This window comes from Cololabis saira, chromosome 13 (genome assembly GCF_033807715.1).
Source record: "Cololabis saira isolate AMF1-May2022 chromosome 13, fColSai1.1, whole genome shotgun sequence".
NCBI classification, from domain to species: Eukaryota; Metazoa; Chordata; class Actinopteri; order Beloniformes; family Belonidae; genus Cololabis; species Cololabis saira.
In genome coordinates this window covers 7,587,411-7,659,499 of record NC_084599.1, presented here as the reverse complement: position 1 = coordinate 7,659,499, position 72,089 = coordinate 7,587,411, and the positions used below count along the sequence as shown (strand labels likewise).

General features: G+C 42.2%; 2 protein-coding genes across 2 annotated transcripts; both read left to right on the top strand.

Annotated features, from left to right (window-relative positions):
* The first annotated feature begins 11,824 nt into the window (after window positions 1-11,824).
* Window positions 11,825-23,301, top strand: lrrc8c (leucine rich repeat containing 8 VRAC subunit C). The gene is made up of 3 exons (XM_061737536.1): window positions 11,825-11,999; window positions 15,066-15,215; window positions 20,311-23,301. Exons 2-3 carry the CDS (start codon window positions 15,078-15,080, stop codon window positions 22,558-22,560), a joined length of 2,388 nt encoding a protein of 795 aa, XP_061593520.1. The 5' UTR covers window positions 11,825-11,999; window positions 15,066-15,077; the 3' UTR covers window positions 22,561-23,301.
* A 4,054-nt stretch (window positions 23,302-27,355) lies between these two features.
* Window positions 27,356-38,932, top strand: lrrc8db (leucine rich repeat containing 8 VRAC subunit Db). Its single transcript, XM_061737535.1, has 2 exons — window positions 27,356-27,509; window positions 35,704-38,932. The coding sequence occupies exon 2, from the start codon at window positions 35,706-35,708 to the stop codon at window positions 38,253-38,255; it is 2,550 nt and encodes an 849-aa protein (XP_061593519.1). The 5' UTR covers window positions 27,356-27,509; window positions 35,704-35,705; the 3' UTR covers window positions 38,256-38,932.
* Window positions 38,933-72,089: the final 33,157 nt, after the last annotated feature.

The following is a 72,089-nucleotide window of genomic DNA, read 5'->3' as shown; positions in this document are numbered from 1 at the left end:
TGGGCACAGAAAAAGTCCTGGACCTGGCCAGGGAGAGATTCTATTGGCCATTCATGGCAAAAGAGATCGAAGACCATATCACTAAGAAATGTCCATGCATAAAGTCAAAGAAGCCAGTTACTCACATTCGCGCCCCGATGGGTAGTATCACATCAAGCTCACCACTAGAGTTAGTGTGCATCGACTACTTGCATCTGGAGACCAGCCGTGGTGGCTACGAGTATATCCTAGTGGGCGTTGATCATTTTACAAGGTTCGCTCAGGCCTACCCAACGAAGAATAAGAGTGGAAAGACAGCGGCCGAGCGCATCTTTAATGACTTCATCCCCCGCTTTGGATATCCCTCCAAGTTGCACCACGACCAAGGCCGTGAATTTGAGAACGAGCTGTTCCGTACTCTCCAGCAGCTGTCAGGCATCCGTCACTCCAGAACAACGCCCTACCATCCCCAGGGAAACCCGGCGGAGCGGTTCAATCGGACGATCCTGCAGATGTTGAGAACGTTGACTGACAAAGAGAAAGAACGTTGGAAAGATCAGATCCCGAGAGTTGTGCATGCATACAATTGTACTCGCCATGAGTCGACAGGCTTTTCGCCCTTCTTCCTCCTTTATGGGCGTCATCCTCGTCTTCCCATTGACCTGCTCTTTGGATTGCTTGAAGACACAGAGCCTGACTCGCCGAAAGGATACGCAAAGAAGTGGGCGAAGCAGATGTCTGAAGCCTATCGAATTGCCAGTGAGAACAGCAAGCAGGCCAGCACCAAAGGCAAAGTGCTCTATGACAAGAGGGCAAGAGGAGTGGTGCTACAGCCTGGCGATCGAGTCTTAGTCCGGAACCTCAGTGAGCGAGGTGGACCAGGAAAGCTACGATCCTACTGGGAGAAGGCCATCTACGTTGTGAAAGAACAGTTTGCTGATAACCCAGTGTACGTAGTGTATCCCGAGTCTGGGGACCAGAAAAAGACCAGAACGCTCCATCGCAATTTGCTCTTACTTGTGAATGACCTTCCAGTCGAAGAGCCTCCACGACAGGCTGCTCCTGAGAAGACAACCCAGCAAAGGAAACGACCGACCCGACGTAAGACACCAGAGCGTGTGGACCCACCGCAAGCAGATTCAGACTCTGACTCGAACTCCGACTCTGATGGTCCCCGTTACTGGCTGAGGATCCCTGCGGAGAGGATACAGGAGGTACCTACCGTAGCCCCACCTCAACGATCAGCCATCACAGTGAGTCGCCCGATTCCAGTACCTGTACGTGAAGTGGTGAGAGTTGACGTTGATTGCTTACCTGAAGCAGAACCAGTACCTGTAAGAGAAGCAGAGATCATGGAACCTGAACAGGATGAAGTCCAGTCTGATGATGCGAGACCAGAGGAGCAAGATGGATATGCTGAGGCTCCAGAGCCCGTCCAGGAAGAGCAGCCTCTGGTCAATGCAATGCCAGACCTACCGACAGAGGTCAGAAGGTCAAGTAGGGACAGACAACCGAGACAGATCTTAACATATGAGAGACTTGGTCAGCCCACACTGGCAACACAAGCTAGAGTCAACATGGCAAACGCTGACTTACACTCACCTGCTTACACCACACCTCACACTATACAACCCATGCATCCACTCATTCCCTACACAACACAAACATACCCCTTCAACCCCTATTCCACACCTTATTCCCCCTTTACATACATGCCTTACCCCTTCCCATCACACCCATACATCTTACCATTTCCTGTCACCTGTTAGGAAAGAATGAGAATTTTATTTAAGAAGTTGAGTAGAAAATGGTGGGACCCATTTCTTTTTGTCGGGGAGTGTGTGACGACCACAAAAGTGTCACATTTTGTGTTTATGAAAAAGAGAAATTGTCTTTTATTTTGAATACAAATTTATTGTAATTCATTTTAAAAAAAGGTACCCCAAAGAGTTTGCATTTCTTTATGCAGTGGTTTATTTCCATATTGAAATGTGTATCTTGTAATGTTGCTCCAAGCCAGCAGGGGGCGAGGGCGGTTTTCGTTTTTAGTGACTTGCGTTGCGTTTTCCCTTCATTACTGCAAGTGCCTGAAACTGAACAGCCGTGTCCTCATCTCTCTCCTGTCTCTCAGGTTCGTAAATGTGCAAATATGCTTTGAAAGTTGGGATTAGCCCTGCTGAAATGTAGTTGGGATGGTTGTGAACTGTTTTTGTGAAGTAATTTTCGAAAGAGACTTCTTGTGATTTTGTTTTAAGTAAGTTTGCAACGAAGGCAAAGTCTAGCCGTTTGACAGTGCAGTGATCACGCACGACATGCATGGTAGTGGAAACCAATTCAGTTTAATGCACGCGCCTTCCCCACGTGAACGTACGCCTCAGTAATGTTTTAGAAACTTACAATCTCGATGTGTATCGTTTATTTTGCCGCCTGTAAGGTCCCAACCATTGTGTTTTTGCTATGAATGTTCATGAAGGAAAAAAGGTGACTGTTTAAAACGAGTTTTGTTTACATTAAGCCCTTAAGGTTTATGAGGGTAAAATGCAGTACTGTTGTGATGTGAAACGAAGTAAAATACTTTCATGAGAAGTTTAAAAGTAACTTTAACATTAAGCTGGTGAATATACCATTGTCTATGTAATTCATTTTTGATAAATAGGTTAAAACACTATGCTGAAGAGTAAGTGAACATGTACTTTGGAGAAGAGATGTTATTTTGCTATGGACTTTGTACTGAAGAATATTATGATTTTGTGATGACATGGACACTGAAATTCATTGAGAATGCTCAAAGGACATTGAATACTGAATATGTTGAACATAAAAAAAAGAACTTAATACAAGAGTGTGTTTAAAAGTGAAACTTTAATAAAATTACTGCAAGTGCCTGAAACTGAACAGCCGTGTCCTCATCTCTCTCCTGTCTCTCAGGAACGTATCTGTCAACCAAGGTGCCGTTACTACGGTACCCGTTACACATGCAGATGCTGCTCATCATTAGACCTCAATAAATGTATCACCATCAGGTGCACAGACTTCAATAAAAGTGGATAGAAAGTCTCTCCAAAATGCTTAAGTCCAAAGACAACTACCTCAGCATTATATGTGTTCAGTTGCAGTATTTTAGCAGTATTCATGAATTTATGTCATTCAGACATTTTTCTAGTCCAGCAAGCTTACCGGTATCATCTGGCTTGGTGGATAGAAATAGCTGAGTATCAATGCAGCTGTGAAAATGTATGTCCTGCTGTCCAATAATAGTATCGAAGGGAATCATTTGTGAAGTAAAACGTTGTGAACCATGTGGAACATTTTGGCCAACTCTGGTGTATGAAGAAGAAAACCATAACTCAAAAGAAGCTTAAATGGCTCCTTTAATTACAATAACATGTCCAAATTTCTGTAATAGAACGATGAGATCAACTGTACGAGATGCAGCGCTGACATCTCACAAGACATTACACACTGTTGTAAGACCCGGGGAAGTTTCTAGTAACTTTCACCTGCGCTGTTTCTTACTGCTGAATATTCGTGAGAAAACTGTTGACAATCATCCACAAATAAATGAGCTTTTAAATAGTTTAAATCAGGGCTCTAAATCTGGACTTAAATTATTACAATTTATTTCTGTGTGCATGATTGGCAACAGGTTGTTTTGTATTTTGATAAAAATATTTATAAAGTGAAAACCTCGTTGAACAGTGTGGTTGGGGTGGGGTCTAACAAACATGTTTATGGTTTATATTAAGCTGTTGTTACCAGCAGCCCAGAGAGCTCAGCAATACAGACACAGGTTGAACAGTATCCTACACAACTGCTCTATTCAGTGTCGTCTCAGAGCCACATGCCACAAGGTTATTCGTGAGAATGATGACATCAAAACTGAGAGTTAAATGAAAACATAAATGACAACAACGGAGCTATGACCCTTGGTCAGCATGGACTGGCTACAGTGCCGAAAAGAAACATTGGGTTATTCTTATTTTTCCCATTTAATGGTAAACAATAAGCAGTTTTATCATGCAGACTTATACATTTAAAGGCCATCTTTCCATACTGCACGACATTCTTATAACTTAGTGGAATGCCATAACCTTTCCAGCTTCATCAAAGTTTTATTTAAGGTTAGCAACACTGCAATATACCCGGGAACAAGCAGCGACTGACTGATTACCTTATTTTTCAAAGGGGCAACGTTGTCAAGTGTTGCACACATTAAAAAGACATATAGTACTCAACAATCAACCTGTGCAGGAGTAAAGTTGATGTAGCAAGCTTGGAGAGCAACTTTTCTTTTGTCTAAAATAACAGGTAGCTGATCAATCATTCTAATATTGTGCAAAGGAAAGTATGTAGTGTATCCCTCCACCCCACTAACTGTCATACTGTTCTTTTGTAAATTATAGTAGGATACTGATATGTTTCTGCTTTATATTTACATATATAATATATTTGTCAGGAATCATCAATCAGACAGCTACTCAACAGTAATGTACAGTTAACGCAGGCCGCTTAGTTCATGTGCAATGGCTTCAATTAAATAAAGAAATACATGCCATCTAGAGTGTGAGACAACATGCTGTAAACAGCCATCAGTACAATGTGAAACACCTCAGCACACGGCAGGTTAAAGCTTTTGATGAGACTATAAAGACTCAAGTAATTGCTGGCTCTTTCCACGTTTCTTTGTTGAATGTAAACTTGAACCTAAAGTGACAGCTGAGTGTTTCTGGTTATTAAGGGTGATCTGTGCATGTATACCTGCCAGTATGCACTGATTCAGAAGCAACAGCTACTCACCAAAGGAACAGATTCCTGCTCAACAAAACAGTCCTGACTCGGTCGGCCAGAATCTGCTGTCAGTTCTGTAAGTTACAATTTAATGTGTGCTGGCCTGGAAGTACGGAGAAAGGAAGTGGACTAAAATGAGAGGATTAAATTATGCCTGGGTAGTGATCTATAATTTTCTGTTGCCTAGGTAGTGACCTGCAATATCCTCCTCTATGATTGTGAAACCCACAGTTATGTTGGAAGTGAAGAATAGGAACCAAACTCAAAGCTGACCGGTAAACAATTCTGAGACGTTTTTGTTCCTACTTTGTCATATTTTAAATTTATAGGATAGTTAGTCAAACAGAATTAGAGATCACATTCTGCAATTCTGCAGGACAACTTTGGGACAGTCAGCCTTCTCCTATAAGAGCTGTAAACTCTGGAACTCACTGCCATCAGAAATGAAATCCATCTCAGAGTTTAACATGTTCATCACCAAAACTAAAACCTGGTTAAAGAAAAATCTAAACTGTACTCATCTGTAAATAGTGTGTATATTTGTGTGGGAGAGTGAGTGAGGGAAGGTTTTATATCATGTAAATGCAATATTGCATTATTGTATTATTGAATTGTATGGTCTTTTTAATTGATGTATATGAATTTTATATTGTGCTGCAATGTTGTGGAAGAGAATCAGCACTAGCTATAAACTCTACATGCATCACATCAGCTGCAAGCTTGTATCTATGTTTGACTGCATTGTCCCTGTCAAATAAATAAATAAATACAAAATACAAAATACATTAGGTTTGTAGATGTTTTCCTTTCCCCTGAAATCGTTGGAGAACTGAAAAGGTGTCAGGTTCAAACAACCTAGAACATCCAAAATGTAATACAAAAGAGAGAAAGACAAGAGAGGTTACATTTTTACTTGCAAGGAGAATGGACAGAGATGCGTTCAATTACATCTCCTACCGCTCACTCTGCCAACCCCTCTCTTTTTATTCCCTTAGGCTGGTCCCTTGTTACAATAAGAGTTACAGCTCTAAGGGAGAGGGAAAACACAGCTGCAATTCTTCACGTTTACATAACTCCTTATCTTCAGCTTGATATATGTTGCTCCTCCTTGACCTTCAAACAGCATGGTATACAGTATCTTCAACCGGGGGAGCACTTATTATTTTGAACAGATAGCTCTTTGATGACTTCATGCACAGTCACACTATCTGACTATCTGCATAACAAACTCTGCAAATTTGAGTTGTACATACACACCAAACAAGCTTAGTTTATATGTAAAGGCAATTAGAGTAAATATGAGATTACTCTATATTCAATTATTGTAACAAAAAGTTATGAATCTGAAACAGCGTTATTCCTTCCCAGCAGGACATCTGCTCTGTTTCCAGCTCTCAAGTGAATTTTAAGAGGAATTGCTGAACAATTCCTGAAAGATATTCAGCGGCCTTGTCTTGTGTGGTTTAGGAAAGAAAAAAAGAACAGGCTCTGTAGTGGTCTCTGGCGTTGATTCACTTGGGCCAGGTTGAAGTTCAGAGCAGGGGTCCGTTTCACAAAGCAGGTTTAGTGAAAACTCTGAGTCTGTTAACCCTGAAATGAGGGAAACTCTGAGTTTTCCGTTTCACAAAGGGAGGTAACTCAAACCAGAGAAAGAGGAGTAACTCTAGCCTGTTTCACAAAGAGAGGTAACTTAAGCTCTCGTCAGTTACCGTAGTAACAGACGCTCTGAACCTAACCTGGTCAGTTACCGTAGTAACAGACGCTCTGAACCTAACCTGGTCAGTTACCGTAGTAACAGACGCTCTGAACCTAACCTGGTCAGTTACCGTAGTAACAGACGCTCTGAACCTAACCTGGTCGGGACCAGGTTTATATCGTGAAACCTGGAGTTTTTCTGCGTCTCCGCCTCTTTCAGAGCTGCACGCACATTTGATTTCCTCATTCATTCAGTCAGCAGGCGAGTTTTGGCGAAGTTCTGCCGTCTGTCATTAAAAACAGAGTCAGTATATATATTAGAAGTCCATTGTCACGAACACGGCATGTCCTTTTGATGAAGACACAATTGATGAAGGTGCAGAATTAATGCGCAGAGAATTAAATATTCGTCGGGAGATGGTTATCAGACCACGTAATACATGTATATTACATAGTCTCATTACAGGCAAAGCAATATATGTTAATCCTTTATTTGTTATAATTTTGATGATTGAATTGTTTAATGATTTCATAATATATTCAAATTTTTTGAGATTTTTTATTTGGGGTTTTCATAAACTGTGAGCCATAGGCTAATCATCAAAATTATAACAAATAAAGGCTTGAAATATCTCACTTTGCATGTAGTGGGAAATAATATTTGTTTCACCTTAAGTTGAATTTACTACGAATGAAGTTTTGCAATATATTCCAATTGTCCGACCTCCACCTGTATATTATTACATAAATAATAAGACCATAATATGTGTCTGTATTGGTTCAATACAGAACGCAACTTTTAATTCCCAATTACGGAACAATTCCGTATTTCAAGGGACGGGTGGCGAGCCTATTATCATAAACCTGTCCAAGCCATCAAGGAGTTCCACAGGATTGCAGGTGAATGATGTGGAGATCTGTTAAATTAATTTTATATTATTCTGTGCTGCGGTGTTACTCTTTTTTCAAAAAACATGTTCAAATTCGCCGTATGCCCGCATTAAAATCTCTAATTCCATTCGGGTGAAAAAGGACACGGCGTGAAGTATGTGGATCTTCAGTTGCAAACTAACGTTTCCTCAAAGGGATATTGTAAAATGAAATGATAAATAAAGTTTAAAATAAAAAAAATAAAAAGTATGTTGCTCTTTTGTTGTCGCCGGTTGCCATGGTGAATCCTTGTATCAGCGCTCTACTGATGATGGCTTTTTATTTCCCTCACGCACAAGCTTAACTCCAGGTGAAACTACTTAGAGTTTAGTAAATTACTTCAAATCCGCTGTTCTGGAACCGAAAACTCAGAGTTTCCGATCTCAGAGTAGATCAACTAAGAGTTCAGGATTAGACTCAGTGTTTGTTGAACCTGCTTTGTGAAACGGACCCCAGGACAGTCGAGGAGCCTTTCCTGGTGGTCAAATGAAATGACAGGGTCACCTTTACCATCAGCAGAGAAAACATCCCCAACATTGCAGACCAGCCTAGTCTGGTGAGGCAGTAAATGTCAATCGTTTCAGACAAGAAGATGTTTCCAGCAGTTCTCAGCAGGCGTGGCCAGCATAAACTCCAGCCAGTTACCTGGAGAGTGCAAGGTGCGGTGGTTCTTTCATTTCTTGTTAAACCAACGAGTAATGTGGCCACTCATGGATGGAAACAAAGACCAGCTCGTTCATCTGCGAATGGCTGGGGCGCCCAAGGTGCGCCATATCTGGAGATGGTGGGCAGGGTTCAGATGGGGCATGCTGGCTTTGAATGGAGTAAGCCACCCATGCTGTGGTCCAGAACTAGCATGAAGGGGAGAAGGGATCTGATCATCTCATGAGGTAAGAAAGATGGCAGAGGAAGAGTATGGGAACAAGGCAGAGGCTGGGCAATGTGGGAGAGGGTTGTCAGTTGGAAGGAGAGCTTAGCAAACTGTCACAGGTGGAATTTCCTCAACAGGGTAACCAGCAATAAAGCCCTCCCCATGAAACGTTCAACAATGGCTGGGCACAGAGCAGACCTGCAACCTCCGTGGAACCATCAGTGCTCCCCTCCAACACACCTGGGCAGGATGCAGGACCATGCCGTCCCAGGACAGGTTGGGATGGCACCATGATCGGGTGCTGCGGCCTTAAGCAGAGGGGATGGAGAAAAGAGGTGTGGGAGGAAGTCAGGGAGCCAGCATTGGACGACGCCAGCAGAGAGCAGCACCCAGACTCCTGTTGCCAGGTGAGGAGTAGAGGATGGAGCTGGGCATGGGTTGGGCCATGCTGTGCGGCCAAAAGGTTAAAATATCTGATTCCAACTTTATGAATGATGAATCTCAGTTTTCTTAAAGGGGACCTATTATGAAAAACAGGTTTTCCCTTGCTTTAACATATATAAAGTGGTTTCCCCTCAGTCTGCCAACTCAGAGAAGGAGGAAAGCAACCAAATTCTGCAGTTTCTGTTCAGCCGCCCGGATGAGCCGTCCAGTGTGATGTGGATCTACGAGCCAATAAGATTCTGCTCCCGTCGTTACGTAACAAAAATGCGATTTCCATAGGTTGGCCTCCACTGCTGAAACCACGCCCAAAACTAACTCCGCCGGCTGGAGCTTCCGCCATTTTTTCATAGCGGTGTATCGCGTCATTCAGGCAGCCAATCAGCACAGAGCCTCATTATCATAGCCCCGCCCACTCAGAATCCTGCATAGATAATGAGGTTAGAGAATGGGAAGATAAAGACATGGCTCAGAGGCTGAATTTATAATTTATTTAGCAAAAAAAATCAAAAGCTTGTTTTTAAGACATTCAAGGCCTGTTTAAAATAGGTATCAGATGCCATAATAGGTCCCCTTTAAGTAAGTTCAGTCCAGACAAACAACAGAAGACATAAAAGTACATGTAAATTGTTTAATTTATTTAATCAGATTCATTATGGGCATGCCAACATCATGGCAGGAGTAGAGGATGCAGACCAGCCTAGTGAGGCAGTAAATGTGCTTCGCAGGGGATTTGGTTTATTGGCCATTATTAACAACCCTGAACCACACCCCTTAACCACACGGTTTATTAACAACTCTAAACTAGTTCTTGGCCATTATTAATTACCCTAAACCACACAACCCCGAACCACACCCCCTGTGTGGTTCATTAATAACCCTTAACCAAATCCCTTGCGAAGCAGAGGGCGTGGTTTTTTGACCATTATTAACCATCCCAAAAAACAAACACAACCACCTCAGACAGAAGCAGAACAACCTCGAACCACACCCCCTGAACACAAGAACCACGTCAACTAGAACGAGAACAACCCCAAACATAACCATTATTGGTCATTATTAACAACCCCAAACATAACCAGAACCACCTCAGACAGAATTAGGACAACCTTAAACACAACCAGTACCACCCCAAACTGAACCAGCTAGAGGGGACGATTGGGCAGTAGGACATGCCCATATAAAAATTTCCTGAAATTTTCTAGTTATTATTATTATTATTATTATTATTATTATTATTATTATTATTATTATTATTATTATTATTATTATTATTATTATTATTATTATTATTATTATTTAATTAGCCAGAGTCCTTACAAACACCAGGAAACTGGACCATATTACACCGGTCATGAAATCACTACACTGGCTTCCAGTGAGTCAAAGGATAGAGTTTAAAATCTTACTGCTGGTCTACAAAGACCTGAATGGTCTTGGACCAAAATACATGGTTGATCTGTTAGTTCCTATGAAGCTCCCAGACCCGTGAGGTTCATCTGGATCTGGTTTGTTGTGGTTCCAGAACCAGAACCAGCAAGGTTCATCAGCGTTCAGTTATTCTGCTCCTCACCGGTGGAACAAACTTCCTGTAGACCTGAGGTCTGCTCCAACTGTAGATCCTTTAAATCAGGATCAAAACATTACTGTTTACTGAAGTGTACTCTTAAACTAAATACTTACCTGATGTACTCTACTGCCCTTACTTTTTAACAACTTGTGCTTTTTATTATTTTACCTCTTTTCTTATCATTTTAATTCATTTTATTTGTTATTTATTCTATTTTATTTCATTGTATTGTATTATTATTTCTATTTCCCCTTTTAAGACAAGGCAAGTTTATTTATATAGCACAATTCAACACAAGGTAATTCAAAGTGCTTTACATAAGCATTAAAAGCGACAAGACACAATTAAACAGTAAACAGTGTTCTGGATCAGCTGCAGCTGCCTGATTGATTTCTTGTTAAGGCCTGTAAAGATGGCATTGCAATAATCCAACCTACTGAAAATGAATGCATTAATACGTTTTTCCATGTCTTGTTTAGACAAAATACCCTTATTTCTAGCAATGTTTTTTAGGTGGTAATAGTCAGATTTAGTGATAAACTTTAGATGGCTGTTGAAATTCAGGTCAGAGTCAATAATTACACCAAGATTTCTGGCTTGATTTGTAGCTATCAATGACATGGAGCCAATTGGATTGTTACTGTTTAATTGTGTCTTGCTGCTTTTAATGTTGATGTAAAGCACTTTGAATTGCCTTGTGTTGAATTGTGCTATATAAATAAACTTGCCTTGCCTAATCTCTTTCAAGAAGATGCAGTTCAGTTTATGTAGTTTAGGGCTTAATTTACCCAGTTTAAGTCTCTAGTAAACCTCAGTTCAGTCTTTATCCTGTGATGGTGATGATAATTAGTTGAAATGTCGAGAAAAAAGTCAAAATGTTGAGAAAAAAGTCGAAATGTCGAGAATAATGCTCAAGTACAATTTTGAGAAAAAAGTCGAAATGTCGAGATTAATGTTGAAATACAATTTCAAGAAGAAAGTCGAAATTTCGTGAATTAAGTCAAAATTTTGCCTTTTTTCACAACATTTCAACTCTGTTCTCGACATTTCGACTTTTTTCTCAACATTTCGACTTTTTTCTGTAAATTGTATTTCAACATTAATTCCGATATTTCGACTTTTTTATCGAAATTGTATTTAAACATTAATCTCGACATTTCAACTTTTTTCTCGAAGTGCACAATAAAAAAAATTCTTCCCCTCTCAAATATTTTTTCTCCTGCATGGCCCTAATACTCTTCCATAGTTATAGTCTCAGAAGGTTGACTTTTTTCTCGAAATTGTATTTCAACATTAATCTCGACATTTCGACTTTTTTCTCGACATTTCGACTTTTTTCTCGTAGTGCATAATGAAAATAAAAAAATCTTCCTCATCTAACATATTATTTTTATTTTTCTCCTACCTGGCCCTAATACTCCGTATAATAATATATAATTCCGTATAATCCTCCTCCGTACATCGTTATTCCTCCTTCTTCCACCATCATTACCACCGCTCCTACTCCCCCCCGTCTTGGATGTATGCATCACTCCCAGCTCCGCCCCTGCTGTAGTACATGCCAGCACGGTCTGGCCGCGGCTCCGGGAGGGTTAGTGGCCGGAGAGGAGAGGCGAGGGACGGACGGCGGGACCAGCACCAGCCGAGACGCCGTCGCATGAGCAGCCCGCGCAGCGCCACGCAGTGCCGCACACCCATGAGTCCCGGCCACCGCCGTGAACCAAGGTAAACCCGCCGCGGCCGATCCTTCACGCCACATCCCTCCGATCACCGTTATAAAGGCGGATTCATGGTCCCGCGTTACACCAACGCAGGCCTTACGCCGTAGGCTCTGCGTCGATTTAACGCGGAACCATAATTCAGCCTTTAAACCTATCCTCTCCGGTAAACTTCCACTCCACAGGGCCATTTCTGCTCATTACAACACGAATCACGCCTTCTGCAGCTGTAAAATCAGTTTCCACTGAGATTGCGTTTCATAATGAAGGACATAACTATAAGATGATAAGAATAATAACAATTAAGAATAATGCAACTTGTTTTTTTTTTTTTCCCCCCCCTTCACGTCATTAAAGGAGATTTTGTATCCCTTGGGGTCGGGTGTGTTTGTGCCATGTCTTTTCTGGGATATCTGGGAGTCAGACAAGTTTCCTGTCAGGAAGGATGTGGCCTTCTCAGCTCAATTCAATGGCTGACTCATCCAGAGGGCTACAGGACAGTGTTTTTCCTCCACCTACACTAGACCACACTTGTGCACTTGTCCAAAAGCCTTCACACTCCCTATGCTTCCGCCCCGTTTGCAAATGTCCAGGTTTTTGTTTGTTTGTTTCCATTTTTGACAAAGTACCCTGGAGGGTTGCAGTTAGTTAACCCCCTGAAACTGATTCGCACAGCTGGAAAAATACTGGGAAGACTGGACATGGTGCCAAAGTGAGAATTTCTCCTTAAACGGCGGGACGACCTAATGATTTTAAAAGGGGGCATAATATGGAAAAAGTGAGGCGCTGAGCAGCTAGTGTACACAGAAATGTAAACACGTGCTTGGGAAGGGCGCTTTTGCATAGTTGTGGTGTTTGTACCGACTCCTTATATGTCACATATATTTCAGTCGTTCCTAGAAAGTTGCATCAACTCTGGAAGAAAAAAATCCACAGTCATAATATGTTATTACTCACAATTTCTCCTTCGGTTTGCTTTTTTTCACGTGTCCTCAGTTAGGTTTTTCTCTGCGTGCTAATTGTACAGGAAAAATGTTTTGAACACTTTGACCTCACATGAGTCAAGAACTGTAAGGTCAAACATCATCCAGATGTGTTTAACGTCGATATATAGCCATGAAAATGTTTGTTTTTGACCATTAAAAAAGTTATATAGATACATAGATGCAGGGAATTGACTTAGAGATGGCTCAGAGTATATTAGAATATTTCTACAACCGAGAGGAACAAGTGTCATGTGCACTTTACTGAGATGCAGCATCTTTGAACACGCTGGACGAGGTTTATGGTTCTCCTGGATGCATGAAGATGCACGTGTACTAAAGTGTAGAAATACATGCAAGTAAGCGTTACATCAAGACATGTGCATGTGCTCGTCAGCTTTACCCTACACGTGGGATTATTACTACATGATGGTTAGATACTCCAGCTGCATCTTAGATCTTAAATCCATGTATTTGTTTTTCTCAAACAGAGAACATGCTGTTAAGGTTGGTAAGAAATTTGGGGTTTTATGCAACATTTGCTCTTCCAGATTTAAAAAAGTATTTGTGGTTTCAGAATTAAATAAAGAACAAAAAAAGAGGTAGAGTTTATAAAAAAAGCTCCGGCGAGCTTGACCTCTAAACACGCAAAAAACAAACTGTCTTAAACATCCAAGTAGGAACAACTAGTTCTGGTACTTGGCTGGATGTTGTGCAGCCCTCTACAGTGAGCCATCGGCATCTACCTCGGTGTAAACAACTGGAATAGCTGTCCCAAACCCTTCCCAAGCCCTTCCTGTCGGGGCGACACCGAGATGGGAGAACTAATACTGAGTTCTATGTGAAAATGTAATTGCACCATGAAAAACACATCCCGTGCTTCAAACAGCCCCCCAACTATATTTGACTGCAGAACACATTAATAATAGCAGCAGGCTCTTTGGGGCTGTGGAGCTGCAGAGGACTTGGCTCACTAGGTCAGGATGTGGCATGTTTACATTATTGACAAGCCCAGGAATCAGCGGCTTGCAGGCATGCTTTATACAGTATATAATATTTCACACTGTGTTTCACTTCAAAAAGCAACACTGGGAAGTGTTATTGCAGTTTAAGTGAGTCTGCAACCAAGCTGCTGCCTGAGAGACACGGGAAACGGGACACTTGCAGCCGCAGCACTTTGCAGGAGGTGACCCGTGTGAGCACATCACAGCATCACAAGCACTAGCACTGTGGGCAAAGTAAGCTGCCTATAAGAGCCTCTAAAGAGAGGAATAGCTCCAACTCCACGCTGCGTGTGCAGGATCTAGGCGGGTAGGTCTGGTTCCCGTCAGTGTCGTCGGTCCTCGACCTGAAGCCCACCTCGCACACGAGGGAGCTTCTCCAGAGATAAAGTTCACGTCCAAACACTTAGTCTTTTGTGGATAGTGATGTTCATTTGGATAATGTCAAGGCTTAGCTGAAGCTGTGCACGTGGGGAGTCTGTTTGTTAATGCTGAAGGGAACTAGGAAAAACAATCAAGGTTCAAAGCTCCAGAGTGAGGAGAGCTGCCAATATTCATTTTTTTAAGTTTCTAAGATGTTTGCTTTCCATCCTCATGTTTTCCCCGGAGGATTCACTTTTAAGGTTTTTTCTTGAAGTTGATTAGGTTCACTTAAAAAAGATGAGACGAAATGATTGTACTTGGTTTATCATTTGTGGGGTAAAGGAGAGGTTTGAGAGGTAGCTTGAGGGTTACATCTGTTTTCAGTGTGTGCTTTCTGTTAGTTAAAGGAACTTCTGCAGAGTTTAGCTGCTAAAGCCGCGCTGTAGGTGTGCAGGATTACTGTAGTCACCGTCCGAGATCTACTGCTGCTCGTTTCCTCTCTTGTCTTGTCTCTCATCATTGATTGATGTTGATGATATGACGCCACGACGGCCACGTTTGGGAGAGAGCTCAGAGTTACGTTGGCTGGTTTTAAACTGGAAAAGGGAACCGAGAAAGCTCGATGAGACGCCCTAAAAGCAGCCCAACGCTCCTCCCAACATTTGAAACTTCCTAATCCACATCTACCGTTGAAAAGTGACATGTTTCAATGGTCTTCTCTTTCAGGCAACAGTCATCATGATTCCTGTGATGGAATTCCGGCAGTTCTCTGAACAGCAGCCAGCGTTCAGAGTCCTGAAGCCGTGGTGGGATGTGTTCACCGACTATCTGTCTGTAGTCATGCTGATGATTGGCGTCTTCGGGTGCACCCTGCAGGTCAGTGACGACGTCGCCTCGTGTCCGCTGAAAGCGGTCGGTTTGGTTTTTACAGCTGGAACGATTGAATCCTCCAGTGAAAATCGGCTCATGGAACATTGCTGCTCTGCCCTCTGCACTGGCATCTGCTCAGAAACGCTAATCTGTGCTTTTACAACGTGGCCCGCGAGCAGCAAAGGAACCATTCACCTCATCAAGAATTTAGCAGTGGAAACGTTTCCCCACCCTGGCCCTTTTAGTAAACACAAGATTCCTGACCGCCGCGGCCTGGCGCTTGACTGATCCCTCTGTGTGGAGCACGGGCATGTTTTCGGCTGCTTCACAGCTCCGACGTGCAAAAGTCAGTTATACGAAACTCAAACATTAGGAGAAAAACTGTTAACAAGATATGTATGAGACGGGGAGCAGCCGCTGCCCCCCTCTCTCAGCACAGCTGATGAACAATTACTTCTGTAGCAAAGTTTTGCTTCTGAGGCCAAAACCGCATCAACATGCGGTCGTGTTTGATTACAGCACGCCAGACCCGGTAATTCCTACACTTAAGGTTCGCTCATCAAAGACCAGCGGGGCTGTAAACTTGGTGGTATCGCTGCAAGCGTGCGTTTGTTTACTGCGTTAGTTTCCGACCTCGCAGCACTGACGTGGGCGGAGTATCCGAGTTCAGAACGCCGAGCAGGGAACACAACATGTCTCCAACGTCAAGGGTCCATTTCCTGTTATTAGTGTTGCAGTCAAGCTGCTTTTATCACCGGCATTTCAAATGAACGCTACGGCCATTTGTACTTTACTGGCCCTAACTAGCGGATGCCATTTATTTTAAAAGGTTATCATGAATACAATGAATTTGACACTTTTAGTTGTAATACATGTGATTATAATGAATAATTGGTCCACTTGTGCTCGTTATTAAAGAATTTACACTGAAGCATAAATGCAGATGACTTTTCTGTTTTCCTTTTAGGATTTTGTAAACAAAAAGGTACACATAGCAGTTATTAATCAACTTGAATATGCGCTTGGTGGGCTTTGGCCGCCCACAACGCCGATCAGACAGAAACATGCCCACACCAGCCTCCACAGCTGGATCTAAATTCATGACGTTGTCATCTTTAGATGCTCAGAATGATGCGTTGTGTTGAATAAAATGTTTGCACCTTTATCTGGTGGTCCGCTCTGTCATAGGTATGAAACAATGTGGAAATATAAGTTTTCTGTACAACCCCAATTCTGAAGAAGAATTTAATGATTTGCAAATATCAAAAAGCCGTATTTGATTCCCAGTAAAACATAAACAACATAGCAGATGTTGGAACTGAGACATTTAGGTTTTCATGGAACGAAGCAGCTCATTTTGGGTTTGTTGACAACAAGACTTCAGGCCAGTGTTTACTGTTGCGTCTCATCCCCTCTTCTTTGAACATCCGTGTGTAAACATCTGGGAGGCGAGGACACCAGCTGCTGGAGTTTCAGTGGAGGAATGTTGTCCCGTTCTTGTCCGGTGCAGGACTCTCGCGGCTCAACAGTCCTGGACCCTCGTGTCCGACGTTTTGTTTGGTGATGCTCTAAATGTGGGTGAAAAGTCTGGACCCAAGGCTGTTCAGCTCAGAGCCTGGACTCGTCTCCTGCTCCATGCTGTTGAGACGGAGGCCGTATGTGGTTTAGCAATGTCTTGATGAAATATGCAAAGAGCCGTTGGGAGATGGGAGCTTATGTTGCTCTAAAACCTCTAGTACTCTTCACAAAAGTGCAAGCTAATGGAGCCCCACACCAACAGAGGTGCAGGCTTCAGAAGGAAACTCTGATACGCTGGATGGACACGGTGTCCACGACTTCCAAACATGACAACGTTGAGCTTTTCACGTCCAGGGAGTCCGCAGGGCGCTTTTACAATGCAAGTGCCTTTGTCTCTCACACACACACACATATTAGAGCCATTTATTTATCAGACCGGATTACGCCTACACATCAAACTAGATTATAGTTAATGTAAAGTAATCATAGGCAGGATTTAGTATTACTAGTTTGCAGAGGTGGGTAGAGTAGCCAAAAATTGTACTCAAGTAAAAGTACTGTTACTTCAGAATAATATGACTCAAGTAGAAGTAAAAAGTTGTCATCCAAATAATTACTTGAGTAAAAGTAAAAAAGTACTTGGTGAAAAAACTACTCAAGTACTGATTAACTGTTGAGCAACGTCTGATTTATTTTTTTTAACACAACCATTCAAACAGACAAAAGTACAAAATAATCATCTTCAGGCAAATTAAATCAATACAATAATAAAATAAATTTTAATAAAAAATATCTTAAATTAAAATAATCTTAAAGTAAATTCAAGTACTTTAATACATAATAAAATAAATAAAATAATAACAGAATAAAAAAATGAATTAAGCACAAGTAGCACAAAATGTCCAGCCTTTGTACTTTTCTTTTTTAACCAGGCAGAACTAGAACAAACATGAACTCATAGAAACTCTGTGTGTGTTTGAGTCTGTGTAAATGTGACAAAACATGCAAAAACAAACATTTTTCCCAAAGAATCACTCAGTGATGTCATGAGATTGACGCGTACGTGGATAAAAGGGATAAAAGAAAAGTAACAGCTCAACGTAGCCTAATGTAGCGGAGGAAGAGGAACAGTTTCTTCTTCACAAATCTACTCAAGTAAAAAGTATAGTGATTCAAAACTACTCCTAAAAGTACAAAATTTCCCTAAAAATTACTCAAGTAAATGTAACGGAGTATATGTAACTCGTTACTACCCACTTCTGCTAGTTAGCAACATGTTTTTGGGGTGGGAGAAACGGCAGGACCCGGGGAAACGCCACAGAAAGACCCCCCAGAGAGACCCAGCTGAACCAGGATCCTCCTGAGGCGTCTGTGCTAACCGCTGCTCGACTGCACTTCCCATCAGGAAGGATACATGAGAAGAGCAGCAGCAGGAGATAGTTAGCACTCATGCGGTGTCAGTGATAGTACATGATCCAGGACAACCTTAAACTGAGATAAGAGAGACAGGGTGAAGGTGCTCAGTGCACCATGGGAGTCCCCCCACCTTCCTTGACCTATAGCAGCAGAGCTAAGATGATCTAGGAGAATACAGAGTCAATGGCTTTATTAAGAAAGGGAGGTCTTCAATCTTAAATGTAGAGCAGGAGTCGCCCCCCCGGACCAAGGCCCACAGCTGATTTCAAAATAAAGGCTCCACCAGCCTTCCTAGACCTCCAGACTGTTGGAGCAGTGGGGGATTCAAGGGTTTGTATGTAAGAAGTCATACTTTGAACTCAGTTCCAGATTGAACAGGGAGCTGGTGCAATGAGGCCGGAACTGGTGAGAGGAGATCTCTGCTCCTCGTTCTAGGTCATACTCATGCTGCAGGATTTTGGGCCAGTTGAAGATTTTTGACACAACTATTTTTAAAGCAAGAAAGTATTACAGTAATCCGGCCTGCAGGTTACAGAGGCATAGAAGAATTCCGCTGCATCCAATCATATTATTGTTACATACACAAATGAAAGAAAGTTATCTCTGTGACCTGTTTTGTATGAGAGTGAAAAGAGAGATCTAACTCTGTTCTAACTGGAGGGAGAGACTGGGGAGATGGGGTCTGAAGTAGCTGCACAGCTCAGGAGCGCCTCCCAGAGGTGCCGGGGACCAATTACAACACAGTTATCTGAATTAAGAAGCAGGAAATGAAGTCATCGAGGTCTTATCGTGTGGTCACGAGGACAAATACGAGCAGAAGGTTAAATGTTGACCCATCTGGCCACAGAACATTTAGCCTCAAATCATTTTTAAATGAGCTTCGGCTCAAAGAATGTGGCAGCGTGTCTGCACCGTGTTCGCCTGTGACTTCTTCTTCGTTGCCGTAAACTGCGTTGGGGGAGCTGTGTTCACAGACGGCGATCTCTGGAAGTGTCCACCACACCTGTCTGTTTTTAATGTAGCCCCCCCGACACTCCAGCATCCAGTTTGGACCATCAACCTCGTCCCCTGCACACGAAGATGCCTCCTGATTCTTTGCATCTTATGATGATATTACACACCGTAGATGATGGATCGTCAATATCTTTGCAACTGTACATTGAGGAACATTTTCCTGAAATTGCTCCTCAATTCCATGACAGTTTGTCACAGATTGGTGAACCTCTGCCCATCTTTACATGTGACAGGCCCCGCCTCTCTGAAATACTGCTTTTAAACGCGTCGTGTTGTTGACGTGCTGCCAATTAACCTAATTAGCTGTCAAACGCTCCTCCAGTTGTTTGGGATTTGTGCCAATTATTTCCTCCGGCTTTTGTTGCCCCCGTTCCAACTTTTTTGAGATGTGACGATTCAAAACGAGCAAATGTTTTCCATGAAATGGAAAAATGTCTCAGTTTCAGCATCTGATATGTTGTTTATGATCTACTGCGAGTAAAGTACGCATTTGGGTTCTGTTTTTATGTACGTTTTACACAGCAACTCTTCTGGAATTGGGGTTGTACGTTTCCTGCATGAACTTTTGTGCAAGTAAATGAAGATGTTTACGACAACTTTGGAAAGTAGTTGTGATTGTTAAAGATCCCTTTGCGACATGCAATAGTGTAAGGGTTGCGATGAGCCTAGTTATGAGAATATTCAAGATAATGATGTCTTTATGGTAATCTCTCCCCCTGTCAATCAAGCAGCAGAGTGCTGTGTGACTGCAGTCACAGCAAGAGAGAACAAAGGTGACGTTAATGGGCCGTAAACCGTATATGCATCACCTTTTTAAGCCATTTTGGCCACTCAAAGTGCTTCACACTACAGGCCCAAATTACCCATTCACGCAGCGCTCTTTAGGCTTATAAAGATTTCCTTTTTCAATCAAGTCTAGGTGGTTTTTTCTACCATACACACTAAATTAACAGATCATTTCAAAAAACAAAGCCTGATTTTTTATAAGTTCAGTAAGTACTTGTTTCTATTTTGTCTGTTTGCAAAATGTCACTACGTGAAAACTCTGAAAACCGATCGGCCGATCTTATGTTCTTGTTTTTAAAAGAAAAAAAGACAAACAAGCTCAAGTTCTTTCTAATCTTCTGGTGTGTTTCCTTATATTTTGCTGTAGGTGATGCAAGATAAAATCATATGCCTTCCTCAGAGATCGTCGCTGCATCCAGACAACAGCAGCGAAGAGGAAATGAGGCCACTCTTTCCTCTGGAGGCCGCCGCCTCCACCGAGCAGAGAGAAATGTCAGGCCTGAAAACGGATCTGGACCTTCAACAGTACAGCTTTATCAATCAGATGTGTTATGAGAAGGCTCTGCACTGGTATGCAAAGTACTTCCCCTTCCTGGTTCTCATGCACACTCTGGTTTTCATGGTGTGCAGCAACTTCTGGTTCAAGTTCCCAGGCTCGAGCTCTAAGATAGAGCATTTCATCTCAATGCTCGGCAAGTGCTTTGACTCTCCCTGGACCACTCGAGCTCTGTCCGAGGTGTCTGGAGAGAACACAGAGGAGAAGGACCACAAAAAGAGCGCTCCCACCAGGTCCAACGTGGCCGTGTCCCCTGGAGAAGGCAATATGGAGCACACGCAGTCGCTCCGGTCCATCCCAGAAAAGGTTGTGGTCGACAAACCATCGGCAAGTGTTCTCGACAAAAAAGAGGGCGAACAAGCTAAAGCTCTTTTTGAAAAAGTGAAGAAGTTCAGGATCCATGTGGAAGAAGGAGACATCCTGTACCGCATGTATGTTCGCCAGACTGTTTTCAAGGTATTCAAATTCCTCCTGATCATCGCCTATAACAGCTCTCTAGTCTATAAAGTGAAGAATGAGGTACGGTGCAGCGTTGACATCCAGGACATGACCGGCTACGACAAGTTTCAGTGTAATCACACCATGGCTCATCTGTTTTCCAAGCTGTCCTATTGCTACCTGTTCCTGGTGGCCGTCTATGGATTCACGAGTCTCTACACCTCCTACTGGCTGTTTTACCGCTCACTTAAAGAGTATTCCTTTGAGTACGTACGGCAGGAAACGGGCATCAACGACATCCCGGATGTCAAAAACGACTTTGCCTTCATGCTGCACATGATCGATCAGTACGACCCGCTGTATTCCAAGCGATTCGCAGTCTTTCTCTCAGAAGTCAGTGAGAACAAACTGAAGCAACTGAATCTCAACCACGAATGGACGGTGGAGAAGCTGCGCCAGAGGCTGCAGACCAACACCAACAACCGACTGGAACTGCAGCTGTTCATGCTCCCCGGTTTACCCGACACCGTCTTCGAGCTGGCGGAGCTTCAGTCCCTCAAGCTGGAGATCATCAACAACGTCACCATATCTGCCTCGATCTGCCAGCTGGAGCACCTCCGGGAGCTGTCTCTGTACCAGTGCTCCCTCAAGTTGCACACCACCGCTACCTCCTTCCTCAAAGACAACCTGAAAGTGCTTCGCATTAAGTTTGACGATAACCGGGAACTCCCCAACTGGATATACGGTCTGAGGAACCTGGAGGAGCTGTACCTCACCGGGTCCCTCAGTCCCGACGCCTCCAAGAACATCGTCCTGGAGTCTCTGCGGGAGATGAAGTCTCTGAAAACGCTGTCCCTTAAAAGCAATTTGAGCAAGATCCCCCAATCAACCGTGGACGTGTCCAGCCACCTGCAGAGGCTCTACTTACACAACGACGGCACCAAGCTGGTGATGCTCAACAATTTGAAAAAGATGACCAACCTGATCGAGCTGGAGCTGGTGCACTGTGACCTGGAGCGCATCCCGCACGCAATCTTCAGCTTGACAAGCCTGCAAGAGCTGGACCTGAAAGAGAACAGCCTTCGCTCTATAGAGGAGATCGTCAGCTTCCAGCATCTACGAAAGCTCACAAGCCTCAAGCTTTGGCACAACGGCATCATGTACATCCCCGAGCACATCAAGAAACTGGGCAGCCTGGAGCGCCTCTACTTCAGCCACAACAAGATTGAGATACTGCCCTCTCACCTGTTCCTGTGCAACAAGCTGCGCCACCTGGACCTCTCCCACAACGACATCCGGTTCATCCCCCCGGAGATCGGAGTCCTGCAGAGCCTGCAGTACTTCTCGGTCAGTTGCAACAAGATCGAGAACCTCCCAGATGAACTGTTCTTCTGCAAAAAGCTCAAAACCTTGAAGCTGGGCAAGAACTCGCTCTCGACGCTCTCGCCCAAAATTTCCTACCTAGCTCTGCTGACCTTCCTGGAACTGAAGGGCAACCACTTTGAGGTTCTGCCGCAGGAGCTGGGTTGTTGTAGTGCTTTGAAGCGCAGTGGCCTTATGGTGGAGGAGATACTGTTTGAGACTCTGCCTTCGGATGTCAGGGACCAAATGAAGGCTGAGTGAGAGGCCTTACACTAGCCACTGTGCCTGCTGTTCAAACCAGACCATTTCTTTTCTATAAAGTCATTATAACATTCAAGTACACTACTGTAAGGAGTTGTTTTTTTTTTAAAAGGACAGTACCTGTATATTGCAATACTTAGTGGCCACAGCAGGGACTCGTTATTGAGCAGCAAATCCTTTTTAAAGGACTCATCATTTTAGGACATTTGCTCTTTTACATAAAGTTCATATTTATCTCATCCCTGCACATTAAACTTTGAACAGTAAACACTGGAGCCCGGCAAACGTTTTCCCTTTGCTGTCGGTGTGCTGAGCTAGTATCCGGCTGGAGCTCCTGACACAGAGACGAGAGATACATCTATTTTTCTCCGCTTTCTCTTGGAATGAAATGGGAATATTTCCTTGATGTCAAACAGGTCCTTCCAGTCACCATTACCGTCTTTGTTCCGTCGTATATTTTGATAAACAAATGTCCATCTAACCTGAAGACCTTACTTCAAGTAGGTGTAGGGCAGAAGCCTTAAATTGTATTATATATGTATACACTTCATGTTTCTTTCAGAGGATTGTTAATTCACACGGCACACAGCAGGGGAAACAAGGGAAAAAGTGTATAGATAATAACTTTGATTATTAATTATGTATTGTAGAAATCTGACCATTTAAAGTGCATTAAACTGAGAGGACTATGTTAAAGTGTACATGAATAAGGCCTATTTTAATAAACAGATTTTTTTTAAAGTTGGTAATCATGTTGAGTAGGTGAAATAGTTTTTTTTGTAACTGAGATCTGGATGTGATAATAGGGTTTATATAAACTCCTGTGGTGCATCTTTCTGTGTGAGGACAGCTGGACGTGTTGGTGTCGTGGGTCAGTGGGGGGAGCGGTGATGCGTCATCTGACCCGATGATGCTGCACGAGCATGAGCACGAGCGCGCTCAGCTGGGAGTTCATGTGCTTGCTGATCAGCTGTTCAGAGGAACCCATGCTTATCCTTACCCATGGTTTATCCCACAGTTATAAGCTGCAGCTTTTTATTTGTTCACGTTTTTTTATTTGTTCATGTTTATTATTTTGTTCAAGAAGTCTCAAGTGTCTATCAAGATTTTTATGAGTACCTCACTGGATTTGCTTTCTACGACAGAGTATTAGGGCCAAAACTAAGACAAATAAAATGGGAAATTACGAGAATAAAGTCATAATATTATGAGAATAAAGTCATAATGTTGCGAGAATAAAGTCGTAATATTACGAGAATAAAGTTGTAATATTATGAGAATAAAGTTGTAGTATTACGAGAATAAAGGAAGGAAGAGCAGTCTTCTCCCTGTGTTAAAATGAGGAATATTGAGCATCTTGTGAAGTTATATTTTGGTATCGGTTTCACAAATAAGGAAATACTTAATCTTTTGGCACATCAGCGTCGAATTATTGTCAGTATAAGGACTTAAACAGTTTGTGCAAACGACTGCGTCTATTTGGAAGAAGGAACCACACAGACTTGGAAGAAATTGCGTCTTTTGTGGAAGAGGAAAATCTTTATGATCGTCCTCATTGTTTCCTGAGAAACAACAAAACCTCTTTGAATGGAAGCAGATGGAATCACCGCAGTCACCACTACTATACTATACTATACTATATTATATTATACTATACTATACTGTACTATACTATATTATACTATACTATACTGTACTATAGTATACTATACTGTACTATACTATATTATACTATACTGTACTATACTATAGTATACTATACTATATTATAATATACTATACTTTACTATACTATAGTATACTATACTATAGTGTAGTATACTATAGTATAGTACACTATAATATACTATACTGTACTATACTATACTATATTATAATATACTATACTTTACTATACTATAGTATACTATACTATAGTGTAGTATACTATAGTATAGTACAGTATAGTATACTATACTATACTATACTGTACTATACTATACTATACATTACTATACTATACTATACTATACATTACTATACTATACTATACTATACTATACTATACTGTACTATACAATACTATACTATACTATACTATACTGTACTATACTATACTGTACTATAATATACTATACTGTATTATACCAGACAGCTCCTCTTCCACAAAACGTATGTGCTCTTCCTGTTAGAGTTCTCAAAATTACGACTTTATTCTCGTCATATTACGACTTTATTCTTGTAATATTACGACTTTATTCTCTCAACATTACAACTTTATTCTCATAATATTACGACTTTATTCTTGTAATATTACGACTTTATTCTCACAATATTATGACTTTATTCTCGTAATTTCCAATTTTTTGTTGTCTTATTTTGGCCCTAATACTCCGTCGTAGCTTTCCGATCTTGCATGAATAGCCAATATTGCACACGTGCCACGGCTCTCCATCGGCCTCAGGACCAGTGAATAACTGACTACCATCATTTAAATAGGTTTAATGAAACCGTTAATGTTCTACATCTTATGTCTGAGAACGGGATGAATCCTAATGCCAAGTAGTTGTTTTTCTTCCAGGATGTATTTCCATCAACACGTCAGCACGTTTATGCATATTATTATTCAGATAGTGATAAAATGTTTAAAAGAATCCAGGTTCTAATAAATATGATTATTTAACTGTTTATTTTAAATATTGCTCATGTTATTTTTGGAGAGACAAAGCACATTGTTTAATGCCATGTATCAGTGTTAGAGGCTATTTTAGACAGTCCTGTTTGACATGACAAATATGACAAACAGAAAATGAATTGAACATTTTGATGCTGAACATTCATTTAATTCCTTTTCTATCCAATAAGGCTTTATTAATATATAGTGAAGCGTTTGCATAATATGAATACTGTTTTATTAAGCTATGTGATAATAATGTGACTTAGTTCAGCTAAATAACATGTTATTAAGCTGAACTGAACTGTGAATTAAGTATTAACAGCTTCACCACCGACCGAACATCCGTCCACATCCGGACTGAAGGTGGTGAGGACGAGTGGACAGGTGGATCATGTGAAGGCAGGTCCACGTCCTGCAGCCGTCCTGCTGTCCCCCCATCCCGCTGCTGATGCCAGTGCCCAGTCCTCCCACCAATGCCCTCGTCCCCTCTTCCCCCCCGTCCCCCAGCTGATGCTCTCACCCCCCCGTCACGGTGCCCCAGTCCGACAGTCCCCGGTCCCTCCCATCTCCTCTCCCTGGCCCTGCCCCTTCTCAACCTTTCCCCGACCCTGCACCCCAACCTGGGACTTCCTGATTGGGCCGGAGCTTCGGAGCTGCATGCTGGCCTGCGGTCCCCACCCCCGGTCATCCCGTTGCTGCTTCCACCTGCCTGCTGTGCTGTTGCCGTCCCCGACCCCCAGTCTGGCCCTCGGCAGGAGGGTCCCCCCTTATGATCCAGGTCCTGCTCAAGGTTTCTTCCCTCCTATAGGGGAGTTTTTCCTTGCCACTGTTTGGCTTAAGGTTTTTCTCCCACTAGGGGAGTTTTTACCTGCCATTGTTTATGTAATAACTGCTCGGGGGTTTATGTTCTGGGTATGGGTCTCTGGAAAGCGTCTAGAGCAGGGGTGTCAAATGTGCGGCCCGTGGGCTGCATGCGGCCCGAGAGAGATTTTCATGCGGCCCGCAAGAAGTTTCCAACGCAAAAAAAATAAATGTTAATTTACTAAAAAGGAAGGCATAAATAATTGCCATGAATCGCAGCATATCCGATAATATATTTCTTCTACAAATCCATCGTTATTCCACAAAGAGAGCTGTTTTTGAAATTTTTTTAGTTTTCTAGAATGCATTTGCCAATTTTATTTCTTTGTAGATGGTTGTTTATTTTTATTAACTGACTACTATTATATATTTTCGCAGGAAAAATATCACTGCTAAAAAAAGTTGATAGAAGATATTTATTCAGAGAATTTCAGTTTTGAATACGAGGATAGTGACAAAGTAAAACAGTTAAAAGAAGTGCTGACTTTTTCGGCACACTGGCGTAAATATCCGCGCCAATTTTTAAAAATAAATACACTTAATTGTACTGGAAAAATCTCTAAATCACAAAGAAACACTCGGATGTAATAAGAAAGATTTTGCTTTTAATTTCCTATAAAAAAGCGAAATATAAAAAAACATACTTGTTTCTGTTTATCTTTGTAAAATGATATTAAAGGTATCTTACATAATTTGAAAAGAAAACGAGAAATTTCAAGAAAAGATCCTGAAGAAATATATTTTACATAATTAGAGTGTAAACAAAGTGCATATTTCCTTTAAAATTAACTAAACTGATATTGGATTAGATAACAATAGTAAAAAAAAAGAATTAGAAAAAAAAAATTAGCACCATTTTTGTTATTTTGAGCTTGCGGCCCGCAAGAAAAAAAATTTGTAACATCTGGCCCGCCAAGCAAAATGAGTTTGACACCCCTGATCTAGAGACAACTTTTGTTGTATTAGACGCTATATAAATACAATTGAATTGAATTGAATTGAATCCCAGTCCCCCCGCTGCGGTCCCCCCGTCCCCTTTCCGTCCTAGTCCCCATCCCCATCCCCCAGTCCTGCAGCTGATACCCCCGTCCCCCCTCACCCCCGTCCCCCCTCAACCCCGTCCCGGTGCCCTTGCCCCATCTTCCCCTCGCCCTGCTCTGATGCCCCCGGCCTCCAATCCCCCCTGTCCCGGGCCCCCGGGCCCAGCTGATGCCCTCACCCCCTCCCTGTCCCCCGGTATCTCCCCCCTCCATCCCCTGGTCCAGGACGGGTCCATGTTCCTCAGAGGGGTGTCTAGTGTCTAATCCTCTTACACTGCAGCGGGAGGAGCAGGACGGCTCCATGTCAGCTCAACATGGCGAGTAGCAGGAGGCGCGGCTCGGTCCCGCTGTCGGTCCCGCTGGCCTCATAACCGGACCAGAACCTCCCGAAGGTGCGTATCTCCGGCCCGGTTCCGGTTCTACTGCTCCACTAATCACCGGTAACGCCGGTAGTAAAGGCCCGGTAGCGCTAGCAGCCTCCCTGGCGTCAGGATGAAACTGAAACCGGGTCAGCTGGAATAACGAGACGGAACCGCTCCGGTTCTCTGGTGTCGGTTCCGACGGCAGGTTCTGGTGCTGCGTTCGCGGCCTCACGGACATCCGAGCACCGGCCATGGATGATGGAGCCGGTCTGAGCTGCTGCACAACAACAACAACAACAACCAGTACTCGAGTTGTAAATAAAAATCAGGGGGGATGGTGGATTTGATCATATGGGGACAGATAATTTGTGCTGATTACAAATAATATAATATATTACAAATAATAGCAGTGACCAAAACACCTGCAGAAATACTGCAGGAATGACATAGCAGCAGTTAAATGCAGCCTTCTGTAAGCTTTAAATATCCACTGGGCTTACATCAAATACATCAAAACACAACAATAAAAAGGATCACTGCAAAAACTCAATATCCTAACAAGAATATTTGTCTTATTTCTAGTTAAAATGTCTCATTTTAGTAAAATAAATCCCATTACACTTAAAACAAGACTCATCACCAGAAAAAACAAAGATTTTCACCTGTTTATAGTAGATTTTCTTTTTTTTCTTTTTTTTTACCTTGTCTGTACACATATTAATGGTTGATACCATGCCGGTAAAAAGCTAAGGCATATATATTTGCATTATTACTATATTTAATATATCTATATCTATATATATCTATATATATATCTATATATATATATATATATATATATATATATATATATATATATATATATATATATATATATCTATATATATATATATATATATATATATATACACACACATATATATATATATATATATATATATATATATATATATATATATATATATATATATATATATATATATATATATATATATATATAGATATATACACATATATATACGCATACATACGCATACACACGCATACACATACAAATATATATACATACAAGCCCAGTGAGTTTTTTTTTTTTTTTTTTTGTTTTGGAGGTGACATCCACTGTCAAGTCGATTTTCACCTGAAATAAGTAGAAAAATCTGCCAGTGGAACAAGATTTTTTTGCTTGTAATGAGAAGATAAATCTTGTCCCACTGGCAGATTTTCCTACTTATTTCAAGTGAAAGTTTACTTGAAACAGGTGAAAATTGTCAAATAAGTTATTTTTCTGGTGATGACTCTAAATGTTGAAATAGCAGTAAAACCACATTCATTGATGAAATGACATAAGGGATGGAAAGGGGGGATGGCAGTTTTACAGGGGGATGATTTGGACCGTTTTATTTCAGGGGGGATGCCATCCCCCCTCATCCCCCCTCATCCCCCCTCAACCCCAGTACTGACAACAACAACCTTCACTTTCACGGTCCCAGCACCAGAACAGATGCTAGTCACATCTAAAAATCCCACCTGATAGGCTACCTGGAATATTTAGGAATGAGATGCAGACGAAACCATGTCAGTCATGACGGCCGGATTGAAGTTATAAAATACAGTATAGTACCAGACGGGTTATGATCATACTCATCAAGTTTTGGATTTAAAAATAAGCCCAACTGAGGTCCAGAACCCAGATAACGATTTATGGGTGCCAACACGGTCTGGGAAGGTTCGGTTCGGGTTCCGAGAACGTTAGGTTTTGGTTCCGCTGGAGAGTTTGTTTAATGTCTGGTTGCGGGAAGGTTAGATTTTGGTTACACTAAACGTTCCCTAAACGTTGCAAACTTTGGGTCTGATTCCAACACAGTATACAAAACAAATATATGAATTAGACAAAAGATCAATACAAGTGCACGTGGAGTGGCATGTTGGTTGCAAAGTGATGCAAGTATGTGTTGTGCAGGTGAAAGTGGGGATGATGCCACTGATCCAGAGAGGCAGTGGGAAAGAAGCTGTTTTTGTGTGTATAAAAATGCAGATGCTCTAATACAAAAGTACTATAGCTTTAAATGGGAATATAATAGAATAGAATAGAATAGAATAGAATAGAATAGAATAGAATAGAATAGAATAGAATAAACTTTATTGATCCCCCAGAGGGGAAATTCACTTGTGCAGCAGCAAACATACACACGGTCAACAATTTTTACAAAATATACACAAAAGTATGAAAAGGTATAAAAAAGTATAGCCTATCCTAAAAAAAACAAAAACAATAAATAGCTAAGTAATTAAAAAGAGCAATATAAAAAATGAGCAATGTACAAAAGAAATACTAAACCGGAAAAACGAATAATATATACATGTGCAAAGAGACAAAAATACCAGTGATGTATTGAGAGAGAGAAGGTTATTGCACTTTTAAACTATACTTGTGGAGTGACGTGAGCCATTACTTGAAGGGAAAGCAATTTACAAAAATGCTGACCATAAAATCTGTATACATATTTGCTTTCAGAAAGCAGGTTATTGCACTTGAATGACTAGAGTTGGTTGTTGTAAAGTGTGATGGCTGTCGGGATGAAGGACCTGCGGTAGCGTTCCTTCTTGCGGCGCGGGTGGAGCAAATTGGTCAGTCCCAAAAGCTTTATTGAAAAAAAAAACAAAAAAAACCCCAAGGTTAAATAAAAAGATATGAGAGGAAAAGAAAGCTCCAGTCTCTCAACCTCAGTCCTTCTCAACTGGCCTAAAAAAGGAAGAAACAGAAGAGAAAAAAAAGGTTTAATGTCACACGAAGAATTGACATGAGTACTAAATTGCGTGTGCACTGAAAAAGTTTGCACGTGCTGTTGTTGTGTGTTTTGCGGGTGATCAACTAAGAATGCTCGCGCAATTGATAACAGGTGCAAACCGCAGTATTTAAATGAGGTGTTGCGCGTCTTACGGTTTGCGCCATGGAGAGTCTGGATGGAAAGCAGGATAGTCGCAAGCGCAAAATGAAATTTGACGAGTTGGAGTTAGAGATATTAGTGGAAGAGGCAAATAAACACATTCATGAACTACAGCAAAGAAATTTAAACATTACCAAAAGAAACGCAATATCGGAGAAAATCTGCGATAGAATAAATGCAGTTGGTAACACAAAAAAAGAACGGCAGATGAGGTTTAAAGAAGGTGGCAAGATATAAGGCGAAGAACTAAAGAAAAAGTGGCCTTTAATAAAACTTGTGCAACCATTTTTAAAATAGCATGCAGCAGAATAAAGACTCTCTCTCTGCGTATTCTTTGATTTTGGCGATGTCGCCTCCTTGCCACAATAACAGCAGCCATCGGTGCGTAATGCTGGGCAGATTAGCACCTTCCTTTCCAACGTATTAAATACAGACGCAATCACAATCCCCACAATTACTTTTAGGCTTGGTAAATCTCATTGCGTGTGGTAAATGAACCTATTTGCAGTATTTCCAGTATTTAGCGCTTTCTGGTGGGTACGCCCCATTTTGATTATTCATCAGGGCAAGAGTACTAAATGAATAGCGTGTGCTTTGAGAGACGCAGTCCTCTTTGCACGCTGTTAGTAGATCAGCTTGCACATTGGTTTGCGGGTGATGTCAAGTTTGCACACGTTTTTACGCACGCAAACCTTTAGTAAATCAGGCCCAAAGTGCCTTACTAACAAGCCTGTTTTGTGATGAACATCTCAGAAGAATTTTAATTTACAGTCTGTGTGGGGCAAACTTAAGTGCTTGCCCAATCAGGTTCTTCTGGGCCACAGCTAGAGTAGAAAACACGTATAAAAATGACAAGTCAAATTAAAACCTCCAAGCATAATACTGGTATGAACAACAAAAAAAACACCTGCCTGTTAGAACCTTGCAGAGTGTCAGGTCCTGAAAGCTTTATTTTCCTTCCTGCAAAGAAAGCTTTTCAGGCTTTACTCCTTCAGGACATTGTTGGTTGTCACCAGCATACAACCGACTGCAGAACCTGCAGTCAACCCTTGAAGCAATGCCAGGACAAGTTGCTGTAAAAACAGAAATACAAGAGATCTAGAACAAGGTGGAGAGCTTATACAATCTCATTTTGTAAGAGAAGTGAGTTCAGTTATAACGATTTAAATTAATGCAATTGTATTTCTTATGGTGCTTTTCCACTAGTACCTACTCAGCCCGACTGGACTCGCCTCTGTTTTGCGCTTTTCCACTAGGGGTCTAACGTGCCGAGTAGATACTCTTTCTGTATCTATTCTGCTGAGGTTCTGAGTCGGCTGTATCTGACATCATCACACTACAGGCCACCGATTGGTCGGGGGGTTGGAGTCAGACGTCTGAGTAAGGATGTGACATCATTTCAAGAGCGACTCGCGGCTTCTTATTCATTTTTTTGAAGAACAATGACAGCACAGAAATCTGTTCCGTGGTCAAATTCTGAGGTGGAGACCTTCTTAAACCTGCTGGCTGAGGAAAATATCCAGAGAGAGCTAGATGGGGCCGCGAGGAATGAACACAGTCGTCTCCAAATCTTCCCGATAGCGAGCAGTTTACCTGGTTCTACGTAGACTTATCCAGTCTCCAGTATTTCTTCCAGCCAATCACCAATGCCCGTATTGCGTTGCGTGCTTCGATATCAGGCATTCTGACCAATCAGCATTTTAGAGCGTAATTTCAAACTAAAATGAGTGTGTTGCTCTCTCTGTGATCCAAGTCTTTTTTTAGTCTTTCTTGTACTTTAACATTTGATAGTTTGTTTTTTAATTTACTGTTTAAAAGTGTAATGCTGTGTGACATTACACATCCTTATTTGATGGAGCAGACTGCATCATGGTTTGAGCCTATATGGGAAAAACACAGAAATGCGACCAAAATGTGCCTTCTGATGATGTCCAACGTCAGTTTACAGAGAACATGTATGAAATGAGTTGCTGTTTTGATTTCACGTTTTTTAGAACGTTTTTAAGACTTTCAATTTCAGGGGTTGGATTATGTCTAGTTCACCAGTTTCTAAAGCTGATAGAGGCGCAATCAGTCACACAATGCATCTAACATGGTATTTGAATGAATAGACATGCATTATCATGGATGTCATTGCCACCTAATCAGAAGTCTTGAATAATGTAAATGTGAGTTTAAAATGGCAACGGCAGGCTACAGGAATAAATGAAACACATTCTTATTTTACAAATATTTTGACAAACTATTATTGTTTGTTCAATCCTACGTGAAACTGTGCTTTTGAAAGCAAACCAGACATTGTGTTTCCCCTACTGGGGTTGAGACACATTGAACCACTTGTGAAATGAAGAAGTGAACTTTTTAGTTGAGAAACTCGTTTTATTGATAGATTTGTGTTTTAATCATTTTCACTTCATACGGTTACAAAACTGAAATCAAGCACAAAACTATTGTTTTGAGCAAAATTGATATCAGCCTAAGAATAGTATTATCTTACTATGCTGGTGGTTTTAATTAGATTTTATAAGGCAACCATTTTTAGTGATTTTTCAAGTGACTGCAAACTATTACTGTATATGCTAGGCCTGAAACTTAAACATGTCACACCCAGAACAACTAAAAACAACCAAACAGGGACGTTGTGTGGAGGTATAGTGCAACCACAAGAGAACGTTTCAGTTGGTTGGTTCCCTTAACGTTTTGGGAACGTTAGAACCCTTAAGAAATGCTCCCTGAACGTTTTGTGTAAGTGGGGTATCTCTTACATTTTAAGACAGGTTTACAAGAAATTTAAAATAACTACCTTTCAACCATTCACAAACTACAATTATGTGCTCAGAATCTGATAGGCCGACCTTAGTTGACCCTGAAATGCTATGAACATTCCTATGTATGTAATTCCTATAATAGAGCCTAAATGACACAAAAGGGAATTAAAGAACATGTATCTATTTTAAATATTTTCAGTTTATATACACATTGCTTGTCTTCAAGTGAAACATTTACATTTTATTTTTAAATGTCATTTTCACTCATGTGGCTCTGGCGTTCATGACTGATGACACGGACGCATGTTTCCCTGCCTCCAGTCACGCTGGTGCTGCTGACGGGCATCGGTCCTTCCCCCGTGAGACACTCTAAAACCGCAGTTACAAATCTTTCAGAACGCGGAACTGTGCTCCATTCTGCTCCTCTTTAGGAAAATAACTTTTTTTTTTACTTTTTTGGCAGAAAAGCCTTCTCTCTCGTTACATCCATCTCTGATCTGTTGTTCCGAATTTATTCCTGTTGTTGCCACTAACCACGCTACATAGATGGCAGTTCTCACGAGGCTAGTGACAATTCAGTTTAGAAAAACACAGGAATGCTTTTTAAAAATTATTATATTACTGTATAAAATGGGAAATTTTACCGGAAAATACTAATACGGGGGGACATTGGGAAAGAGGGGTAAGATACGGTAGTTTCCCGGCCAAAATGGGAGACTTGACAGGTATTATGGTAGGTATTATGATCCAACGTCTGAAATTTGAAGACATGTAGGGCCCGATTTACTAAGATCCTAAATAAAGAGTACTAAATTGCGTGTGCACTGAAAAAGTTTGTGCGTGCTGTTGTTGTGTGTTTTGCGGGTGATCAACTAAGATTGCGTGCGCAATTGATAACAGGTGCAACCCTCAGTATTTAAATGAGGTCTTGCGCGTCTTACGGTTTGCGGCGCAAACTTTGCGCCATGGAGAGTGGATGGAAAGCAGGATATAGTCGCAAGCGCAAAATGAAATTTGACGAGTTGGAGTTAGAGATATTAGTGGAAGAGGCAAATTGTTGCCGTATTCAGCACCCCTGCCGTGAAAAGCACCCCCTCGTATATTCTATGATAAGTAGACCAAGAAAAAAAACAACACACTGACACTTCAATATATGTATATATACACACTCACACAAACACATACTTAGGAGTTTATATTATATATATTTACAAATATTATGGAAGACAACACAGTAAGCAGGCTATTAATTAATGACATCAATAACCATTTAACCGATTTTTGTTATCTGTGACTGTGATTGTGGGAAAGTATGACTATTGTGGAATCCATGAGCGCATTTAAACAATCATTAACACAAAACTGGACGCTAAACAGAACGTGACACGGAATGAGAATATCATTTTTGTCAGACGAGGGGGTGATTTTCACGGCAGGGGAGCTGAATACGGCACAACACCGGGGTATGACAACTGCAGAACAAGTATAGGCGCACAATAAGAAACACTTTTTTCTCCATGAAAACACGTGATTTATTTATTATCACAAATAAAAAAATGAATGTGCCTCCTGTGGCAACCTTTTGCTGAATAATACTCGATTTAACATTCAAATAAAATATTTCTCCTTTTGCATGTGGAGATTAGCACTTTCCTTTCGAACGTATTAAATACAGACGCAATCACAATCCCCGCAAAAACTTTCGGGCTTGGTAAATCTCATTGCGCGTGGTAAATGGACCAATTTGCATCTTCCCCTCCCAGTATTTAGCGATTTCTGGCGGGTACGCCCCATATTGATTATTCATCAGGGCAAAAGTACTAAATGAATTGCGTGTGCAATTTTGCGCATTTCAGAGACGCAGTCGTCTTTGCACGCTGTTAGTAGATCAGCTGGCACTTTGGTTTGCGGGTGCTGTCAAGTTTGCACACGTTTTTACACACGCAAACCTTTAGTAAATCAGGCCCGTAGTGTATTAAGTCATTTATGTCAAGTCATTCTCGGGCAGATGTTTTGTGCTAATCTGGGTGTATTTAAGTAGCCTCTATAGCAACACATGAAAGCACATATCTGGGATTAATATATTGTCTGCTGGAGCATATCCCAGCTCTGTCCAAGCAAAAAGCAGCGGTACACCCTGTACGGGTCCCCAGGCCTTCCCAAGGCCACATATGGACAAACAGCCACACATGCCCCAAAATTTGAATAGTGCTCGCTATTTTGCCTCTAATACAATAGAAAGTAAACACGGACAGGATTATAACAGGAAACAATGAGGCAACTCACAGCTGCTGGAGCCAAATCCTGCATGAGAAAGCAAGCGATCTGTAACAGCCCAAATGTTTATGAGCTGTCATGTGGTGAGGCGATATTTATAAAATGAAAACAGTCCAGCAGGCAAGTGCACTTACACAAACAGTTGGAAACCTCTTGTGTTATAAAATCCTACTCCTACTGTTTTTCTATCAATTCACTGCAAATGATGTTACTTCCTTTTCTCCTTTGCAGGGATGTTCACCCTCACAGAGGTAGCCTCTCTGAACGACATACAGCCGACTTATAAAATCCTGAAACCATGGTGGGACGTCTTCATGGACTATCTTGGAATTGTGATGCTGATGTTGGCCATCTTCTCTGGAACCATGCAGTTAACCAAGGACCAAGTGGTTTGTCTTCCCATCTTGGAGCAAACTCCCGCGGGGGCTGAGGGCTTCCTGGGAACACATCCACCAGAGCCTGCAGAGGGTTTGTGGAACAAAGAGAGTGCAGTCGGGGAACAGGCTGCTCCTCTGATGGCGAAGAGGCCTCTGGAAATCACTCCCCCGACGGTCACGCAGCCATCTGCTTTGGTGCCAGCGCAGCCCACGGGGGTTAGAACCAAGCTGGATTTCCAGCAGTATGTTTTCGTCAACCAGATGTGCTATCACGTCGCTCTCCCTTGGTATTCCAAGTATTTCCCATACCTCGCTCTAATTCACACTATTGTACTGATGGTCAGCAGCAACTTCTGGTTTAAATACCCTAAGACGAGCTCAAAAGTAGAACATTTTGTTTCCATACTCGGAAAATGTTTTGAATCACCTTGGACGACCAAAGCGCTGTCCGAGACGGCGTGCGAGGACTCGGAGGAGAACAAGCAGAGGATAGCCGGCGCCTCCTCTCTCCTGAAGCACCTGTCAATGTGCAGTGAGGAAGGGAGCCCCAACCAGTCCGCCCCGATGCTGACGAAGACGGGGCTGGCCTTCTCTGCCGAGAAGTTGGTGAGTGAAGTCCCCTCCATGACCATACTGGACAAGAAGGATGGCGAGCAGGCGAAGGCCCTGTTCGAAAAGGTCCGGAAGTTCCGTGCCCACGTGGAAGATAGCGATTTGATCTACCGACTCTACGCCATTCAGACGGTCATCAAAACAGTGAAGTTCATTCTGATCCTGTGCTACACCATGACGTTCGTGGCATCGATAGACTTCGATCACGTGTGTGAACCTGAAATAAAGCATTTGACGGGATATGCTAGATTCCACTGTACGCACAACATGGCCTTCATGTTGAAGAAACTCCTCGTCAGCTACATTGCTCTCATATGCGCTTACGGCGTCATCTGCATCTACACATTGTTCTGGCTTTTTCGGCGGCCGCTCAAAGAGTATTCCTTCGAAAAAGTCAGAGAGGAGAGCAGCTTCAGCGACATTCCCGATGTCAAGAATGACTTTGCGTTCCTGCTCCACATGGTCGACCAGTACGACCAGCTGTACTCCAAGCGCTTCGGGGTTTTTCTGTCCGAGGTGAGTGAGAACAAACTCCGCGAGATCAGCCTCAATCACGAGTGGACCTTTGAGAAGCTGCGGCAGCACGTGACGCGAAATCCCCAAGATAAGTTGGAACTCCATCTCTTCATGCTGTCTGGAGTGCCGGACGCCGTGTTCGATCTCACCGACTTGGAAATCCTGAGGTTAGAATTAATCCCGGAGGCCAGGATAACGGCCAAGATCTCCCAGATGATTGGCCTCCAGGAGCTGCACTTGTACCACTGCCCTGCCAAAGTTGAGCAGACCGCTTTCATCTTTCTCTGCGACCACCTTCGGTGCCTTCACGTCAAATTCACAGATGTTGCAGAGATTCCCAGCTGGGTGTACTTGTTGAAAAATTTGCGAGAGTTGTATTTGATTGGCAACCTGAACTCCGAAAACAACAAAATGATCGGGATTGAATCCCTCCGAGATCTTAGGCACTTAAAGATTTTACATCTCAAAAGTAACCTCACCAAGGTCCCGACGAACATCACCGACCTGTCCCCACACCTGGTCAAACTGGTCATCCACAACGACGGCACCAAGCTTCTGGTGCTGAACAGCCTGAAGAAGATGGTCAACCTCGGGGAGTTGGAGCTGCACAACTGTGAGCTGGAGCGAATCCCTCATGCCATCTTCAGTCTGAACAACCTGCAGGAACTGGATCTCAAATCCAACAATATTCGTACAATAGAGGAGGTCATCAGTTTTCAGCACCTCAAGAGACTGACCTGTCTCAAACTTTGGTACAATAAGATCATCATCATCCCGCTGTCGATTAGCCACGTCAAAAACCTGGAGTCGCTCTATCTCTCACACAACAAGCTGGAATCACTGCCCTCCTCGTTGTTCACCCTTCTTAAGCTGAGATACCTCGATGTTAGCCACAACTCCATCGCGGTGATACCTCCGGAGGTGGGCTTCTTGCAGAACCTCCAACACTTTGTCATTACGGGCAACAAAGTTGAAGTGGTCCCCAAGCAGCTGTTCAAGTGTAACAAGATAAGAACGTTATGTCTCAGCCACAACTGTGTCTCCTCCATCCCTGAGAAGATCGGCCACCTCTTGCAGCTCACGCACCTGGAAATGAAGGGGAACTGCCTGGATCGTCTGCCGGCCCAGCTCGGCCAGTGCGGCCTCCTCCGTCGAGGCTGCCTGCTGGTGGAGGACCACCTCTTTGACTCGCTCCCCTTGGAGGTCAAGGAGAGCATGAATCAGGACGCTAGCGTTTCGTTTGCAAATGGGTGTAAATGTCTGAGTGACGGACGGTAACACGACGGAACGTCCTCTCGTTCCCCGGTGGGTCAACTTTGCAGCTCGGCACAAACACTTCCCTAAACCACCGACTACATCATAGTGTACATCATGTCTAGATTTGTTGCTCTTCTTTTCTTTTCCATTTTTTTTTCAGTTCATGTGCACATACTAGTTGTCGAAACACTGCCGTCTTTTCTCTTTTGTGTCCACAAATATAATGTGTCCAAAGGAACATTTAACAGAACCCTTTTATAGCTGTGAATTATGGAGAGCTTTCACCCGAACAGTCGTGAAGAACAGAGCATCAATCTGAGGAGGATGGCTCCCGAAAACTGTAGAAGTACTTTGATTATCTTCAGTTTAAAATTTTTAGTTCAACTAAAACCAACATTACACTTTTACTTTCCTCTTTTATATAAGTAAGTACCACCACTACACACCTGACCTTAAGTAATGGCATGTTCTTACACATCGGTTCCACGCTCACGTCTTGTGCTGTTCCCCGAACATTGCTGAAGTATGGAGTTTTGATTAGTTTCGTATCTTCAGTCAAATCACAATGGCACATTTAAGTAGTTGTAACTTTTGTAAAAAATCTATTTATTGTGTAATGTGCTTTTATTTTTATGCTCAGCCCTTTGTAAGCCTGTTTTTAAAATGTGCTACCTTAATAAAAGTATTCCTATGCTGCAGCTTTGTAATCACTGTTATTCAGAGCTGAAAACAGGCCTCTAGTTGCTCAGCATGGCCTTTTATTTTTGTTTTAAGACACTTTCTTCTTTTTGCATTTTATTTAGGAAATTGTTGTCTGAGGCACCTGTTCAATGGGATTAATTATTTAAATAACGTAGTCATAGTTGTGCAATTCAATATTGCACATTCCTTACAGCCAGTTCATTGGTAAATGTGGCGTTTCTGGTCCTGGACAGGATCCCAGTTGTGTATTGGAACGACGTTATACTCCAGAAGGTACATCAAAGTCACGTTGATACAGTTCAGGTTGTGTTTGGGTCAGAACCCCTCACTAATCCCTCACAGGGTCACATATAAACAAATAACACGCGCTCACTCGTACGGCCGGTTTAAAATCACCATTCACCCTGACGTAAAATGGTTCTGGAGGATGGGAGGAAGCCTGGAGAAAACCCACAAGAGCTCCGGGGGGGGGACATGCAAACGCCACACAGAAAAACCCCTGCTGGGAGTTGAACCAGGAACCGTGTTGCTGTTATAATACTGTTGTTTCCTCCTTTTCCTCGCTAATTCAGATGTAGTATCTCTAAAACAACAACATCGTCAGTATCTGGATTCATGCAGGTCCTCAGACACAAAATCAGCTAGTATTTATATTTATTTAATTATTTATCATTAATTCAGTTTTACAGGTTTATGATGGTTCTTAGCAACAGAGTACAGCCGGACAGAAATCTAGAAAACCCACCAATTTGGAATAAAATGCAGCTTTTACCATTTGAAACTATGTTCTTCGGAAAGTAACTTAATTTTATGAATGACTTATATGAAGAAACCTTAAGTATATGTTTTATGGAGCAGGCCATGACACCACATAATGAAGTTATAAGGAGAGGTTGTGGATGTATTGGGGTCGGCTGGGATGGAGCGGAAAACAAGTTTGTGTTATGTTGCCCTCTGCTGGCTAGTCAATGCTATTGCAAGTTTCCCCCCTGCTTGCTTCTTTCCGGGTACTCCGGCTTCCTCCCACAGTCCAAAAACATGCATGCTAGGTAAATTGATGATTCTAAATTGCCCGTAGGTGTGAGTGTGTCTGGTTGTTTGTGGGGACTGCGGGTGGAAACTAGCATTTTCTGCTAAACCCAGTGTATTCACACTGCTTAATGTAGTGTTCATTAATATGCATTGTCCCGTCTAAATAAACTTTGAAACTGCATCCTCTTGAAAAAGATTAGGCAAGGCAAGTTTATTTGTATAGCATAATTATACACAAGGTAATTCAAAGTGCTTTACATCAACATGAAAAGCGGCAAGACACAATTAAACAGTAAATAACAAATAAATGAAATAAAATGATAAGAAAAGAGGTAAAATAATAAAAAGCACAAGTTGTTAAAAAGTAAGGGCAGTAGAATACAGCAGGTATTTAATTAAGCAGTAATGTTTTTATCCTGATCTAATGGATCTACAGTTGGAGCAGACCTCAGGTCTACAGGAAGTTTGTTCCACCGGTGAGGAGCAGAATAACTGAACGCTGCTGAACCTTGCTTGGTTCTGGTTCTGGAACCACAACAAACCAGATCCAGATGAAGCTCAGGGGTCTGGGAGCTTCATAGGAACTAACAGATCCAGATGAAGCTCAGGGGTCTGGGAGCTTCATAGGAACTAACAGATCAACCATGTATTGTGTATTGTGCATTCAGGTCTTTGTAGACCAGCAGTAAGATTTTAAACTCTATAAGGTTTCCCTGCCTCCTCCACCACCACTTCTGCAGGCCCTCGTGTAATGTTAGAACATAATATTGTATGGTTCAGATGTGGAAAAATTGATTGTAATAACTTGATAAGACATTCTTCAAACTTGAAAAAGATATAGTTTGCACAATATAAAATATATAATAAAGGACAACACATATAGTTGATAATGACTGATAACACGCTGATCAAACAACAGTTAGGTAAGTAAACGTTGGTCATCATTTAAGTTACATTTAAAGGAGACCTATTGTGGCATTTAATGTATATTTTAAACAGCCCTTGAATGTCTTAAAAACAATCTAAAGCTTGTTTTTTCTACATAAATCATAAATCCAGCCTGTGGGCCCTGTCTCTAGTTTTACCGCTTCTAACCTCTTTTTCTGTGCTCCATTCTAAGGGAAGGGGGGGGGGGGGGTATGATAATGAGGCTCTGTGCTGATTGGCTCCCTGAATGACGTGTAGCAGGGGAGGAGAATAAACCTCGCTCCGCCAGAGCAGCCCGAGCCTGTAAATAAATACAACACTGAATTTTCACAAATGGCAACTTTATTGTTAAAAAAATAAAAGCATGGCTCCGGGGCGCATCGCCTGTTACCGGTGATCAAACCGACAGATTTAGCTGAAAATCTCGGAGGGTGAAGCTGGTCCAGCCTGGGACGTACCCCAGAAATCCCTGCTCCCAAAGCGGCTGGGAACCTGGACAATTTAGTCCGACGGACTAGTAGCAGGGACTCCCGGGGACCGACCAGCGGAATTTCCGCCGGATCTGCCCGGCGGATGCTGCACGCTGGCGCGGCAACCCCACGGCGGGCGCACAGATCGCTCCGGAGCGCATCCTGTGCGCATCGCCCGTTACCGGTGATCAAACCGACAGATTTGGCTGAAAATCTCGGAGGGTGAAGCTGATCCGACCTGGGACAGATCCCCGAGGACCCAGCTCCCAAACCACCCGTGAACCTGGATAATTTAACCCGGATCCGCTCCGCCGCGGCGCCGCGTCCGAGTGGCTGAAGGAAGCACCGCTCCAGCCGGCGTAGAGAGCTGGTTGTGGGCGTGGTTTCAGCAGCGGAGGCTGAACCTATGGAAATCTGCTCCCGTCGTGACTCACGACGGGAGCAGATTTTAATCGGCTCAAAAAAAACCACGTGACACTGGGGGACTCTGTCCGGCGGGGGTCAGAGAGCTTGCAGAAATTCATGGTATTTTGTCTCCCCTGTGCTGGCAGGGTGAGGGGAGACCACTTTATATATGTTAAAACAAGAAAAAACGTGTTTTTCATAATAGGTCCCCTTTAAGACGTCTTCTGCATCATTAAACATGTTTGTGTAAAATAATAACCATCTAAATGGTTTCAGTTGTACATTGGTGATCATTTCGCAGCTGAAAAAAACTACAATAAAATATTTTTTAACATAAACATAAAAACATGTAAAATATTGATTAATAGGAATATGTTAATAATTCATTAAGAATGAACAGTTTGTGTGAAATAACGTTAATTATCCAAGAATGAGCAATATTTAATTATAACTGATTTATTCAGCCTTTTATTAATTATTCTGAGTCTAACTGCTGGCTAGTCAATGCTATTGCAAGTTTCCCCCTGCGTGGAAATACTTCACTGACGCAAGAGAAAAACCAGCCGTATGACGTAATGACGTGAAAAATGTCTTTTTAAATCTTTGTATGACAGAGTATCACATGATTACAATATACTTTTCTTGTTATATCATATATATCCATATATATATATATATATATATATATATATATATATATATATATATATATATATATATATATATATATATATATATATATATATATATATATACACACACACACAGGACTGTCTCAGAAAATTAGAATATTGTGATAAAGTTCTTTATTTTCTGTAATGCAATTAAAAAAACAAAAATGTCATACATTGTGGATTCATTAAAAATTAACTGAAATATTGCAAGCCTTTTATTATTTTAATATTGCTTATTATGGCTTACAGCTTAAGAAAACTCAAATATCCTATCTCAAAATATTAGAACATTTCCTCAGACCAAGTAAAAAAAAAGATTTATAACAGCAAAACAAAATCCAACATTTGAAAATGTCCATTAATGCACTCAGTACTTGGTTGGGAATCCTTTTGTTTATGACATTTTTGTTTTGTTTGTCATCATCACATGATAAAGACTGAATTGAGGTTTACTGGAGACTTAAACTGGGTTAATTAGTTAAGCCCTAAACTACATAAACTGAAATCGGCAGCACGGTGGCTTAGTGGTTAGCACTGTTGCCTCACAGCAAGAAGGTTCCCGGTTCAACTCCCAGGCCCGGCAGGGTCTTTCTGTGTGGAGTTTGGATGTTCTCCCCGTGCTTGCTTGCTTCTTTCCGGGTACTCCGGCTTCCTCCCACAGTCCAAAAACATGCATGCTAGGTAAATTGATGATTCTAAATTGCCCGTAGGTGTGAGTGTGTCTGGTTGTTTGTGGGGACTGCGGGTGGAAACTAGCATTTTCTGCTAAACCCAGTGTATTCACACTGCTTAATGTAGTGTTCATTAATATGCATTGTCCCGTCTAAATAAACTTTGAAACTGCATCCTCTTGAAAAAGATTAGGCAAGGCAAGTTTATTTGTATAGCATAATTATACACAAGGTAATTCAAAGTGCTTTACATCAACATGAAAAGCGGCAAGACACAATTAAACAGTAAATAACAAATAAATGAAATAAAATGATAAGAAAAGAGGTAAAATAATAAAAAGCACAAGTTGTTAAAAAGTAAGGGCAGTAGAATACAGCAGGTATTTAATTAAGCAGTAATGTTTTTATCCTGATCTAATGGATCTACAGTTGGAGCAGACCTCAGGTCTACAGGAAGTTTGTTCCACCGGTGAGGAGCAGAATAACTGAACGCTGCTGAACCTTGCTTGGTTCTGGTTCTGGAACCACAACAAACCAGATCCAGATGAAGCTCAGGGGTCTGGGAGCTTCATAGGAACTAACAGATCCAGATGAAGCTCAGGGGTCTGGGAGCTTCATAGGAACTAACAGATCAACCATGTATTGTGTATTGTGCATTCAGGTCTTTGTAGACCAGCAGTAAGATTTTAAACTCTATAAGGTTTCCCTGCCTCCTCCACCACCACTTCTGCAGGCCCTCGTGTAATGTTAGAACATAATATTGTATGGTTCAGATGTGGAAAAATTGATTGTAATAACTTGATAAGACATTCTTCAAACTTGAAAAAGATATAGTTTGCACAATATAAAATATATAATAAAGGACAACACATATAGTTGATAATGACTGATAACACGCTGATCAAACAACAGTTAGGTAAGTAAACGTTGGTCATCATTTAAGTTACATTTAAAGGAGACCTATTGTGGCATTTAATGTATATTTTAAACAGCCCTTGAATGTCTTAAAAACAATCTAAAGCTTGTTTTTTCTACATAAATCATAAATCCAGCCTGTGGGCCCTGTCTCTAGTTTTACCGCTTCTAACCTCTTTTTCTGTGCTCCATTCTAAGGGAAGGGGGGGGGGGGGTATGATAATGAGGCTCTGTGCTGATTGGCTCCCTGAATGACGTGTAGCAGGGGAGGAGAATAAACCTCGCTCCGCCAGAGCAGCCCGAGCCTGTAAATAAATACAACACTGAATTTTCACAAATGGCAACTTTATTGTTAAAAAAATAAAAGCATGGCTCCGGGGCGCATCGCCTGTTACCGGTGATCAAACCGACAGATTTAGCTGAAAATCTCGGAGGGTGAAGCTGGTCCAGCCTGGGACGTACCCCAGAAATCCCTGCTCCCAAAGCGGCTGGGAACCTGGACAATTTAGTCCGACGGACTAGTAGCAGGGACTCCCGGGGACCGACCAGCGGAATTTCCGCCGGATCTGCCCGGCGGATGCTGCACGCTGGCGCGGCAACCCCACGGCGGGCGCACAGATCGCTCCGGAGCGCATCCTGTGCGCATCGCCCGTTACCGGTGATCAAACCGACAGATTTGGCTGAAAATCTCGGAGGGTGAAGCTGATCCGACCTGGGACAGATCCCCGAGGACCCAGCTCCCAAACCACCCGTGAACCTGGATAATTTAACCCGGATCCGCTCCGCCGCGGCGCCGCGTCCGAGTGGCTGAAGGAAGCACCGCTCCAGCCGGCGTAGAGAGCTGGTTGTGGGCGTGGTTTCAGCAGCGGAGGCTGAACCTATGGAAATCTGCTCCCGTCGTGACTCACGACGGGAGCAGATTTTAATCGGCTCAAAAAAAACCACGTGACACTGGGGGACTCTGTCCGGCGGGGGTCAGAGAGCTTGCAGAAATTCATGGTATTTTGTCTCCCCTGTGCTGGCAGGGTGAGGGGAGACCACTTTATATATGTTAAAACAAGAAAAAACGTGTTTTTCATAATAGGTCCCCTTTAAGACGTCTTCTGCATCATTAAACATGTTTGTGTAAAATAATAACCATCTAAATGGTTTCAGTTGTACATTGGTGATCATTTCGCAGCTGAAAAAAACTACAATAAAATATTTTTTAACATAAACATAAAAACATGTAAAATATTGATTAATAGGAATATGTTAATAATTCATTAAGAATGAACAGTTTGTGTGAAATAACGTTAATTATCCAAGAATGAGCAATATTTAATTATAACTGATTTATTCAGCCTTTTATTAATTATTCTGAGTCTAACTGACAGTCAGTGGAGGTTCAGTCATGGCGTCCTTCGTGGGGGTGTTGCAAAGTTTACTGACGTTTGCTAAAATGTTGCAGGTTTATAAATCATTTTAAGAATTTGTTGGTTAAAGCGTAGACGCTGACAGGACAATAAACAGCGTCAAAGCTCTCATAAAGGCTATAAACTCCCGACCCGGCCGTCCGAGGACTTTCCCCACCGATGTGGCTGTAAACTCCAACGCAATCATTAAAATTACACCATATGCCGACTCTCATTAACAAGTGAAATGACTCCTCTTTGGATAACCAGTGTGTTTAGATGAATGATTTAAAGAATACGAACCAATAATAAATATGATCACACATGGCTTAGGGCGGTATAAACACAGGCTCTCAACACACTGGGAATCATGCTTCTTTAATGCAGATTTAATGAGCAGTGAAACCTTCACACGTGTTTAGAAGCTGTTTCTGATGCAGCTGGCACATATATAAATACCATTTCTGCATAAGTGTGGCATCCCTCCTCCTGCTGACCGAATGACCACCCTCGACATTTTAAAGTCTCTTCATACCAACAGAAAATACCGTGATGATATTAGAGGAAGCCTAGAGGTGGACAAGAACTGGCCATCTGTCAAAAACCGCCGCTGGCCACAGAAAAAACAGGAGAACTACAAAATGTTATGAGCAAAAGTACTATATTTCTGTGTCTGTTCCGCCACTAGATGTTGTTTTCTGGCGTGTTTGTTGATTACGATCTGCCAAGCTGACACGCATGCAAACAAAAAATGCTTTTCCCAGCAGGCATCTGTAAAGGACGGGCATCAACGTAACGGATTTGATGGTGAACATTGGGCCATTTGAGCTCCTCGGCTCTGAACTGGGAGAGGTAAACATGGCCCCGTGAAGGAGGAGGGACGCGTGACTCTAAGCCGGCCTGACACCGAGGTTGTTATGAATCTGCCATCAGGTGGACGAGGGGAACGCGCGGCCCGCGGTCCGGCCTTCATTACTCCCTTAGGATCAGGCAGTGGCCTCAACACTCGTCACAAACACTTAGCACACATCGTCCCCGTTACAGGCCGGCCCCGGCGGGCAGCTGCATTTTTGTAAAAAGTGGTCATCACAGAGCAGGGAGCAGCCGTCGGGCCGTCCTGCAGCCCGGGGTCAGAGTTAACATGATGTCAATTTAAAAGGTTGACTGGCTCCTCAATCTGTGCGTCTCCGTCTCGCGCCGCCCGACGCGTTCTGACACGACAGCTATGGCGACGAATTATTGTTTTAACGACTCTCTGTGCGGAAGAGCTTTGCGATCGGGGGGGACTGCTACCTACTCCGTCCTTGGCAGACGACATATTTGTAATAAATGCAGGTGTTTATTGAGGATAATGAGCACCCGCGCTTGTAAGGCCAAGCTGCAACTGCAGGAGAGATTCAGTTGAGCTCCAATTATTTAGGCTAACTCTCTGCTTACAACACACAAGAGTTTATTTAGTCCAAACGCCTCTGTGCCGTGAAGCTGGGATCCGCACGCGGCCTTCCACGCTGCAGATGACCTGGGGACAAGCCAGAGAAAAGCGACAGCACTTTGTGAGCACTTGCACAGCTGATGAGCTGTAATTATGCTTTAATTATTTCCGTGGGGCATCATTCTCTCTCGGTGCTAAATCCCCCCGGTATCCTCCCGCCTCCTCGCAAATTAAGACATTCAGTATTTTGAAAACATTTGCTGATGAAACTCTCTTCAGTGAAGTCCAGTAATTACGGCGCAGCCTCGTGTCGACAGCCGTAGCCGGAGCCTTTGAAGTCGGCTGCTCAGGATCATAATCAAGGGCACAGATTGCATTAGATCGGCCGTAATTGGGACGAGTTTGTGTTTCTTAAAAGATGGGGCACTGCTGCATGACTTTGACGGCTGCTTTGCACAACCCTGCTCTGAGGACACTCGCCCCTCCACCCCCCCAAATCATGTACCCACGGGGTGAGGAAGCCTTGTCACTTATTAAGGAGGCTGTTGCCATGAAGTGACAGATGTCCTGATGTGATCTGTCTGCATCTTTGGCCTCCATCTGTCTTGTTAGTACACATAGTTAAGGATGGTGTGAGGAGAGAGCTGCGCCTCTTTCATATATGTTAAATGCATTGGAAGCTGTGTTTGTGGGAGCTGGAGCTCGCCCGGCTCTCCTGGCAGTCTCCTGACAACAAGCACTTGTTTTTAAAGGTTTTCCCTGCCTCCTCCACCACCACTTCTGCAGGCCCTCGTGCTCAGGGTTCACCGCCACTGAACCATCTCCAAATCTCCATTTTTGGTCTGCTTTGCTCCCTGCTTGGCAGAGAAAGATTAGGGGCTCGGGTCCTAGGGTGCGCATCCCACCCGCTCTCCCGTCCTCACACCCTCCCCCTTCCTCGCCCATCCTGGGAGACTCAAATCCTTTTAGCTGCTTCCTCAGGTAAAATTGCCAAGGACCTTGTGAGCCCTGGGTTCCCCTGGAGGTAAAATCTATAATGGAGTTTTGATATGAGCAAGAACAGCCTTGAAAATGGACTTCTTTAACTAGCTGGCTGCCTCGCAGAAGGTCAACAGTACTCCGGGTGGACACAACATGCCACAACCGTGCAGGAAAAAGGCAGAACAAAGGAACAGTTTTACTCAAAAGAAAGTGACCTGTAGACACTGTTGTAAATAATAAAAAACAAACAGAAAAACCCCGCCTGACTGCTGCGATGCTTTTTCCTGTATTTTCAACACAAGTTATTCGGTGTCACTTCCAAAATTCAACATGTGGATGAAAAACCGCTCTGATGGAAGGACGGCCTCTCATTCAGGCTCGTCTCCATCGTAGGTTTGCAGCTCAGCGTTATAACAAGGCTCCAAAGTTAACTGCAAATTGAAAAAAAAAAAGCTAATTAGTCTACATTTGTTTGAATTTTTTTCTTTCCTTTCTTTTCTTTCTGTCTGTCTGTCTTTTCTTTCTTTTTTTTTTTAACTGCGTGGCTTTGACTCAAAGATAGGGGGCACCAGAGGCTCAGGTTTGGAGAGAATGCTGCACAGATCATCTGCAGCTCTTTGTGTGCTTAACTGCTGCTGTATGTTGAAATATTATGATAGTCTTTAACCCCAGCTACGGGACATAATCGCTCATACGGTTATGATTAAAATGAAGAAGCATTCACACACAAGTGTTGCACAATGGAAGAAAATAGATATAATTAATCAGTTCTAATGCATTTGTGGATGTAATGTGGTATACAAATAAACTGTCCTTCTCTTTAAAATACATACGTGATTCAACTACAACAGATACACTGGAGAATGTAGAATACTGTAACGCTGAAACTGATCAGTTATTCATTTTAATAATCTATATAAGAAAGAGTGTACTCTGAATGAAAGTAACTAAGCAGAATGACAGTAATTTGGTGGTAGGTCATGATGATAAGTGTGAGGTTTAGTGAGGATTCGAAGGCATGTGGTGGGTTTAAGAAAAGATGTACCTTAAAGAAATAACGTGACAATAAAAATCAGAGGTACAACAATAGTTTGGGTCCGAGAACCAAAATAAAACCTGACTACCACGTGAAAGGAGCTGCAAGAAAAGAACAATCACGGTGATAATAACGACAACGACCATTCAAATGAGTGCACGGATGTTGCATTGCCCGTGGCAGTGATAACGGATACTACATACATGTAGAGTTACAGAATTTAAAAATGAGAAATTTCACCCAAATCTGCCTCATTAACACTTTATTGATGTACCCTCTGCTGACTTTCAATTATTCATCAGCCACTCAAAAAGCTGCTTGCTCTGCCTCGATTTATGCTCTGTATCAAAACAGAAATCACATCCCTGCTGCAGCCGTAATCTTAGTTAATCAGTATCATTTAATGCACTTAGCAGCAGTGTTTCAAATTCAAATGTAACACTTGTGCAAAAGCAATTGCCGTCTGCCTTAGTTCTCATTGATGGTGTGTTTGTCAAAATGATGCAATTGGTCATTACCTTACATCAGACGCCTTGCAGACATAATTCTGCCTGACAGTTGGATTCTAGCTTTGACAGCCTCAAACTTGTTGAGTTTTCTCTAAATACTTGCCATTGCAATGAGTTAAACATCCCCCCGAGGCACCGCTGAGTTTTCCTTTTGAACAAACACCCGAGGGACGCCGGGCTGGGACTGTACGGGGAACTGGAGGTCTTACAGAGAGGGCTGTTTGGGTTTATCTAATGGTACAATGGGTAATTTCTTCTGCCACTGTAGAGGAGGGAGAAAGAAAGGGATGAAAAGAGAGAAGGGAGTATGTTTAAGAGAGAATCTTTATCTAGGCTTAATTTCCCATGCTCAAGCAGAGTGGAGGATTTTTTTGCTGTACAGATCTCTTTTGTCAGATCCTACCTACCCATGGAAGACCCAGGGGCGCTCTAAGAACATACGCATCACCTAGATTTGCCTTCCAGCCTCATTCTCTTCAGCTATTGCACCCTCTCCCCTCTGGCTTCTTTGTGTAGACAAGATGAGCAAGCATTTTGGAAATCAAATCTCAGTTTGTCAGAGTAAAACTGGAGCAGACTTAAATTTGAATAGATTTATTTCAACGTAATTGTTCGGAGCACATACAGGGAGAGTATCTCCCTTTTCCTGCGCCGTGCCTGCTTGTGATGGAAAATAAGGCTGATCGGGAGACGCAGTCGGAGTCTCGTCGGCTTTGCCGTTGAGATTCCCTTCAGATTGGAACTATTTACCCTGCTCAAAGTAAGATATGGACATTTTGATAGTGTTTTCATGTAAGAAAAGCGCCCCCTCCCCAACGCCCTGAGAGGCCCGAGCCCTGGTGGAGAGTGTGGCTTGTCTCCGAAGGGCCGGGTCTCTTTGCAAGGGAGAATTCATGCAGGTACAACAGTCATCATTGTCAAAAAGGGAGTGCACAACACTGCTGGGACAATGGAAGGTGCTAGCGAAAACACGAGGTGAGTGGATCAGGCTGAGGTGGAGATGGAGAGGGTGGAGGAGGAGGGCTGGGGTTGAAGAGGGTCCCAGAGCTCCCTGCCAGTGATGACCAGAGTGTCCATCAACGAAATCTCACGGGTGCCCGCTGAAACAGCAGTGCTGGCAGAACTAAAAAACACCCACCCTGGGAAAGTGCTTTTTCTGCTGCTAGACGTCAAGTGATGGATTGGGCCGGCCGTGCACACAATGCATTTGTGAAGAGGAATAGAAAAGAGGGGGTTCTTGGGGGCAGGGGGGTTGGAGGGGGGGGGCGAGGCGAGGTCTGTCAGAAAAACACTTCCACTTTACTCCTAGAATGCACTAAAATATTTAAGAGTTCGATATTTATTTCATTATTCCACACATAGGATGTGAGAATGGACACAAATGGAAGTATGCAACAAAAGGTTTAAAGTCGCACACTGTGCTGCGTACTCCAGGGGCCCCGAGTAAAGACAAAAGAAAAGCCCGGGCGAATATGAATGAACCCCTTCGCTAAGTTGTAAACTCAACAGAGGACTTCGGAAAGTTGCCAGCAGATCTCCGCAGTGGCTACGTTGAGATTTTTCTTCTGCAGAGATGGAAACGCTGGTGGTGAGAGGTGCGAGGCAACCGCACCTGCCAACCTCCAGAGCCAACAGTATTGATTCAGATGCTGCATCCTCTCAAATTCATCACCATTTCCTTTGAAGGCAAAATCATCCTTGATGTCTGCCAACAGCTTACTTACTTAGGGATTTCTTCCTTTCCATCTAGGTTGAATTAATTAATACATGCTTTTCTTAAATTAGCCCCCCGAGGAGCTATAACTCAAATTCCTGTATTTATGGAAGTAATAGGTTGGGAAAAAAAAATGCTAAACTGAAATAATTATGCAGTCCAACGCTTTGCTTTGAGAATAAACTGCAAGAAACCTGATGAAATATGAATGTGCATTGGGTGCAAAGATAGTTAAATATTTACAGTCCTATGTTGGTCCACAACCCCAGTAAAGATGCTAGTCAACTGCAATAATTACTTTACTACAAAACTTTGCGTTTGATTCTTGCATTCATTGGGTGTTCTACAAGTTCAGAGAGCGCTCCTTATTTTTAAATGCACAGCCATTAAAAATATATATTTCTGAAACCGTTAGCATGCCCCGCACAGTTCTGAACGCATTGCATTTCGCTGCTTAATGTAATCAAACAGGTAGCTGCATGTTAAGCAGGAGGCCATTTTGCAGCTAGCTCGTTGCAAAGGAATAGCGAGGACACCCTTGAGGGGCGGATCTCACACCGGGAGGCCGTATATCTCAACACTAAATAGGCTATTCAATCCCACCAATGCTTGAATTATTAAAAACACTGTATACTTTTCAAACCCCTGATTTAGCTTTTTAAGGCGTGGGATATGTGCTGTGTTGCTACTCGTGTGGTTGCTGTGGCTAGGGTTGAGGGAGAGCAGCGAGAGGAGAAGAAACGCTCTGGTTTGGTTGGGGGTGGCGGTGTGCATGAGTGTGTGTGTGTTTGGTTGGGGTCGGGGAGCTATCACAAGCTCGACTGTTTCAGTTTTCACCCCTGCTAGTGCTGGCGCCGTCTGCTAAAATGGTCTTTTACTTTCTAACCATGCTTTTACTGCCTTTGAAGAGTTATTTTTGTTGATGAAAAAGATACTCCGCCTCGGTTAAAGCGAACCCTGGCTATTCACAAGGTTGTTTAATACTTTCCCCTCAGTTTGGCTTATAAATATATCATCAGTAAAGTATACCAGTAGTCTCATGCTGCGGTACAGGCTTCAAGGTAAGTGACTGAGGCTGAAGGACTGAACGAGCGACAGAAAGGGAGAGAGAGAGAGAGAGAGACGGTGAAAAACAGACAGCTAGAAAGCAAGTAAATGGTTTAACACTGGTCGATCCTGTACTGGAGTAGAGGAGTGTCTGCTTGAGATTTTAAGACGTTAAAAGTCTTAAACTGGCTTTATCGATGACTCTCTTGATTCTGAGATACAGTACAGAGGCCTCACTTGTTAACAGCTTGTATGTTAATGACTTGTATTAGACCTGATCAATCTCCTTTGGATGCAAACATTTCCCATCGCTTTGAAGTGAACGCATTGATTGGTGAGAATATAACAGAATTAAACAATCAGTTTTCTCTGTGCTCACTGGGGCTGACTGTTGTGGTACGTCTGCTGTCCTTCCCATTAGCAGATCAAAAAGCCCAGTGTTTGCAGAACAAAGACCACCGTGATGGTTCACGCTGTCATGTACCGTTCCTGGCAGAATCCATTTTTGCAGTCACATTTTACATCGTGGACGTTTCATGTCAGCAACCAGGCTTCAGAGATGTGGACTCGCTGTCAATTCAGAGTTCCCCTTGTTGCAGGATGCCGAGTCGTTGGTATGGTGAAATGTTGTGTCTGGTTTCGGACGAACGTAGCGTGGTGTGGCCAAACATCTCCACTTTGTTCTTGTCTGACCAGAAGAAATTGTTGCAGAGATATTGCGGTTTGCTCTGATGCAATTTTGCAAACCTAAGTTGTGCTGTCATGTTTCCTCTCGAGGGAGGAGGATTCCCCAGGGATAGCCTTCCACGCAAGTCTTGTTCGTTTTAACAGAAACGTTAACATTTTAACATGCTAACTGAGAACTGCAGAGAGTCTGAGATTGAGAGGAAGCGTTACTGTTTTTTTATTTGACAATTTATCTGCGCATTGCGCAGACCGACCACAAGGGGGACTTACATGGACATTCCCTCCCAACAATATTGCAAACTATCAAGCATGTTTTAACTTCCCTCTCATGATCGTCATTGTGATGGTTTTGAACGTTGTCTTTGCTTTATCGCCCCATCCTGATTGATGGGCTGCTACAAGTCCATCTCTAATTTGACTGATCATTCCTCCTTGGCAGAGCCGGTCCAAGGCATAAGCGAACTAAGCGGCTGCTTAGGGCCCCGTGACCACTAGGGGACCCCCAAGAGTTAAAAAATAAAATAATAATACTGGACGGGTGGGCTGCCACCCGTCCCTTGAAATACGGAATTGTTACGTAATTGGGAATTAGAATTCATATAAAACAGTTTATTCCGTATTTCACAATCGTCCCATGCACGTCTGTCACATACGCACACACTAGTTAAGCCTAATTATGCCTAAATAATGGTCCGCGTTAAATCGACGCAGAGCCTACGCCAGGGGTAGGCAATTCCGGTCCTCGAGGGCCGGTGTCCTGCATGTTTTAGATGTTTCCCTGCTTTAACACACCTGATTCTAATTAATCATCGTCATCAGCTTGTCATCCAGGGCTGCACAATTCTGTTAATGACACAGGTACTTTTATCACGGTGTGCTGAAGCAGGGTAACATCTAAGACATGCAGGACACCGGCCCTCGAGGACCGGAATTGCCTACCCCTGGCCTACGCCGTAGGGTTACGCCGTAGGGTACGCGGCGACGCGCACTGTACGGTGCGCCAGCCGCGTAACCTACGCCGTATGCTCTGCATCGATTTAACGCGGAACCATAAATCATCCTTGAGCATCACGGAGGGAGGAGGGAGGAGGGGGAGTGGGCTCCCGTCCCGTCTTCGCGTGTCTTGATGATTTGTAATACAGGCTGAGCCTACCGTTAGTTCTTAAACTGTAAAAAAGCTTGGGGGGGGGAGCAAAAGCATGAGTTTGAAAAGTGGGGGGGGGACATGCCCCCCCTGTTCCCAGTAGAAATTGCACCCTTGCGCCTCACAGCGTTTTATTTTCACTCGCTTTATTTTTTATTTCTGCAGTTTTCATTATGGACCAATCTGTGTGCTGAAATATGGAGAACACTGGAAACAGCTCCGCTCACTTACTCAGACAAGTGCAAATTGCACTCAGCCGCAAAACTTTATGGCCGTGTTTGCGCCGGCATAAAATTAGAGCAAAATCTTTTGTGAATAGGACCTTAAAGCGGGGCAAATTGCGGGCGCAAATGCGGCGTAATTCACAGCGCTATTTGCGGGCGCAATCTGTTCTTTGTGGATTTACCCCTTAGTACTATAACACTTTAAATATTAAGTGTAAATCAACCCCAGGCTGCTCTTGTAGCTGAATTTGCTCCCATTTCAGATTAAAAACCATAGATGGTAAAAACCTGCCAGGCTGACAGTAGGATGATGGAAACAACACTGCTGCAACTGTGCAGCTCTCTGACCTTTGACCTGTTGCTTCTCTGTGTGGCCAGTAGGGGCAGTTGCTGAATTTGATAAATATTAATTGAAATATTTTTCTGCAAGTTTGTTAATCTGTTGTAGCTTCCATGGTCTTAATCACTGTGGATTACAATCTAACTACAACAAAATGTTCTTACATCTAGTTTTACAAGTGTATTTGTAACAACAGGGAAGAACATGAAATACGTTTATAGTGGTTGTGTGAATGATCAATAATCAGTATTATTGGCAGTAATAGAGGGCCCCAAAATCACATTTTGCTTAGGGCCCCATGGAGGCTCGGGCCGGCCCTGCTCCTTGGCATATGTGTTATACGCACATTTTTTGGGAGATGAATAATGATATTATGCAGTACAACATGATATAGTCTTAAGATCTGTACTGAAATCAAAACGGTTGTGCTTTCTTTTTATTTGACTTTATATACTGTATGTTCGTTAAAACTCTCAGCTGCCGTTCAACATTGCATACGGTGTTCAAAACTATCTCTTCCTTGAGGTATCTGCATGTAACCCTCACATCGCCATCACCTCTGCTCTTTGGTCCTCGTGTTTTAGCTTTGAGGGAAAGAATGATGATGCACGCTGGTTATTATGGTATTCCAGGTGGAGTATTGCTGGTGTGCTGCCCATCGAGCAGATGTCTCCCCTGAATTAGTTACTCCTACATCCTCCCTGAATATCAAATCAGGAAAAACACACAAGTTGTGCCCGGTTCTGATTTATTCCCCCGGTCTATACCTCATGCCTAAACTACAGCATGCAAATCAGCTGGATCTGTTATCCATTCATGATATATAGTGTATAGTGGTGAACCGGTTGGATGCTTTATTGATTTGTCTCCTACAAGGTTCTCACAAATAAATAAATGATATCTCCTTGAATTAAAGGTGGTGCTGCCGTTTCTGACACCAACACCGTGGGGATTTAAATGACTGTAAGGAAATCTCTGGGCCTCCGCACTAAACACCGGTTGCAGTCGTGTTGCGCGAGCGCGGAGCTCCAGTCGACGTTTGTCTGTTCAATCACAGTTACATCATTTCCTCTTTTAAAGTGGGAGGGCATAAAAAAACAAGTGGGACTCATGATATCACCCCCTATCCTCCTCCTCCAGCCTATCGCATGGCCCAGCCTTTTTTTATTGATAGTGGAACGCTTGACAAAGCATGGTAATTAAAGCAATGGTGTCTGTTGGGTTTCATTGATAAAGATTGGAGCCGATGCGTCTCTCTGTGGTGTGTCAGCAGTAGAGAGCTCCCATCCCCTGGATCCCTCATTTGCCTTTCATCTCCCCCACTCAGCCATGAAAAATTCATCCAAGACCTCCAGAAATATTTATTGTAAAATCTTAGGGAGAAGTAGTAGCACTGAAAAATTAATGGCCTTATTCGCCTCCAACAGCTGTGGACCCTTTAATTAATTTGATTGCTCACATTACACAATAAATTATTTTATACAATATTTATCTGTCCTTTTCCTCAACTTGGTCTAATCACACAGACATCCAAACTAGTGCCGCTTGTACAGTTTCGCTACATATATTTGTGTTTAAAATGAGCATTTCATTTAGTCACGCTGCAAAGGCTACTATCTTTAGTTTTCACATAAAGCTCTTCGGAAGTCATTAGAAAATGCTTTTATCAAACATAATATCATCATAGCACGGTGATTTCTAAAGTAGTCTGGAAAAGCTCAATGAAATAAAGATGTTTTATGGTAAAATATGACTTTATCCAATATTTCTCCTGATACAGTACAACTACCCTGACTTCTAAGAAGGCCTTTAGTTAAATGCAAATCTCTAACATGCTTAAATTAAGATGGGAAACGTCACACAGCACCATTAATGTTTTTTGTCATGCAATCAAGATAATAAAGTACTGTGACTCAGAGCACTGGGTGAAAGTACTTTATGTTAGTTATGTCAGTGCTTTGCTTCTGCTCCGAGTGAAAAGCACCCATCGTTAACGCACTTTGCCTTCGTGTGAAATGTCTTTTTTTAAATACTTTCTAAAAAAAAGGATATTTCATTTAAGCATCTCATAAGATCATGACACCCAATTAATCAAAAGGCCGCCAACATTTACATAATCAATCACCTCGAGGAGGAATTTTGATCCATAACTCAAAGGTCAGCTTCATCACGTCAACTTAGATGATAACCAAACATCTGGTCTTCCTAAACAGGACTTCCTTCTCTGAGGTCACACCTAAAGTAGTAGCAGGAGTATCTAACTGGGCTGATGTTTATGTTGCTCAAACTGGTGACGGATTATGGACTCATGTTGATTCGTTGCCATTAAATGTGTCAAAATGTGTTCTAATGTATTAAATACACTACAATACACTACAACAGTCTTCACCTGGCATGTAAATTCCATCCGTTCCTAAATAAAGTAATTTAGTTTCAACCAAAAACTTGCGTGCGTGCGTGCGTGCGTGCGTGCGTGCGTGCGTGCGTGCGTGCGTGCGTGCGTGCGTGCGTGCGTGCGTGACAGGTGCCTCCTCTAATATTTAATCCAGTAGCGTTTTTAGATTGTACCCCGCTATTATCCCTGGATGATAAACGCATATTTAACACGAGCTGGTCAATGTAAGTGCATGGGGTGTCACTGCCTCCCCGGGGCCTGATGCCTTAGTTGAGGGGATGGAAGACGACTCGGGAGGCGTTATCGAGTGGTACTATGTAAAATGAAGGCCTGCTAGTCTGCTTGGTCCGTTTGGTCCATTTGTCGGCCTCGCTGGCTTCACCAGAATCAGACGAGCTGGATGCTGCAGGAATAACGACGGGAATTGTGTAGCAACTTCTAGGGCTGGACGATATGACCTAAAATCATTATCACGATAAATTAGGCAGTTTTACTTCAATAACGATAAATGTACAATAACCCTTAGCCGGCAACAAAAAAATCAATTTTAAGATGGCCGATTGGTCGGTAACTCCAGACAACTGCTCTGATCTGAGAGCTCAGTAGCGTGGCGTGACTCGTTTGTAAGATGGGCCGTTGGAGTTACTCTGCGCTGGAGTTAATTTCTCAGCACGAGAAATGCCATGTGTGGCATGAGTGTGTGTGAAGTTGTTGAAATGCAATAGTCTTACACTAGACAGCCCTGTTATGTCACCCGCTTCTTCGTTTGAACCATCAGCCATTTTCTTGGGTTTCTCTTCTCGTTCAGACTGGACGGGTGGAGTCACGTGATTACAGACACGTCGTCTTAAAGGGGAATGAAACCTATCAGCTAACAGTCAAAACAGACAAACAAAAAGACGTTTCTTTTCTTTTTTTTTTTTTTAATCAAAACATTGGATTTACCGACATGGGAAAATTGATGCCGGTCATCGCAGTGAATGTCGGTAACGGTAAATTTCTGGTTGAGGAGCAGTCTGTCTCTACCGCTTCTGCTGTCGTGTTAGTTTTGATCATATTACGGTCCTTTCATTTGCTGATTTATGGCGTCCACGGCTCTGAGGATGAGGAGCTCGTCCACATAATTGTTTTGTCATCAACAAGTCCCACCCACCTCCCCACATTAATTCTGTTGACATTAGTCCTGACCTGCAATAAAGTGTACCGTCAGAGCCGAGTTATTGATGGTGCCAGATCAACAAGCCGCCCCGCGCCACTAATATAGAAACTACAGGTGACACGCTTGTGTTAAATCCACCGATGTAAAAGGGGCTACGGTGTGAGAACCTATGCTGTCCTACACACACAACAGTTGTTATGATGATGAAATATCTACATTGCGCAAACTTGACATTAAGATTCTTGAGGATGTTTCAGAGGCAATTCAGACTAATTTTCTTCCTTTTCAAAGTCAAAAGTGACAATAAGAAAAGTAAAACCTTAACAGAGCGCTTTCTAAAGGCTGAACTTACAGTTAGCGAACTGCAGAAGATGAGAGGGCCTAACTGACACGTCATCTGTGGACCCAGGTATTCAGTATTGCTGCCCACTGAGACTTGGTGGAAGTCCAGAGCTGTGCCAGATGTAAGCCAGAGGAGAGTGCTGGGTTAGGGTTAATTACTATAACACCATATCATGTCATTCTCTGTTGAAGGCCACACCTCTCACCCTGCAAAAATGGCTACAAGGATGTTAGTCTCAACCCTATTCTTCATTAGCCTTGCTAATTACAGGGTCTCTCTACAGGGATGGCAGTTCATACCTGGGACAAGGCTGGCATTCTTCCTGCCTCCTGTTTCTACTTTACGCAGCCATGGCCTCACTAGATACCGAAATTAAAGGTGTTTCAGTAAAAGATACACCTTTCCTTGACTCAGTGCTTCTCTGGCCGCAGACATGCGGTATGCCAAGTCAGCACATCATCACTCGACGGTCCACATTCTGACACGGAACCCTGCAATGTTGTGTGATGAGAATATACATTTCCTGCAAGGACAGAGTTCTCTTCCAGGTTCTGTGCACCGCTGTCGATGGAGCGGTGGCCTGTGACATTGCCTATGGCCCTGACCGCCTGTTGTTGTTACATGTAAGATGGCCCTTTGAGCGCTGGCAGTGCTCTGAGGGGCCACGCTGCCTGCTGAGCAAGGTGTCAGAGTGATGATTGCTTCCTGACCTTGGCTGACTCTCCATTACATCCATAATAAAACTTGCACTTTCTCTACAGCTGCCTCTAAATGGTAAAAGGTGCCTCGCTGTATGTCTTTGCCTTTGATTTCACATGGTTGCTGGCATTTGATCCTTTAGCGTTATTTACGGTGACCACTCAACTCTGGGACCTGCAATCATAGCATGGTAGTTGGGTACCTCCAGTCATTTATCTGTGACCCATCTATAGTTCTTTGATTCGGCTCTGAGAATTGCAAGTATGGACCTTTAAGGCTACCTCATTCCTAAGACTTTGAGCGAGCCCGTGATCCTAATATAGAAACTAACCTTGCCATTTTAAAGAATCCCTCTCAAAGATAAATACGACAACACAAATGTCACTTGTTGCTGGGTTTAGGATGGGTGTCATTAATTGTATAAAAACAACTTAGTCAACAAATCTGCAACATTAAATATGACTGTTGCATGTAGCTCACAGTGGCATTATTACTTGCAAATTAATGAAATAAAATAAAATTTGGTAAGACAGCATTGTAAATACATGAAAACTGCAGGAACTGCCTAAAATACCAATAGACACATATAAATGCAACAGTAGATGCCACTCAATGCGAATGTTGACAGTTTGTAAAGCCTCTTACCACACATTTCGCCCAGGAGTTTGTTAGTATGAAAGTTTTAAATATGAAACCGCAGAGAGAACATAAAGTTCAAGTTACACAAATTCAGACATGTGCATAGAAACATTTATGAACAGTCTTAAATCTTAAGGTTTCTATGGGAAGAAAAAAATGGACCCAGTCCCGAATATTGCAATGTAAAAAAGAGGTTTACTACACTTAGTTTCAAAACAGCAAAGCATACCATTTAGCTTTATGCCATTCGCATGTCATTCAGCATTATATCTCAGAATTAGAGTACTAACTGCACCATCTATTCCCTGCGATACCAGAATTTGATGAACTTGGGCTGCACTTTAAAATCATTTTGAGAAGAAAAAGAACCTGGTTAATGTTATTGATAGCAAAGTTGAAAGACAGCATCACATATGTCGGAGGCATTGCACATCGGCTCAGAGAATCACATTCATGCTTCGTTGATTGAGGGTACAAGTTTACAGAGTTGCAGCACAGTTGCCAGGGCGGCCATGTAGTACTAAGTGGAAAGACACCTTCAAATGTGAAAAACACATTGTTGATCGTGGTTTACAGTCATGTGCAAACGCTAGCACCAGCTCTTTTAATGCTACAATTTTTAATAACAACAATAAATGCATCCACGCGAAGTGGGTCTTCATGTTTGGCAAACACAAGCTCAAACAAACAGAATCATGTCTTTTTTCCACCGTGCTGTGATGTATTTAACAAAAGAGGAAGCCAAAAAAAAAAAGAAAATCCTATGGACAACACAACTTAACCCCTTACTGCTTGCAATGCAGCCTTTTATAAAATCTGGCCCTTTAAAGGTGCTCAAATGTATTGGCAGTCTGCCGGTCAGAGTGTCAGGGATGGGCATGTGACGTGCAGTATGCTGTATGTTTTGCGGGTTATAAACAATTGCCTACACAAGAGATCACTTATATCTGTGCTAGACAAAAAATGTCCCTTCGTTAGATTAGTTCATTTGACAATTTTAGGACACAAGCAATAATGCAAATAATAAATAAAGCAGACTAAAGGCTACAGTTGCTCTGTTTATGATTTAAAATGTCTGCTTCACACTGGTTAGTGTGTCATTTTGCTGCCAAATGTGTTTTGTACTTGGATGCCAGCAGCTCTACTGCTTGGGTGGGAACCCCGTCCATGAAGGTTGAAGGTCCTTATCATAGTTGGTCCAGGTATGAATCCCATCCTGAGGCCGTTTGGTGCAGGTGATCACACCTCTTCCTGTCTTCCTGGTATTAGGTTCAGTCTTTTACAATATAATATTCTTTTCTGTTGGTTGCCAAAAAATGTGTTTTAAGTGAGTCACTGGCTCTGCACCATCACTAGAACCACTTTGGCCAAAAAGGCCCACAGGAGACTGTGTATCTTGGCGAACTCACCAAACACAGGAAAACACAGGTTAGGGCATACAAAAATGAGAAGGGTAAGTAATAGCTACTGTATGTACCTTAGTGTTTAATTCACTATGAGGACATAATGACACAGTATTTTCATTTCTTAATACTACCAGTTCTCTTACTGCAGAAGGGGGAAAGACATTGTGATGCAATCATTCATTTAATGGATAAATACCAGAAAGGCAATAGATTACTCATTATACTAGCGTGTCCATTGTTCTTTATTATGATTGAAAAGAAAGTTTTTACAAAAATAACAGGACCTCTGTCAGGCCCTAGTTTTCAGCCGGAACCCTCCATGTTCTCCATTTGGCGGTTCAGGTGAGACACTGCCTCTCTATCCTCCTTCATACGGACTCTGGCAGCTCAGAGAATGATGGAGGACTGCCATGGTCACCTGTGACAGCTCAGCTCGCATTTATTCACAGGTAAATCAAAGCAATAATGCTTTCAACTCTGCTAACGTTAGCTTAAGCTACTGTATTTCATCTTCAGATCCCGCCTTAAGACTCACCTGTTTAATGTGGCATATACCACATGAAAAAAATAAAATACAGATGCATTTGTAGTTGCATTTGTAAATGTTGTTTTGTTAGTTTTCACTGAAATAAATTCAAGTGAGCCCCCCCCTCTTTTGGTCCAACAGGAAATCTTAATTATTTTTTAAGTTAGATTTTCAGGTTTGTTTTTAGATTATAGTTAAGGTGGTATAAAGTTGATGTATTTCTCAGCATTCATAAAAGGAAAGCCATGTGTTCTATAGCATTAGTTCTGTAGACTAATAAGTATATAATATTAGAAATTTTTTCTGTGAGCACTACACGCTTTTGGTATTTGTTTGAAAGAAAGTGTGCAAAAGTTTACATATGGAATAGTACATTTTGTAAAAATCAGTACTCACTACTTCAGGCTGTTGCTGGTAAAAGTGGCTTCACAAGCCATTGAGCCTTGGGGTACTTGATATCACAATATGATTTCTTGGTTTTTGGCTTTACTTTGTGAAATAAATGATTGTACGGTCTTTGTCTGAGGTTGTATCTGCACGGTACTAAGGCCACCATAATTAAACAAGGATTTAAAGAGGTGAGCACTTACTTTTGCATATAACTAAACCACCGTACAGTAACTACAGAGGGTAACTTACGCACATTAGAGCAGTAGGTGGACATTTGGAAGATTGTTATTGTGCAGTGCCGGCCGGCCACATAGGGAGTTGAGTATTACTGCCAAGACCTGCCTCATTTTTCTCCTCGTTGGACAAATTGATACAGCACCGCCATGGTTTATTCTTGCTGGAGCGGCTCATTCCTCTTCTACTAGCGTGCTTGCGCCTATACTGCTCAGCATCATCTGCTGCACGAAGACCACAGAATAAACGTATAGATTTCAAAATAATGGGCAGCACCAAGAAGGTGACCAAAATGTTCAGTATCAGTAATGTGCATTGGTGAATAAACACCTAAACTGTTTGGTGCTGTTAAACTCTATCCTGCTTTCCCTTTTGGGTTCAAGCTAGTCGTTTTTGTGGTTTTTGTATTTTGATAATTTTAAGATAGTTTACTCTATTTAAGCTAGACTGAAATCTCAGTTTGGGTCTTCTGTGGACATGCCCCCATGCACTACTCATTTTCTGATGATGATGGTTGATAGCAGGTATTTCCACTATGTGACAAACTCACAATAGATATTTATCTCTGCTTTACTCAGAATATAAGAGAATTAGACTCCAGAGAAGCTATAAAAGACTAAGATATGCAAAGACACTGTTAAGTATAAGGTTTGGAAAGACATTTATTACATCAGAGGTACAGCGACATGATTGTATTTACATTTTTAAAAATGTAATAATGTAATACTTTATTTGACAACTTAATATAAGATACACACATTGTGTGTGAAGAATGTACATTCCACAGAGCAAACTTTATAAACCACTCTGTAACTGCTCAGTTATTATAATGTGGAAAAATGACTGTATATGACAACTGTACTCTCAAGCGGCATAAATTGATAACGATCATATTGGCTTTTCAAACCCTTCTCAAGACTTTAGTATTATTAGTATTATTTTTAAATTTGATCCTATTGATCGTGAGGTAAAAACGTCACAGAATATGATACGATACACATGAAATCTAACTGGAAGCACTGCTTTGTCATACATGACAACTACTTTAGAGATTTTGAAGCTATCGTGCCATTGACCGTGGTAAGATTAACTACCTGGTATTTTATGAAAATGCCTTGCCATACTGTTGGTGTTTTCAATAAACAAAACAAAAAAAAAACTCCCTCATGTATCCCATCATCCCATAGGAACCAGTCCTTAAGCTGCACATTTCTGTCGAGAGATTTATAAAAGAAGAAACTTCTTCAAGCCGTTAGCTGGTAAAATTACCTTTCCATGATGCTGATGAATGATCAGCATTTGATCGTTTAGGTTGAGACAGACCATGATTATTCCCTGCGCGGGGAAACAAGATCACTTTTCAAAGTCAAGTCACACTTAGTCAAAGTCTCTTTGTCGCTTCAACGTACCCAAGCCTCCTAGATGGTCTTTTATGTTCATATTTATTATTATTATTATCATTAATTCAGCTATGATTCATGTTTCTCAGCAAAGGCTGATTTTATCTCTCGGTAACAGCAACAATGTGTGTCAGATATATCTGAGAACTGGTCAGGGACTGGCACCACTGCTGCCTTCATCGTCCACATGTTTTTGATCTCTTCCTCAACTCCTTGATGTTTCTCTAACATCCAGTGTTTCTGCAGCTACGTGTCTGTGGTGGTCCATGTATGCCTTACTGTACCTGTCTGCCTCTTACATCCCGCTATCGTGTGCTGGCCTAGTCTCCAAACACCTTGGCACAGCCGGGGTCTAGTCTGGTGTCTCCGTGTTGTAGGAGTTCTCAGTTGTAGGAGTTCTCAGTGTCAGCCATCTCTTCAGTCTGCTGTGCATTGGCTTCTCTGGGTCCATTTCTTCTGGATTACTGCTACCTGAGACATTCATATAGCAATTCACCATTAGGGGCCATTTTCTGGATGAATTTATTTCGTCCTGGATGGAGGGTTTGGCACTCACTAATCTCCCGCCTCCCTCCTCCTGCTTTTTGCAGAAGACTTGGGATGAAACCCTCAATGTGTCATGAGTTTTGAAAGATCTGCATGTTCGTTTGTCTGGTGTACCGTAAGAAAACCAGTGAACAGAATCAAAGTCATTACAAGCTTTTATTATATCATGTACAATGTTTTCCAGCCGGAGGTACACCTTTCTTAAACCACAGGCAGGAGAGAAATGCACACGGTCTCATCGATCCAGTCGTATTTATACTAAAAAGGGAGGTGTTCTTTATACGTGAACCCCATCTACCAAACATATCAGACCTTCAGCCGTATATCCCTGTTTATTGCCTCCTATGTCAACCCAGATAACAGATGAGACCCATCAGTGTTAAAACATCTGTTTCTCTTCATTGTCTTCACCCAACGAACAGTAAATATCAGACCTATTTTAACAACCTAGTCATAAAACAGGAGTTGACCTTGCAAATAAAGAAAAACCACCAGTGTAGAATCTTATAGAAAAACTCTTCAAATCTTTAAACAATTTCATAAAATCCCAACAATTTCCTTGTCTAGACATCGGTGGCTTCCATTTCTTCCAGTGGCCGGGCTACTATACCAGTGTGGAACCTGATCACCGGGAGGGTTGGTGGCCTGTTCTTCCCATTCAGGATCTGCCAAAACCTTGTTATCCTTTTGTAGTCCTGGTATGCGTTTTCCCAGTAGGCCATTTCTCACCAGCATGTCCCGGTCTCCGGTATTTTATAGGACTTAAATATTATATACATGGACATCAGGTCCTTTGCTGTTTTTGGATATTACAGACATGCATTATCAGAAATTGAAAATACATTCAAATCTGGTTATTAACAAGTGAGAAAGTATAAAATAGAGCTTTTAAGCACCGCTACTGCCTGAAAGGTCCCGCAGATCAGCTCAGTGTCTCTTGTTCAGCACTAACTGCCATTCCTCATTCCTAACTGTCACAAAGCCATCAAGATCAAATGCCGCTTCTACATGGCAGGCCCAAGAGTGAGTTTTCCCTCTGATACCATACAACCCCAATAGACTGGGGAGCAATAGAAAGAGCCCAGTCAAAAAGCAGAACTGATGCGACATCTTAGCAGCCATTGCTGCCTGTTTTTTGTGACATGGTTTTGATATGTCACCTTCTGATCCGATGCGGGTTTCTGCTGGTCTCGCCTCCAGGGATTGGGGGGTGCAGGCTGCGTTAGCAGAAAAGTCGAGAGAAAATATGAACACTTTGCATTCAATTGCTCCCTGTTTGGTACTTGCTTCTCTACCGACATCAGACAAGGAGCACAGACGAATCCAAGCAGAGCTTTTCCTCCTTTTTCATCCCCATTGTCAAGTTAATCAACAGCCGAATCTTCCTGGATGCAGGATGCCATGTGAGTTATTGATTACTTTGCTCCAGCTCTCAGAGCCATCATCCTGAACCTTGATGTAACAAAGAGGGAGGGCTGGGCCCCAGTGGAGTGGGATGTACATCTCTGTACACACCACTTTACACTTGTAGTCACTGTCAGGAACAAACAGCAGAATTCAATTTACACCGCTTTTAGACAAATGTAAACACACCTCATGCAATGCACAAGTGCAAATCTCAGTAGTCTCTGAGACAGGCAGGCAGGGATGTGATTTGAATTCAATTTAAGAATGTGCAAATTAAAAAGAAAATATATTTTTATGCAGAATATAATTCAAAACATTAGATGTGAAAACCCTTTTGGTTTGACTTTTTTTTTTTATTGTAGGAAATAAGATAAAATCTTAACAGCAATATGACTGGCTTGCATTATTAAACCATCAACACACTAGTGTTGGATTGGAAGCAGTTCAGATTTGCCTTTGAATTACTGTTAATTCAAAGACAAGTAAATTAATTCCTTTCCTGGAGAATGTCAGATTGTGAGAGTCTCCGGGGAAGGCGTGAGGCTGAGTTTGAGCATAGAAAATTGAGGACCAAGTGTTACACTGTCAGAAAGTCAAAAAGCCTCCCTGACTCAACTAATCCCTTTGACTATGACGCTTTCCCTCTTGTGATTAACTGTCTAATGAACATGCACAAAAGCAGCAATAAAATAGGTCAGAATAATGCTTCTCATGCACTTTGATGAGGCTTTTGCCCTCTGATGTTGTGCAGGTTTAGAGTTCCTTTTCAATTTCCCTGGAGCCAAACAATCAACTAAAAGATTAAGGAATATAAACCACTCTGCCCCCAGTTGCTGGTTTAATTGCATCTGCTTGTACTATTTTTGGGTATACCGAATGATATATTAAATATTAGATAACATATAAAGTAATAATATAATTATAGAACATTGTATTTATATTGTGCTTTTAAAACTACTTAACTTAAAACTTAATATGAATAAGATAGATTAATTCATCTATATTTCCATTTAAACATTCCCTGTTTTTTAAGTAGGTTTTTATAAACACATTTACAACCTGGTTCAAAAAACTGCTTTGCTTTATATTGTTTAATTTCATAGCCAAGAAAACTGATGTTTTTTTTAACCACATCAGGTGAATGGACAATTCATTTGTAACATGAGGCGCAGTCTGTTGATTGACAGTCGGCTCAGCCAATGGCTGGCCACCATCATTCGTAACAGGCAGTTTATACTGACCTAGCGGCGGCTAAACACAGCAGTAATTTCTGATTTCACAGGCGACACACATCACGTGAAGCGGGATACTCTGCTGTAAACGTCCGCCAGCTCTGCAGCTCCAGCGACGGTTGGTCGAAGGTTCCGGTATCCACAGCTAACTTTGATTGACATGCAGTGGGCGTGTCTCAGCCCCCGAGTCTATGTATATGTATAGTATATGTAATACTATACATGTAATAATATACATTAATTCATATATTATATTAATACATATTGTATTAATATTCGCGTCATTGCCCCGGGGCATGATGGGAGGCCCCAGAGCATCATGGGAGGTGACTCAACTGCGCATGCTCTATGGGCCCGATAACACGGAAGTAAACCCGGAAGTCAGACATTTTTTCGGCGTATGCGCTGGTGAGCAAAATGCATTGAAATGAATGGGCGGCCATTTTCAATTTCCCATCCAGTTCTATAATACATCCATGGCGTGTCCCCCCAGCTTCTTCAGCTACAGTCTATGGGAAAAGAGGGTTCAAAACTGCTTTTCAGAACACCAATGACATGTTACCAATGCTTGGTGTACTGTATTTTACTATTACAGCTGCATCCCTTCTTGTTTCTCCAGACTACAGGTGGGGCCAAGGGTCATATTTCCTGAATCATGCATGCTTTAATCTTGTGTTAAAAAACTTGTGGCTTTAAACAGAATTTAACATATATTTTTTCTGAAATCTCATAAGATTCTAAATTACACTTTTCTTTAACCTCCACAGCTTTTAGATTAGGTCATTCTTTACCTATTTGGCTCAATCACTTTTATACTAAAAGACAATCAGAGGGATTTTTACTGTCAAATGGGGAGATTAAATCATCAAGGATTTGAATACTTCCTAAAATGCATTCAGATCTTTAGTCTTACCTTTACTAAGACTGTTGCAACTACGGTGTGGTCACAGACCGGCTCACAGGAATGATAAAACACTATAATTTCACACGGCCTTTCATTAAAGGGTAAATGTACTGGTAATCCCGTACATTTACATGTTAACGTGTATCCCTGCAACCTGCAATACCCAGCTCAACTAACCCCACACAATAATAAATAGACACATCTATTTGACAGGTGCATAAAAATGACTATTCTTCTACTATATTTAAAACATACAGTGCTTTTTGCAGTTTGTGGAGAGAAAATATCTTGAATGTAGGATTTTTATGAGGCATTTCTGTTGTCAAGCAGTGGTTATGAACCAGCTGAGTAACAGCAGACATCTTAGTCATGATGATGCTACCCAGTCCTGTGCCAACCTGTCCTATAATATCCACTATTCTAGCTTTTTATGGAGAGAATAACATACAATTATGTGCAAAAGTCGGTACCCATCTTTTAATCCTTTCCTTAATTTTTTGTTAAAATAATACAATTATTCTGATTGTAATAGGTATTAGGCAAAAATGAAAGGCAACAATAATAAAACCGTGAATCAAATTCTAAGCAACTCATGATTCAATATCTTAAATATCCACTTTTAGCAGAAATAACCTGAATTAATTACTTATAGAAGTCTACAAACATGTACAAAAGAAAACCTTTTGGCTGCTTGTTGATCTGGACTAACCCGGTGTGTTTTAAACACAGCGCCAAGAAGGAAAGACATAAGCAATAGCCTTAGCGAAGCACTGGTGGCTGCACACCAGTCAACAAAGTTTTATAAAGCCATTTCCAAAACAATTCAGAGTTCAGTAATAAAGATTATTCATAAGTGGAAATACTGCAGATGGTTTCTAACTGCCAAATTTAACCCAAGGTCAAAATGTGGAAGGGTTGCCAGGAGATAGCCTTTTTCTGGAGGCGCACATCAGGGCCATCTGTATGACGGCTGAAGATCGGAAGGAATGGCAGCACAATGATTATCCCAAACACAGCAGCAAAGCTACATATAGCCTGCTGAGAAATAAAGGAAGCCAGGTTATGGAGCTACAGGAGATCCTTCCTGCCCACAGCAGCACGCCTCTACAATCAATTGCAGCGGAGACTAAAATCATATAAGCTACTGCAACTATTAATTCCTCTTCGGAGATTAATAAGGTTAATAAGTCATTTGAATTGAATTTTTCGATTAAATCATGATAAATGATTTATTTGGATAATACAACCACCACATCCACTGCAATCAGAGGGCTTTTATTTAGTTTTTATACAAAAAAACTAGGATTAAAAGAAGGCTACCAACTTTTGCACATGAGTGCAAGAGCCAAATTGGGGCAATTAGAGCATAAAAGTTGCTGGAGTGGTAGAAGTGCCAGAACTTTGCACAGGCAGTAATCTTGGCTTCACAGTGGGTCTTGGCCCCAGCTTCAACCTCTGTCTTTTATCTTCCCTTTGTCAGTACGGTTGCATTGAAAAAGAGATTCTACGCATCTCCTTGCTCCTCCGCTGTGCCTCCACAAAGATTATTGCCTTCTAGTAACAAGCCTCTGCCCCTGCATCACCGCAACTATCACCAGCGTACCTCGCTCCACCACCGCCGCCCCCACCGTCTCCTCCTCGCCTTTTCCCTAGGTCTATGCTTAGCAAACATCAAAGGGACCTATCATACCCCGATGGTTTAAATCTTTTAACAGGGAATAACAGCCGGAGTACATGCAGACCCCTCGTGTCCCACAGTCATGTCACCATGTGTTCCCGCAACGATTGCCAGGGGAGAGGCTCTGGCCGCGTGGAGAGTTTTTTCTAGTGGTGCGTGTTCTCTCTGCAGGACCGTGAGGGGGCCCCTGCACTGTGATCAGGGGCCAGGCCAAATTCTGTTTGAAATGTGAATGGGCTAATTTTCATCAGTCTCCCTCATGCTGGGGGGGGTCCCAGGTGCCACAGCATGCCAAGGGTCATCATTAGAAGACGGCTGCCTTCAAAAAACAATATATATATATATATATATATATATATATATATATATAAAACAGTAGGCGGCATCTCGTGGCTCTGTTTCACTTTATCTCTTTTATTACTTCTCTGTTAAATTCATAAACATTAATTAGTAATAACAAAAATTTATACGGCCCACATGCTCCTGGCTCCCTCATCTTGTGCTTTTCTTTTTTGTTTCTTTCTTTCTTTTCCTTGAACCCTCCTTTTCTTTTTTTTTTCTTTTGCTTCTGAATAAACAAACAAAATAGTGACTGAAAATATGAAGAAGACCTAGCTGGAGATATGGGGGGGTGGGGGGGGGCGGGAGGGGGGCGGTGGTGATGGTGATGGGGGGGGTTCGTATCTGATTTGAAATTCAGACGGATTCCATGATCAAAGGAGGCTCAATATCTCTCAACTGTTCAAAGGGACTTGTATAAAACAAATGTGATGTGACCAAGTGAAGAGGAGCACTCATTAAGAGCTAAAGCAGATAATGACAGGTAAGATGAGGAGAAGGCGCCGCTGCTCTAATTCTCTCCCCCCACTGAACAGGCATTTGTTTGCTTTGGCGCGTGTTTTCTGTGCGTCTTTTTCCTCGCGCTTGCGTTTTTTGTTGCTTTTGATATTGATTAGGGAGGGAATAGGAGAAGAGGTACACAGGGGTTTTCAGACGCCGCCACCGTGCTCCCTTTTGTCAGAGACAGCCCTTAAGTTCTCACTGTTGTTTTCTGCCATGCACCAGCACCGGGAGTTCGGCTTGCTTTGCACACAAAGTCACACGGAGCTAAACGCCTCCCTTTAGGGTCTGCAGGGTATGAACCACCCCATTGTTTTCTCTTCTGTGCTGTTAGGGGAAGGCAGCAAATGTGAGTTTTTCCACCTTGCTCATCGGGGCTTGCTATAATAACAGTAACTTTATGCATCTGCAGAAAGAAGAAAAATGATCTGGAATCAGCAAGAGAAAGATAACAGTGAGCCGTATATATATTTATATATATATGTGGGCTATGTTTGATGCGTGGCCCTTCTGTCAGAGTCTTTTGCCTTTCCCTTTGTGTTTTTAGTTCTTGACCTTCTGCAAGTGCACAGCTCCAAATGAGCTGGCTCAGTTTTGCAGTGTTTTTGTGCTTGGAGGAGCCATGAAATATTCAGGCTTAGTGCTTCCCTGAGAAAAGACATGGTGGCTGAGGGTTTGTTAGCACACCTTGCCCAGAAGTCATCTCCAGTGTCCACTCCCCACCTTGAACCACAGTTATGAAGAGGTACATTTAAGAGTTCACCTTCTCCAATCCAATATCAGGTTGTTGTTTTTTTTTTTGCTGATCTTCCCTCTGTTTTTCCTCTCCTACTCAATGAGGTTTTATTGTGATGTCATGCATTTCCTCCCACCTCGTGGCTTTGGTGTATCATATCTGCTGCATGCTTATTTCCAGCAGGTAAGGGTGCAGGATATAGCTCTATGTGGACTTTGTCAATTCATGACCAATGGCGAGGTCCTGCATTATACACTAAGCTGAGCAGAAGAGCAAGCTTGTTTTATTCACAACCTTGTGAATTCAAAAAGATTGCTCAGACTAGGGAATTGAAACAGATACTATCATACAGGTCCAAGACACAGAGAGAGAACAGGTAGGAATAAACTATGTATAAAAGCACTGGTAAGCTTCAGCCTCTGGCAAAGCTACATGGGCTACGATGTTACCCTCCCCAAAGCCACAATCAATTCTTGGCTTCGCTGTATCCAAATGTTTATTTTTGCTTGGCTGAAATACGATGACAAGTCGTTCTGAGATGCAATTGTACCCCTGGCTCACGCTGGTATTACAGGCGTTGTGGTTGTGTTTACCTTGGTTTGTGTTGACTTCAGAGCCCATCAAATCTAAACAAGTTCTAAGCACTGATAGTTTCCACTTCACTCTTCATTACAAATTGAGGATTATGAGTAACTCCTGCCGTTTCCTTTGACGGTCGGTTTTAGACCTGAGCACACGGGGCTGTACTACCAGATATCAATCAGTCTCAACAATTCAAGTCACTCCAGTCTCAAAATCCTGCATATCCGAACTAACAGCTGTAACGTGTTTTTTTTGCTCCAACACCCTTCATATCCAAATATATTATCATCTCATTCAAATTCACAACACTGATGGCTTTCAAGCAGCATCTCTATAATCCTGCCATAATTTCTCTGAAATGTCCGTCCATATCTGGAGTCGTAAATAACGTTTCCCGGCGACAAAATCCTTAGTAAAAGGGCAGGATGTAGGTGT

What these genes read in the sequence shown, in the direction of transcription:
- lrrc8c (XM_061737536.1), top strand. Translation starts at nt 15,078, where the DNA reads ATGATTCCTGTGATGGAATTCCGGCAGTTCTCTGAACAGCAGCCAGCG. An exon ending in TCTTCGGGTGCACCCTGCAG is followed by an intron (nt 15,216 to 20,310) that starts GTCAGTGACGAC and finishes ATTTTGCTGTAG; the next exon opens with GTGATGCAAGATAAAATCAT.
- lrrc8db (XM_061737535.1), top strand. Translation starts at nt 35,706, where the DNA reads ATGTTCACCCTCACAGAGGTAGCCTCTCTGAACGACATACAGCCGACT.